This window comes from Piliocolobus tephrosceles, chromosome 8 (genome assembly GCF_002776525.5).
Source record: "Piliocolobus tephrosceles isolate RC106 chromosome 8, ASM277652v3, whole genome shotgun sequence".
Classification (NCBI taxonomy): domain Eukaryota; kingdom Metazoa; phylum Chordata; class Mammalia; order Primates; family Cercopithecidae; genus Piliocolobus; species Piliocolobus tephrosceles.
Window position 1 is genome coordinate 31,473,066 of NC_045441.1, and position 72,089 is coordinate 31,545,154.

At 40.3% G+C, this 72,089-nt stretch overlaps 3 protein-coding genes and 1 pseudogene across 4 annotated transcripts; 2 read left to right on the forward strand and 2 right to left on the reverse strand.

The window, feature by feature from the left end:
* Nucleotides 1-23,389: 23,389 nt before the first annotated feature.
* Nucleotides 23,390-26,275, reverse strand: C8H7orf25 (chromosome 8 C7orf25 homolog). 2 transcript variants are annotated; one of them, XM_023226429.1, is made up of 2 exons: nt 26,026-26,275; nt 23,390-25,032 (listed from the first exon to the last, which is right to left on the reverse strand). In XM_023226429.1, exon 2 carries the CDS (start codon nt 25,009-25,011, stop codon nt 23,746-23,748), a length of 1,266 nt encoding a protein of 421 aa, XP_023082197.1. In that variant the 5' UTR covers nt 25,012-25,032; nt 26,026-26,275; the 3' UTR covers nt 23,390-23,745. The 2 variants fall into 2 exon arrangements, with proteins under 2 accessions (XP_023082197.1, XP_023082198.1); XM_023226430.1 differs by lacking the exon at nt 26,026-26,275 and adding an exon at nt 25,580-26,013.
* Nucleotides 26,276-30,996: 4,721 nt separating this feature from the next.
* PSMA2 (proteasome 20S subunit alpha 2) lies at nt 30,997-45,760 on the reverse strand. Its single transcript, XM_023226365.1, has 8 exons — nt 45,655-45,760; nt 41,010-41,086; nt 40,168-40,300; nt 38,715-38,837; nt 37,486-37,567; nt 36,008-36,081; nt 31,910-31,967; nt 30,997-31,822 (listed from the first exon to the last, which is right to left on the reverse strand). Exons 1-8 carry the CDS (start codon nt 45,693-45,695, stop codon nt 31,706-31,708), a joined length of 705 nt encoding a protein of 234 aa, XP_023082133.1. The 5' UTR covers nt 45,696-45,760; the 3' UTR covers nt 30,997-31,705.
* LOC111552256 lies at nt 33,290-34,771 on the forward strand (annotated as a pseudogene).
* Nucleotides 45,761-45,876: 116 nt separating the features above from the next.
* Nucleotides 45,877-51,250, forward strand: MRPL32 (mitochondrial ribosomal protein L32). Its single transcript, XM_023226366.1, has 3 exons — nt 45,877-46,053; nt 48,439-48,620; nt 50,715-51,250. The coding sequence occupies exons 1-3, from the start codon at nt 45,924-45,926 to the stop codon at nt 50,967-50,969; spliced, it is 567 nt and encodes a 188-aa protein (XP_023082134.1). The 5' UTR covers nt 45,877-45,923; the 3' UTR covers nt 50,970-51,250.
* Nucleotides 51,251-72,089: the final 20,839 nt, after the last annotated feature.

Here is a 72,089-nt window from a genome sequence, read left to right on the forward strand (position 1 = left end):
ACTCAGACTTCACCACTACACAATATATCCATGTAACACAACTGCACATGTACTCTCTAAATCTATAAAAATAAAAATAAAATAAATGATCATTAATGATGGCCCAATGGATACCTTCCAGAAGAAATGGAATCAGTCTTCCCCCTTGTGGATAACTAGCAAAAGTACCTTATTTTCCCCACTAAAAGTTACATGTTAGAGTTTTGAGGGAACCACAGGCAATGTGTTTTTTCCTTCTCATCTAAACGTAATAGGAAGTCTTTTTATATAAAATTTGTGAGCCAGACACGGTGGCTCATGCCTGTAATCCAGCACTTTGGGAGGCCAAGGGGGGCAGATCACTTGAGCCCAGGAGTTAGAGACCAGCCTGGGCAACATGGTGAAATCCCTTCTCTACTACAAATACAAAAAATTAGCTGGGTGTGTTGGCACATGCCTGTAGTCCTAGCTACTCAGGAGGCTGAGGTGGGAGTTTCACTTGAGTCTGGGAGGTCTAGGCTGCAGTGAGCCCTCCTGGAACCAGCGCCACTGAACTATAGCCTGGGCCATGGAGTGATACCCTGTCTCAAAATATATATATATAAAATAAATTAAATTAAATTTGTGATAAAGTAACTACACATATCTTTGTAATAGCTAGCTGGCTTTATGACTGGTATTTTAAAATACATAATTTTTTAAAAAGTAAAATGAGTCAAAGAGAACAAAATGGAGGAACATTTACAAGAAAACAAGGAAAGTGTGAAGTGAGGCTTCTATAACCAAGCAAGATTCCTTCACATATCCAAGCCATGGAGAAACAGTTTTGAACAAGCTGAAACTCAGGGGATGCTGTCCCACTGTCCCATGAGCTCTTTTTGAGAAACCTGACAGCTGGGAAAACTGGTGAAACAAGATTCATAGTGAGTGTTTAATATATTTAACTGACGATCTAAGACTAAACCAAAGGTAAGATAAGAGTCAAAGGATGATACGGAAACACATTCTCTGACAAAGTTAGAAAAAAGCACAACCTAAAAAAGAAAGAGAGGGAAAAGCATAATTAGCTCACTGATTTACTTACAAAAGTTGGGAAATAAATGACATCATTTCAAGCTATTAAAAAAAAACAGAAGCTTAAATATATTTAGGTGCACAGAGTGAAAGCAAAGAAAGAGAATATGCATTATTATAATAATTAAAATTGAATGGCAGAGAGAGGAAGGAAAGAAGAGTTTGCAAAACAACTTATATTCTTGCTTACAGGAGAGCTCCAGTCAATATTATCTAAAGGAAAGAAGGAAGAATGGGTATTATAAAAAGGTCAGTTTTTATGATACAAAAGTTCAAACATTTCCAATTATCAAAAACAAACAAAAAAAAACAGAACAGAAAAACTAAGAAAACAGAACACATGGTAAAAGTTTTTTATAACTCTTTTTGAAAAAATGAAGCATTTTTTAATGCCAGAACTGAGTATAAACATGTGGTGAGTGCTTATAATTTTATGTTGCCTTGGCATCCATCTTAAAATATGTTTTAACTTTCTCATACCAGAAGCAGCGCTCAGTCAGCCTTGACACCTTTTCTAATACTATTCCCCACTGGAATGACTCCAGTCGGTGGCCAGAGATAAAACACAGAAGCATGTTTCTGCCTAGTTGGATGGGCTTCCCACCTTCCTGTTGCTTCCTTTCAAGGGACCACTCAGACATTTGTCTGCAGACTTAACGTGACCGCCTCTCAGTCAGGGGACCTCCTGGAACCAGTGCCTGCTTGCTTTAAATTCAACAATTAAACCTGTTTGGGTAACACTCTGAACCCAATAAAGGTATTGGCTTGCGGGTCTCTTCTCTCTCTTTCTCTCTCTCTCTCTCTCTGCCTGTGCTCCTTGGTTGTGTGTGTGTGTGTGTGCGTGTGTGTGTGGTGTGTGTGTGTGTGTGTGCGTGTGTGTGTGGTGTGTGCGTGTGTGTGTGGTGTGTGTGTGTGTGTGCGCGCGCGCGCGCCCTCCAGGATCTGTAAGTACCAAAAACACTTAAACTTTCACACTGCAGTTGTGTCACTGAAGCAGCGCCCGAAATCTAATCCCTGAGTGTGACGCCGCCCCAAAGGGCCCCCAAGCAGGTAGATCCCATGCTGATCCTCTTTTATCCTGGTCTCTCAGCGGCTGAGGACAGTAGTTGCGGGGCTAAACTGATAAAAAGTTTCATTCCAAAAAGATTGGCCTAGTCTGCAGGATTGTGGTCGCGGCTTGGACATCTTCCCGGTGTCTGTGCCCCGCAGAGGGCTTGCTACCTTGCTGTATCAGCTGGCCCAGTAGGTCTGGGGCCCCGCGCTGCTTGCTGGCGCTGGATCTCGCTGCTCGCCGCTACCCGCTACCGGGTCCTGCTGCCTTCCGTGTGGCCTCCGGGACTCTCCGGAATTGCAGCGGCTGTAGCCGGCTCTTTGCCTGCAGCGCGGAGGGCAGGTCCCGGTGGTAGGAGGATGTGTTCACTTTGCAGAATCAGACACCCTCCTGGGACCGTGGGGACCCCCGGTCGCCGGCCTCCATTGGATGATGCGTTGTCGCTGGAGCCGGGTGCGCTGTTGCGCGGCCTAGGGCCTTGGTGGTGGGCGGGCCTGTCCATGGCGAAGTGCACGGCGGCGCGCTACCTCCCGAGAAACCGCCAGCAGGCTCTCGGGAAGCAGCGATTTTTCCTTAGTCACAGTCAGAGAGGGTGATGCGACACTGGGATTCACTGTGTTCGTGAAGCGGAGCCAGGGTTAAAGATCTAATGGCCTAACCCTAACCCGAATAGAATTAAGTTCACCTGCGTCCCACGGGCCCCGCGAGAGTAATGCTGCCAGGCAGGCCCCTTCCTGGTGAGTTCCTGCTGCTGTCGCTCCTCGCTCCACGCTCCCCACCACCTCCAGAGCTCCGGTGGGTCACCCTGGAAAGGGAAGCCGCTGCCTGCAAGGCCAGCAGACACAAAGGTCACCCTCCAATTTTTTCAGTTGACATTCTGTAAGGACAGAACACCAGGAGGCTACTCCTACCACCAGGAGCTTGTCAGGTTAACATCCAGAGACAGGAAGGAAGAAAAAATTTTATTTTAGCCGAAATACAAGCCGTTCTAAAGAGTATACTTTAAAAAAGAGGAGGACGAGGAGGACGAGGAGGACGAGGAGGAGGAGGAGGAGGAGGAGGAGGAGGAGAAGGAGAAGGAGAAGGAGAAGGAGAAGGAGAAGAAGAAGAAGGACTGATTATCTTGCAATCACGGAAGTTGTAGAGAGAGAGAGCTGGCTGCCTAGAGACACTGGGCCCTTCCCTCCTCCCTCTTTTCCTCTTATCAACCAGAGAGGGAGACTAAGAATGCCTTCAAGCAACTGAAGCCTAAAATGAAAAAGAAAGAAAAGAGGGAGAGGGAGGGGGGGGGGGGGGGGGAGAGAGAGAGAGAGAACTGTTGCTGTAGGTTATTACAAGTCCAAGAAAAAAAAAAAGAAATGAACTTTAAACTTTAAGTACTGCGTGACTGCCAGGTCTAGCAAACATGCTAGCCCTAGATCACTTACTGATTTATAAACAGACCCCTAGATACAGAGGGGAAAAAAGGTAATTAAATAAAAGTTTTATATAATATTTTAACATAAATATATGTTGATAAATGGTGTCTATGATATACTTTTCATCTTTTGATACAGTTAGAAGTTCGTAATGCATATAGTAATTTATATATCAAGGAATTTATATAACAAAAAGATTAAAAAGGACACTTACTGGCTTTGTGCTTCTACAATGTCAGTTCTAATTTAACTTTAACAATTTGTTAAAATGCACTAACAAAAATTCATGGACTTAATATTGGGGTTCAAATTATATTTATACCTGGGGAATTCCACTAAACTTAAACACTCTTCCCATGTAATCTTGAATATGCCTTGCATATTCATTTGTAGCATTGCCTAAATTTCCCACAGTTATATATCCATTGCTGTAAGATATTCTGTATTAGGCAGAGATGCTCTGACACAATAAATAATAAGTTAAAATTAAAGTAAGTCTTTGGCACTTACAAATTGGCTTAATAAAATGGAACCCCTTGTACCCCCAGTTAAGATAGTTAATATGGCCCAATGTAAGTTGAAATGGATTAAGACTAATTCTAAAAAATCTATTAATAAAGGCGTGATTATTCCCACTTCCCCATTTAACAGTCCATTCGTTAGGGCCCCCATATCCAATACCTAACATTATTAAAATTGCTAATTCTATTCAATCAACAACTGGTAAATATTTTGCTCTTGTGGATTTGGCTAATGTGCTGTTTCAATAGCCTCTTCACTGCAGTTTCCCTCTTCCTCTAAAAGAACACAGTCCTTTTCAGACCTCTGCAGCTGTGTCATCACACACAATCTTTAATTAATCTTAATGACATCCACCTTCTCCAGGAGCACTGGTATGAGAGTACATCCAGGACATTCTCAGCCAAGGAGACTCATTTAATACATACATTAATGATATTTAAGACCAACATTTCTTAGTACTTTTGGGTTTTGGTGGCAACATATTCCTCATTTATAAATTTTACTTCTAAATTAAAGTCTACAGACACTCCTGTGTCTTCTTCAAAACAACAACAAAAAAAATGCCTTTACTGTAGAGTCTTTGCAACCTTCTCAAATGCCTCCTGCAATCTCTGAATCCTTTAGGATGGCCATCAGTTGCCCCAGGATTTCTGATAGAAGATATTGCCCTAGTGTTTTCATGCTATACAGCATTAATACAACAGATGACTGGCCCCCACTTACTGGGCTCTCCCAGAAATAGAGGCTCTCCCAGACCCTGAGCCCATGACTCTCTATACCCAGCTGCCCATTATGCTTTGGGGCATGGAAACAGACCCCACAAGCTCAACACAGCTAATGAGGCTCCCTAAGACAGATGGGAACAAACCTGGGTCTTCTGGTATATTCTACCCACAGGAGAGTATGGCTTCTCCTGTTCTAAGCCCCTTGCCAGACACCAGGGTGCTGGAGGATGACATCCCTCCCCTAAACCCCTTGACTACTTAGGAAGCCCTGTGGATTAACTGAGTGACCAGTAAAGGGAGTTCATAAACTATGTGAATGGCACTGCCAGTCCCTGTGCATGGTGGGGCCTAGTGGAATGGGCTGCTTTCCATTCCTTAGCCAGAATGTCCCTAATAAAGGATGGGGCCCAAACACAACACACTTGGACAAAACTCCAGGCGGTCATCTTAGTGCTGGATACCCTGGTCAACGACTGGTCCTGTCTTCGTGTTTATTATAAACTATTAGGCCATTACCGAAAAATTGGCCCCTTCAAGGTTAAAAGAAAAAGAAAAAAAGTCTCTGAGAATCTCTCACTTCACACTCACCCAAAACATAAATTAGAATCACACTTCTCCACTCAGAGTTAAGGCCACAATGCAAGGCCTTGCTAGCCACGCCTTATTCCCTTCAGAGTTACAGTTGTTATTAATAGTAACCAAGGCACACAATTCACTTCTTATAACACATCATGCTGGACTCCTAAGAAACATTCAATAGAACTTTCATGTCCATGACAGGTCCCAAATAACTGGTCTCAATAAGAGACATCATAATGACCTTAAACAACTCCTTTTCAAACTTCAATACCACAAATAAACTAAAGTTCTCTAGTTTGCCCCAGGCCTTAACCTACTTTTTTTAACAATTTTTTTTAACCTTGTCCCCATCCCTTAAGGGCAGTAGGTCAGATCAAGGACAGAGTCTCTCCTGGGACTCATTAACCATACATTGTCCCACAGGCCTGGCAGCTGCTCATCTTATATGAAACCCATTTGAACCTAAACGTCCACCCAAAACAAAACCCTGTCAGGTGCAGCTGCACACCATTTCTTTGATTGTTGGTCTTATTACTACCGGTTTGGGTGCTTTCATTGGTTTACAATCGGACACCCAAACCCTCCAGTAGACCATTGTTTCAGCCAGTTATGACAAATGCTGAGGCCCACACCAACTCAAGTGGCTACCCATTAGAAAGAACACCCCAGTCTCACCTCTTGGGGGGACACTGCCCCAACTCAAGACAGCGTTGGAGATGACTTTGCTCCCTGTGCCAGAGATGGCTTCACTCTGGACACTAAAATCTCCCCCCATTGACAAAGACTGCCTCTCCAAAAGCAGAAGATGCACACAAGACATTTATTATTTTTCTTTCTGAACTCACTGTCTGCCTGATCCTGCTATACATCTTACTCTCTGCTACCTCCACACTCCCATACCTAAAGGGAACTCGTAATACAGGTTACTAAAATGAATGAAGATTATTGCCTTTCCCAGGAGGTACCAGCCCCACGTCAGTCAATCCTGTGGCTCCCTGGGGAGATGACCACCTACTCCCTGAAATCTTTCCTACTAAGGCCCTCCAGTTTTCACCACAGTCTCTCACCCTGCATCTCCAAACATCACCACTATGATCCCTCTCTCCCCTTACTCTTGAGAAATCTCCAGCACTCAACCACAACTGCCTTACTTTTGAATAAGATACCAAATCACCAAGAGGTGAATTGCAGTGAATTTCATTCAAAATGAAACCTAAAGTCATATATGGACTTAACTGACCAATTAAATAACATGATTTTCAAATTTGATCACATAGCAAAACTCAAACCTGTGCTATAAAACAAGAGACATATTTAAAATATAATAACTCCAAGGACTACATTGCAGCTTCAGACAGAGCAACATGCGGAGGCTTATATTGTGAATTTTAGCTCCAGATCAACTACAAGTAAAAACCAACAATCCCGAGAGGACCCACAGACCCTCTGAAGGAAGCAGGCTGCTCCTGCAGGGCCTGGGAGACACCCTAGACACTGTGAGTGCTCCAACTGTGGAGTGGGAAAGGGTGACCCTCCTCTCCCAAACACATGTCCTCACTGGAGAAGCTGAAGTTCTGTTTGCAGAAGTTTCCGACTTTACCTGGAGCTGAGTCAGGTTAGAGAGCTGAGCAAAGTGCAGGGGTAGAGGAAGCAGCAGAAAGGCCCTGGGGAGCTCGCTGGGTCCCCAAGCAGCCCATTTCTGCCTGGCACCACAGGGATCCATCGGGAGGGTGGCCAGAGGAACAGGAGTAAACCTCCACAGGGAGAAGGAATTCTCTACCTGAACTTTGTAACAATTTGAATGGTGGAGAAGCCTCCTGGCCCGAACTCAGTGGGAGGGCACAAACTGGGCATGCAGACTTCACAGGCCGGGAAGAACTAAAGTCCTTTTCTATCACAGCTGGGAGGCAGATAGCCTCTGGCAAATTTTCAAGCCAGTCTTGCCCTTCACCTGGAAATGGACTCAGGATGTTGGGGGGTGCCCGGTGGGAGTGAGGCTGGCCCTTCAGTTTGCGTGGGTGCTGGCTTTCCCCCACTTCCCTGACAACCTGCATGACTCAGCAGAGGCAGCCATAATCCTCCTAGGTACACAACTCCAGTGACCTGGGAATCTCACCCCCTCCCCATCCCCTACAGCAGCCGCAGCAAGACTGGCCCAAGGAGAGTCTGAGCTCAGACACCCCTAGCTCAGCCCCCACCTGATGGTTCTTCCCTACCCACCCTGGTAGCAGGAGACAAAGGGCATATAATCTTGGGAGATCTAGGGCCACACCCACTGCTGGTCCCTCTCCACAATACTACATAGAGCTAACGCTTTCTAGAAAGCGCCACCTCCTGGCAGGAGGCCAACCAACACAAAAATAGAGCATTAAACCACCAAGGCTAAGGACCCTCAAGGAGTCAATTGCACTCTTCACCACCTCCACTGGAACAGGCCCTGGTATCCAGGGCTGAGAGACTGATAGACTGTTCGCATCACAGGACTCTGTGCAGACAACCCCCAGTACCAGCCTGGAGCAGGTAGACTCACTGGGTGGCTAGACCCAGAAGAGAGACAACAATCACTGCAGTTAGGCTCACAGTAAGCCACATCCATAAGAAAAGGAGGTGAGTACTACATCAAGGGAACACCCTGTGAAACAAAAGAATCCAAACAACAGTCTTTAGCCCTAGATCATCCCTCTGACAGAGCCTACCCAAGTGAGAAGGAACCAGAAAACCACCCTGGTAATATAACAAAACAAGGCTCTTCAACACTCCCCAAAAATCACACTAGTTCAACAGCAATGGATCCAAACCAAGAAGAAATCCCTGAGTTACCTGAAAAATAATTCAGGAGGTTAGTTATTAAGCTATTCAGGGAGGGACCAGAGAAAGGTGAAGCCCAATGCAAGGAAATCTAAAAAATGATACAAAAAGTAGAGGAAGAAATATTCATGGAAATAGGTGGCTTAAATAAAAAAAGAATCAAAGACTCAGGAAAATTTGGCCACGCTTTTAGAAATACGAAATGCTCTGGAAAGTCTCAGCAATATAATTGAACAAGTAGAATAAAGAAATACAATAACACAATCCAACAAAGATAAAGAAAAAAGAATAAGAAAATATGAACAAAGCCACCAAGAAGTCTGGGATTACGTTAAATAACCAAACTTAAAAATAATCGGCATAACTGAGAAAGAAGAGAATTCTAAAAGCATGTAAAACATGTATAGGGGAAGAATTGAGGAAAACTTCCCCCGCATTGTGAGAGACCTAGACAGCCAAATACAAGAAGCACAAAGAACACCTGGGAAATTCATCACAGAAAGATCTTCGCCAAGGCACATTGTCATCAGGTTATCCAAAGTTAAGATGAAGGAAAGAAACTTAAGAGCTCGTGAGACAGAAGCATCAGGTAACATATAAAGGAAAACCTAACAGATTAACAGCAGATTTCTCAGAAGAAACCCTGCAAGCTACAAGGAACTAGGACCTTATCTTCAGCCTTCTCAAAAAAACAATTATCAACCAAGAATTTTGTTTCCAGTGAAACTAAAGCATCATATATGAAGGAAAGATACAGTCATTTTCAGACAAACAAATGCTGAGAGAATTTGTCTTTACCACGCCACCACTACAAGAACTGCTAAAAGGAGCTCTAAATCTTGAAACAAATCCTGAAAACACATCCAAACAGAACCTCTTTAAAGCATAAATTACACAGGACCTATAAAACAAAAATACAAGTTAAAAAGCAAAAATAAACATACAAAAAACAAAGGGTGGCAGGCAAAAAGGGCATGATGAAAGCAATAGTACCTCGCATTTCCATACTAACATTGAATGTAAATGGCCTAAATGCTCCACTTGAAAGATACAGAACCGCAGAATGGATAAGAACTCACCAAACAACTATCTGCTGCCTTCAAGAGACTCATCTAACACATAAGGACTCACATAAACTTAAACTAAAGGGGTGGAAAAAGGCATTTCATGCAAATGGACACCAAGAGTGAGCAGGGGTAGCTATTTTTATATCACGTAAAACAAACTTTAAAGCAACAGCAGTTAAAAGAGATAAAGAGAGACAGCATATAATGATTAAAGACCTTCTCCATCAGGAAAATATCACAATCCTAAACATGTATGCACCTAACACTGGAGCTCCCAAATTTATAAAACAATTACTAATGGACTTAAGAAATGAGATAGACAGCAACACAATAATAGTGGGGGACTTCAATGTTCCACTGACAGCACTAGACAGGTCATGAAGACAGAAAGTTAAAAAATAAACAATGGATTTACACTATACCTTGGAACAAATGGAATTAACATGTATATATGGAACATTTCATCCAACAACTGCAGAATACACATTCTATTCAACAGCACATGGAACTTTCTCCAAGATAGACCGTATGATAGGCTATGAAATGAGCCTCAATAAATATAAGAAAATTGAAATTATATCAAGCACTCTCTCAAACCACAGTGGAATAAAACTGGAAATCAACCCCAAAAGGAACCTTTGAAACCATGCAAATACATGGTAATCAAATAACCTCCTGCTGAACAAGCACTGGGTCAAAAACAAAATCAAGATGGAAATTTAAAAATTCTTCGAACTGAATGACAATAATGACACAACCTACCAAAGCCTCTGGAATGGAGCAAAGGTGGTGCTCAGAGGCAAGTTAATAGCCCTAAACACCTACATCAAAAAGACTGAAAGAGTACAAACTGACATCCTAAGGTAACACCTCAAGGAACTAGAGAAACAAGAATAAACCAAACCCAAACCCAGCAGAAGAAAGGAAAGAACCAAGATCAGACCCCAACTAAATGAAATTGAAACAAACAAAATACAAAAGATAAATGAAGCAGAAAGCTGGTTCTTTGAAAAGATAAATAAAATCAACAGACCATTAGCAAGATTAACTAAGAAGAGAGAAAATCCAAATAACCTCACTAAGAAATGAAACAGAAGATATTACAACTGAAATACAAAAGATCATTCAAGGCTACTATGAACACCTTTATGCACATAAACTAGAAAACCTAGAAGAGATGGGTAAAAACCCTAGCTTAAATCAGGAAGAATTACATACCCTGAACAGACCAATAACAAGCAGTGAGATTGAAGTGGTAATTTAAAAATTACCAACAAAAAAAGTCCAGGACCAGACAGATTCACAGCAGAATTCTACCAGATATTCAAAGAAGAATTGGTACCAATCCTTTTGACACTCTTCCACAAGCTAGAGAAAGAAGAAACATGCCCTAATTTTTCTATGAAGCCAGCATCACCCTAATATCAAAACCAGGAAAGGACATAACCAAAAAGGAAAACTACAGACCAATATCCTTGATAAACATAAATGCTAAAATCCTTAACAAAATACTATCTAACTGAATACACCAACATGTCAAAAAGATAATCAAGTGGGTTTCATACCAGGGATGCAGGGATGGTTTAACATAAACAAGTCAATAAATGTGATACACCACATATACAGGATAAAAACAAAAATCACATGATCATCTCAATAGATGCACAAAAAGCATTCGACAAAATCCAACATCTGTTTATGATTAAAACTATCAGCAAAATCAGCATACAAAGGACATACTTTAATGTGATAAAAGCCATCTATGACAAACCCAGAGTCGACATAATACTGAATGGGGGAACATTGAAAGCATTCCCTTTGAGAACTGGAACAAGACAAGCAAAGTTTCTGGATACAAGATTAATGTACACAAATCAGTAGCTCCTCCAAACACCAACAGCAACCAAGCAGAGAATCAAATCAAGAACTCAACTGCTTTTACAATAGCTTCAAAAAATAAAATAAAATACTTAGGAATATACCTAACCAAGAAGTCAAAAGATCTCTACAAGGAAAACTACAAAACACTGCTGAAAGAAATCATAGATGACACAAACGAATAGAAACACATCCCATGTTCACAGATGGATAGAATCAATATTGTGAAAATGACCATACTACTAAAAGCAATCTACAAATTCAATCCCCATCCCAATACCACCATCCTTTTAAACAGAATTAGAAAAAACAATTCTAAAATTCATATGGAACTGAAAAAGAGCCCACATAGCCAAAGCAAGATTAAGCAAAAAGAACAAATCTGGAGGCATCACACTATGGGATTTCTAACTACACTATAAGGCCATAGCCACCAAAACACCATGGTACTGGTATAAAAATAGGCACATAGGCCAATGGAACAGAATAGAGAACCCAGAAATAAACCCAAATACTTATAGCCAACTGATCTCTGACAAAGCAAACAGAAATATGGAGTGGGGAAAGGACATCCTTTTCAACAAATGGTGCCAGGATAATTGGTTACCTACATGTACGAGAATGAAACTGGATCCTCATCTCTCATCTTATACAAAAATCAACTCAAGATGGATTAAGGACTTAAACCTAAGACCTGAAACTATAAAAATTCTAGAAGATAACATTAGAAAACCCTTTCTAGACATTGGTTTAGGCAAGGATTTCATGATACCCAAAAGCAAATGCAATAAAAACAAAGATGAATAGCTAGGACCTAATTAAACTAAAGAGCTTTTGCATGGCAAAGGAACAGTCAGCAGAGTAAACAGACAAGCCACAGAGTGGGAGAAAATCTTCACAATCTATACATCTGACAAAGAACTAATATCCAGAATCTATAACAAACTCAAACAAATCAGTAAGAAAAAAAACAAACAATCCCATCAAAAAGTGGGCTAAGGACATGAATAGACAATTTCCAAAAGAAGATATACAAATGGCAAACAAACATATGAAAAAATGCTCAACATTGCTAATAATCAAGGAAATGCAAATCAAAGCCACAATGCACTCCTGCAAGAATGGGCATAATAAAAAAATAAAATAAAAATAAATAAAATGCACTCCTGCAAGAATGGGCACAATGCACTCCTGCAAGAATGGGTATAATAAAAAAATAAAATAAAAAAATAAAAAAACAGTAGATGTTGGCATGGATGTGGTGATCAGGAAACATTTCTACACTGCTGGTGGGAATGTAAACTAGTACAACTACTATGGAAAACAGTGTGGAGATTCTTTAAAGAATGAAAAGTAGTACTACCATTTGATCCAGCAATCCCACTGCTACCTGGAGAAAAATAAGTCATTATTCAAAAAAGATACTTGCACATGCAGATGCATGTTATAGTGGCATAATTCCCAATTGCAAAATCAGGGAACCAACCCAAATGCCCATCAATCAACAAGTGGATAAAGAAACTGGTGTATATATATGTATATACATACACACACACACACACACACACACACACACACACACACACAATGCAATACTATGCAGCCATAAAAAAGGAATAAATTAACACTTATAGTGACCTGGATGAGATTAGAGACTATTCTTCTTCTTCTTTCTTTCTTTCTTTCTTTCTTTCTTTCTTTCTTTCTTTCTTTCTTTATTTATTTATTTATTTATTTTTGATATGGAGTTTCCCTCTTGTTACCCAGGCTGGAGAGCAATGGCGCAATCTCAGCTCACCGCAACCTCTGCCTCCTGGGTTCTAACGATTCTCCTGCCTCAGCCTCCCAAGTAGCTGGGATTACAGGCATGCACCATCACACCCAGCTAATTTTGTATTTTTAGTAGAGATGGGGTTTCTTCATGTTGGTCAGCCTGGTCTCGAACTCCCGACCTCAGGTTATCTGCCTGCCTCAGTCTCCCAAACTATTGGGATTACAAGAGTGAGCCACTGTGCCTGGCCTAGGGACTATTATTCTAAGTGATGTAACTCAGGAATGGAAAACCAAACATCATATGTTCTCACTGATATGTGGGAGCTAAGCTATGAGGACACAAAGGCATAAGAATAATACAATGGACTTTGGGGACTTGGGAAGAGTGGGAGGGGGACGAGGGATAAAAGATTACAAATATGGTGCAGTGTATACATGGGTGATGCATGCACCAAAATCTTGGAAATCACCACTAAAGAACTTACTCATGTAACCAAATATGACCTGTACTCCAATAACTTATGAAAAAATTAAAAAATAATAATTCAAAGGCTAAAAAGTCAAAAACAAACAAAAAGAATGGAAAAAGGCATACTAGGCAAATTAATATTATATTCACCAGGAGGTCCTGATCTTAATATCAGACAAAATAAAAAGAGTATTAAGGATGACAAAGATAGATACTTTCTAATGATAAAAGCTGTAATTCACAATTAGAAGTTAACACGTTTTTATATACCAAATAAAAAGCAATTTGCACAAAACAGAAACTACTGAATATTCAAGTAGGTGTTACTATACTTTCTCAATAAGATAGATTAAATGAACCAGAAAATGAGAATATATAGAAGAAATGAACAACATAGGCAGGATGCAGTGGCTCACTCCTGTAATCCCAGCACTTTGGGAGGCCGAGGCAGGCAGATCACCTAAGCTCAGGTGATTTGAGACCAGCCTGGCCATCATGGTGAAACCCTGTCTCTATTTAAAATACAAAAATTGGCTGGGCATGGTGGTCAGCACCTGTAATCCCAGCTACTCAGGAGGCCCAGGCAGGAGAATCACTTGAACCCGGGAGGCAGAGGTTGCAGTGAGCCGAGATCGCACCATTGCAATCCACCCTAGGTGACAAGAGCAAAACTCCATCTCAGAAAAAAAAAAAGAAAAGAAAAGAAAAATAGATGAACAACATAATCAAAAAGGTAGCCCTAAGAACACATGAAATGTTCACAGACAAAAATAAAAATGCAAATTTCCCTTAAACACAGAAAAAGCTTCTCAAGCTCATTCTTAAAAGGGAAAATGCAAATAATTAACTAATTAAATAATGCCATAGTGAGACAATACACTCTACTGATGAAGCTATGGAAAAAGAGTCACTCTCGCACATTACTGGTGAGAATGCAAACTGTTAAAATTCCCAGTGAGAGACATTGGATAATACCTGGCTACCAAGACACCCTTTGATAACAAATTCTCACTTGTACAGATGCACTTTCACAAGGACAAACAACAACAAAACAAAACCACAAACGATGCACAAGCTATCCTACTGGCTTTATTTGGAAGAGCAAAAGATTGAAAACAATGCAAACATCCATCAGGATGGGGATAGTGGTCTACACTGTGGCCGACCCAAACTTTTGAGTACTATGCCCCTTTCATAGGCTTGATGAGGACCACTATCTCGAGGAGTGACCTCGGGCTTATATTTTTAAATGAAAAAAAAAAAAAAAAGACAAATTGCTACCTCTTCTGACGAAAAGGAATGGGGGAAAAAAAGCTATTTGTATGTATGTGCTTTATGTGAGAAAGAAAAGAAAAAAGGAAAGAGGGAGAAAGGAAGAAAGAGAGAGGAAGGAAAGAAGGGAGGGAAGGAGAGTGGAGAGGAGAGTAATGAGTGCAGAGGGAGGGACATATAGAAACACTACATTTGTGACGGCAATTTTTATATAGTTTTTGCTTTTGAGCCACAAATTTTATATCCTTATATTTTAAAGAATAAAATTAAGTCAAAAGAGAACTCTAAAATTGAAAATAAACTAGAATAAATGAAGCTCACCGTATATCAAATCAGTAACAGCCTCACAAAAAAACACAAATCATATGACTTTAAAACAGTACTTTAACCTTATATCTGGGCTAAAAGGACAGAAGAACCGCAAATAAATATTCATATTGATTCAGTGACTTTATTGTAAGCCGTAATAATCATATGTTGAAACATTTTCATGTACAGCACAGCGTAAAGCAAATAAGTATGTTAGGAAAAAAGATTTGAAGAGCAAGAGACAAAAGTTTGAAATTAATGTTAAGTAAAAATCTGGGAATGTTATATAATGTTACTTTAGATCTTCCCCATCAGTTGAAGATATTTTAGTTAATTTGAAATATGTAAATATTTCCATTTTGTGCATTGCAAGAGCCCGGGATCAATGACAACTGAGTGGCACTGAGTACCCCTCACCCTTGGACTTTTCTTTGGAAATGCCACAAACTAGGAAAGGCTCCCTGAAGAAATAGTGGATTCCAGGTCTCCGGCAGAAAGTACAGGCAACACTGAGACATCTTGTTCTGCCAGAAAGCATGAAATCAAAGAGCATGGGATTATGTGAAAAAGACACAGGAGACACTTGAAGGTGTTTCTAATGGCCAAAGTTTGGACAGTTAAAGCATCAAAAAGAATGATAAATAAAAGGGCAACATGAGAGATCCTACAGTGATGGAAATACTTGGCATCTTGACATAATCAACATTAATATCCTTGTGATATTATACTCTAGTTTTTCAAGATGCTCCCACTAGCAAAAACTGGATAAAAGGTACATGGGTTCTCTCTGTATTATTTCTTACAACTTCACATGAATCTATAATTATCTCAAAATAATAAGTTTAATTTTAAAAAGTAAGGTAATTGATGTGGGCATATTTGAATACATAATAATTCATGAGTCCAATATAGTACTCACAAGATACAATCTTCTTCCTAAAAGGTTCATTTGATATTATTGGAGGTGATCATAACATGAATCCCTCACTCTGAAATCATTAACTGGAGAGAAAGAATCAAGGATACATACTGCCATTCCAGAAGGGGAGCCAAATGGCCCCAGTTCCTAAGGGAAAGCGCTTCTTTATTGAAGAATGATAACTGATAAGTGTAAAGGAAATGATAGAATTGAGGAAATCACCATTTTGTCACTTGAATGGAATAATTGATTAGGGTTATAATCATCAACGCATGCTAAAATCTTAGGCAAAAGGGCAATGGGTAATTGAACATTCACAGTGGTGCCAAAGCATGACTTCACAGTTTACTTACTAGTTACGAGGGCAAAAACGTAACTTCACAATGGAGAGTTCTGGCTGTTACCACCTTATTCAAGGAACAATACTTAACATCACTAACAGTGGAAAAACCAGATATCATGTGCCCCCTGGTGTAACGAAAATGAGGAACACAGTATCAACCACAAAGTATTCTTGCCCAAAATGTTTAACCAGAATTGAATCCAGCCTTTAGATCTCCTTTTCAGTTTACAGGAAATCAAACTGACCACTATAACCAGAGAAATCAAGAATATAGGATATTCTGTAAGACAACTGTCCTGGTGTCTTCAAAAAACTCAAAGTCATAAAAGGGTAGGGTAATACCACAGATTGCAACAGAATTAAGGAACGCTAAACCCAAATGCAATATCTGGTGTTTCACTGGATTCTGGTAGACAAATCCCCTGACATCTGAATATAGATTGGGCACTAGATGATGCTCAGAATCATTAATTTCATTAGATGTACTCATGAAATCATGGTTGTCTAGAAAAATGTTCTTTTTAGAGCCAAGTACTGAGGGATATATGTTAAATATCATGATGTCTGTAATTTATTTTAAAATAATTTCAGCAAAAGAAAAATCTAGATAAAGCAAAAAAGGCAAAATAATGACTCTGTTTAAACCTAGGTGAATGGTACACTGGTGTTCGTATTCTATTCTAATTTTTTGTCTGTGTGTTTGAAAAATGAATTTGTTCCCTCTTCCCCATTCTGTCTATTGTCTCTTTTTGGAACAAATAAACTTTAATATCAGCTAGAAGTATTTTCAACTATATGTAATGGAAAAACCAACTACAGTGGCTTAAATAAATTGGGATTGATCTTTCCACATAGCAAGAAGTCCTGCAGGAAGCATATGTCAGCACCAAAGCCTACAAGCCGCACTTGGTCTTTCTCTCATCACCATAACACAGAGCCAAGTACAACCATCGACCATATCCAACCCTGTGGTGGAAGGAGAAGGCAGCACTATTGCACTTCCACTCGTGTCTCAGAGGCAAGGAATCTGGCCGCCCCAGCTAAATGCAACACTGCGAGTGTGAGGGCTTTAGTCTCCAGCCTCTACGGCACAGGTAGGCAAAGGCGGTGAGGATGGGAATCCGGCTTTGTACTCAGTCCATTTTGTCTGCCAGAACCTTTGATGGAATGGACTCATTTTTTCTTCATGTCTCAGCATCTTGTTTATATTTTTCATCATTTAATTTATTTGTTGAATCCTGGGAAATTTACTAAGATCTATTCATTTCAGAACTTTTTTAGTTTATCTTACCTACTATTTGAAACTTTATTTCTGAGATTGTAATTTTAGTGAGTTTTTCTATTTCCTGAAGTTTTATTTGCTTGTACTCTTTCCTTATAGTTTCTTCTTTTTCTTTTTTTTTTTTTTTTCTTGGGGGGGGGGACAGAGTCTTGCTCTGTCCCCCAGGCCGGAGTGCCGTGGTGCAATCTCAGCTCACTGCGACCTCCGCCTCCCGGGTTCAAGTGATTCTCCTGCCTGAGTGTCCCTAGTAGCTGGGCTGACAGGCGCCCACCATCATGCCTGGCTAATTTTTGTATTTTTAGTAGACGTGGTTTCACCATATTAGCCAGGCTGGTCTTGAACTCCTGATCTCAGGTGATCTGCCTGCCTTGGCCTCCCAAAGTGCTAGGATTACAGGCGTGAGCCACCACACCTGGTCCCTTATCATTTCTATGCCTTCTTTTATCCTCTTTAATCATTTGTTATTTAGGTGAAGAGGGAAATGCCTTTTTTCCCCATTCTTTCTTGCATGATGGTGGGGAAATGGAGGGATTATATCCCGCAGTACACTCCTGGCCCTTCTCTCCTGGGAATATAGAGAAATATATTTGATTGCAAGTTTGAGAGGAGTGCCTGGAAGCTTGGCTTGGCTCATCTCTGTGCTTTCTCCTCTTGTGAATAAGCTTGCCACAGGGTGAGGTGTTCTCTGCAGCCCTTTTGGGACAAGCTCTTCCTGACACACGCCCCAGAATCACCTGCAATCAAGTGGTTAATGTCTGCCTAATTCTGGGCTTCAGTGTTAGGAAGCATACTTGCTGCACATATAGACCACATCCTCCACCTGAGCTGTGTGTGCAATGTTTGATTGCAGGTGGTATTTTCAGCCTCCCTCTGCCACTTTGAATTACTACTTTTTTTTTGTTTTAACAGAGGATAGATAGGGAACACCTAGAAGATCCCAAACTTACCTTATATTATATTTTGCTATTATATATTTTACATATATATTCTATAATATCATATATTTTATTTTAATGTATTTTGTTATAATCTTAAATTTTTGAAGAACTAATGCTCCTCTTTCTGTGTTGCTGACTCACTGATGATGGAAGGTTTCCTTCTACGTGTTGACAATTTCTCACTGTAAGCGCATCCAATCAAAGCTCAGTTTTTCTATAGAAATCTACGTAGCTGGGAAACTGAAATTTTCCCAAGTCCAGAATGAGGTTGCCTATGTTGTTCTCAGGTATCTGAGAGACAGTACTTGCCAGTGGCCAATTTTTATACTAATTTCACATCTCTAGGTTTCCCCCACGGTGCTGTTAAAAGACTTGAACTCTGTGTGGGGCACAGTCTGGGCTTTGATTTCTTTCAGACTTCCTTCCCCCTACCCCTTCACCCCGCCTCCGCAGAACCACTTGAGTCAAACCCTTGCTGTGTCCCTGCGCAAAGTTTACAAGATCCTCTTTCATGGGCATTACAGCCTTAAGGTTCTGGTTCACTCGGTGGGGGTCTTGGGGTTACCTCTTTACCTCAAGCAAGGCTTATGCCTCTGATTCTATCCCAGCATGGAGGTTAATCCCCACAGTCCTACTATTAAGGTTGGGAACTCATCCTTGTCTTTCTTCCTCTTGGGAACAAGATTCTCGGGCACAATGGCTCACACCTGTAATCCCAGCACTTTGGGAGGCCGAGGCGGGTGGATCATCTGAAGTTAGGAGTTCGAGACGAGCCTGGCCAACATGGCGGAGTCCTGTCTCTACTAAAAATACAAAAGTAGAGAAGTCCCATCTCTACTAAAAATACTCTACTAAAAACACCACTGGCCGTGGTGGTGCATGCCTGTAATCCCAGCTACTCAGGAGGCTGAGGCAGGAGAATCAATTGAACCCATGAGGTGGAAGTTGCAGTGAGCCAAGATTGTGCCACTGCACTCCATCTAGGGCAACAAGAGTGAAACTCCATCTCAAAAACAAAACAACAACAACAAGATTCCCACAGCATGAAATGTTCTCTGCCTGAATCCATTTTGTCTGTAATGCCATTTTGTCTGGGATGTTTATGTATCTTTTTAAACTGAAATTTTGTTCCAGCTTCTTTTTTATGCAATCTTGTCAGGTTTTAGTATCAGAGTTATACTCATGTTCTATAAAATGAGTTTGAAAACATTTCCAATACAATGATGACCTGAGACAGTCAGCCTGTTATTATATGAGTCAAGAAACACCCCATGGGCTTCAGTCCCATACCCAGGCCCTGTTCTCAAACAGGAGAGCAGGCCAAAGTTCTCCTCTTGGGGCAGGGGACAGGGAGTGAGTGGAACAACACATCTTACCATGTTACATATTTCAACCCCACTTACAGGATCATGCTGCATATTACGTTTTAGAGCATGGGAATTATTCGGTATTTTAAAGTAGGTAAAAACTTGTCTGTTAAAGTTAACTGGACCTGCACATATTTCGGAGAAATTATTTAACTACTTTAACAATGTTTTAAATGGTTATTGCTTATTTAGGCTTTCTATTCAATTCTAATTTACATTTCCTAAGACAGTCATCTGTTCCAATGAGATTTCCCAGTATATCACAATTGTCTATATATTTCCCTCTAAAGCTGTTTTATATCCTCCTTGTGCTTGCAGCTATCACTCTTACTTTATGCTTCCTGCTTTTTATGCCTCATTCACAATTCTTTTGTCTTTTTCTTTTTGAGACAGGGTCTCACTCTGTTGCCCAGGCTGGAGTGCAATCAAAATTCACTGCAGCCTTGACCTCCCAGGCTCAGGTGAGCCTCCCACCTCAATCCACCTTGTACCTGGGACTACAGGAGCTCACTACCATGCCCAGCTAATTTTTGTATTTTTTATAGAGACCAGGTTTTGCCATGTTGCCCAGGCTGGTCTTGAAGTTCTAGGCTCAAGGGATCCGCCCTGCCTCAGCCTCCCAAAGTGCTGTGATTATAGGTGTGAGCCACAGCGCCCAGCCTGACTTGTCTTTTTCTACATGGACTGCATTTATTCTCCATCCTCATCTTTCGTTTGAAATTTATTCAGCTATTCAGCTTGGTTTAATTTATACTATCAGTTATGTTTCCTGTTTGACACTCAAAACTAAATAGCTCTATTTTTCAATAGCAAAATTTCAAAGCGTCTGTTGACTCTAAGTAAGATGAGGATTTTTAGCATGCTTTTACTTTCCTCAACCACTTCCAATTTCCAGGCATAATGATAGTATATTACATATCTTCACTCTTTAGAACTATTTGGATATTTGCTTTTAGTGTGATTCCTTTGACTTCCCAGTTAACTGATATTTAATTGAACATTCCTTTTATAACTTCCCTCATTTTTTTTTTTTTTTTTTTTTTTTTTGAGACAGAGTCTCTCGCTCAGTCGCCCCGGCTGGAGTGCAGTGGCACGATCTCGGCTCACTGCAAGCTCTGCCTCCTGGGTTCACGCCATTCTCCTGCCTCAGCCTCCCGAGTAGCTGGGACTACAGGCGCCTGCCACTACGCCCTTTTTGTATTTTTAGTAGAGATGGGGTTTCACCATGTTGGCCAGGATGGTCTCCATCTCCTGACCTCGTGATCCACCCGTCTTGGCCTCCCAAAGTGCTGGGATTACAGGCGTGAGTCACGGCGCCCGGCCCCCTCATTGTTTTTATTGTCTCTTTTTTTTTGAGATGGAGTCTCGCTCTTGTCACCCAGGCTGGGGTCAATGACGTGATCTCAGCTCACTGCAAACTCCGCCTTCCAGGTTCAGGCGATTCTCCTGCTTTGGCCTCCTGAGTAGCTGGGATTACAGACACCCACCACCATGCCTGGCTACTTTTTGTATTTTTAGTACAGACAGGGTTTCACCATGCCAGCCAGGCTGGTATCAAACTCCTGACCTCGGGTGATCCGTCCGCCTCGAACTCCCAAAGTGTTAGGATTACAGGCGTGAGTCACCACATCTGGCCTTTATTGTCTAATTTTTTACCTTTATGAAAGGAATGTTTTGGCCAGCTGGAATAGACCTTGGGATACAGTGGTTTCTAGGGAAGGTGCTATTTCTTACATTCCAGGATCCAATGCCCTACAACTTGAGCATATGTACTGCTTGCATTATTTATTACATTGTTAAGGAATTGTAATCACTGGAATGCTTGAAAAAACATCATGGTCTTTGGCCACAGCTGTGGTCACTTCACAACGCACTTTCCTAAAGAGTGCTGTGGCGTGGCCTGTCCACTTCCTAGTTGGCAAAGATTCCAAGTTCTTAGGTATTGATTGATTCATAGGGAGCAAGGATAGAAATCTACCTTCTTCCTGATGCCCCTTTAAAAAGTCTTTTATATGCCATGCCCTTTGTACTGTGTCTGACACGTGGCTGTCACTCAATGCTTATTAAATGAGTACATTAATATATCAATTCTGCCTCAAACAAATCCAACATGTATCCATGACTCTACAGTCCATCATTCCTGCTCTAGCTAAGGTCATTATAGTCCAAACTTTCCTTCCTTTAATTCTTTATCCACACTACAGATTCACTACAGATTTTTGTGGTTTCCTTAAGAGACCTGATCATAAGCTACACACTTTCTTAAAAATCACCAACGACTCTCTAATGCCAAACTCTCTAGAGAACTTCAACTTTTTTTTCTAGCTCCATCTCATTTTATAAACTGTCCACTTTAGCCTGGTCCCTGAACAGGTCCTCATGTTCACAGTTCTGGTACTTTTCCAATCCCACTTCTCCATGTACTTTTGAGTACCCTTTCTCACACATCTTGTGAAATTTCACACCCCAAACCCTCAAACGTCACTTCCTCTCTGACTTCCTGACCCCGTAACAAGTACTCCCTTACTCTGTCCCCATAGTATTTTCAACATATCCTAGAGAATTTAGTACATCTAATTGCACTTCAGTTGTTTACTTCCACTTTAGACTTAAGAATTCCTTAGAGCAAATATTCATCTTTTCATACCAAACTATTATCATGCTTGGTACTTAATAGTACCAAGTACTACGTGACCTTAATAGGTGCTCAAAAAGCTTAAATTCAATTTCTAACCCTAGACATACACCACTCTACACTAAATTGGAAGCAAATCACAGCCTTTCTGCGAGGAAATGTATTCTGACTTAGCAAAACAATCTCTCCCCAGAGAACCACCCCCATACACTTAATTTTGCATTCATTTCAGGGTGTTCATGAATGCCAATAACCAAATTCCACCCCCTCAACAAACACTGTGGCTGTAAACTGAGATTCTCTTCTCAAAAAATAGGACATCTGGCATGGTAGAAAGAGATCAGGCTGTGGCTAGAAACATCAAGTTTTAATACCAGCTCTTACACTTAGCATGAGTTAATATTTAAGCTCCAGGGCTCAAATTCCAAATTTTTTAATGTGGTGAATACATATCGACTTTGCTAGTTTTGCTTTATTGAAAACTGATAAAGTACCACAATGTAGCCACAGAAGTGTATTTTTAACTACAACTTGTGTCATGCAATTGGCATGGAATATTGTGTCACCATCTCATGAAAGTGAGGTAATGCAGTTGCCACTTGCAAATGAAACATGAAAATAGTATTCATTGTTCAAATACTTACAATATGGGGGCTTTTTGTATTTAAAACTGAAATTGGAATTTTAAAAATCTTTTACATAATCCTTTTTCAATTCATTCAAATTAGTATTTTACCTTAAGTGTCCTGGGTTTATCTTATAGTAGTAAGATTGTTGGCTTTCTTTTCCCAAAGGTCTACCAATGGGTTCATGGTACTCAAATAACCATAACTCACTTTTTCATTTCTTCTGTATTATGTACTTTTTGTAAAATACCTATCAGACTGCACCTGACATACAGCAATCAAGTAAGATTTTCATTAATGGTTATTAACTTTAGAATCACCATATAAAGCAATACAATGAAAAACAGGCTTGAGGTTTCTCCAGATATTTAATGCAAGATGCAATGTAGCCATAATCCATGAAACGTGGTTAGCAGTAGGGAAGTTGTAGCCCTACTGAATCAAAGTATTACAATACAGCTGAAAGCTTTATATAGATATATTTCTGTTCTTAATTGCACTAATGCAGACAGTTTGATAGATAAGCTTGTCTCTTGTGCTTTTTCTACTTTGGGAGGTTATATACTTTAGATGCGACACAAAGAAACTCTACTGGTTTAAGAGTTCTAAGTTTTACTTTTACTATAGACCTTTTTCCCCCCCAGTTTAGATGGGAAGACCCAGCCTTTGGTATAAATAACTTACTTCCACGACAATATTTAAAGGGTATCTTTAGTGTTCACTGTCAGTTGTGTAGTCTTTTGGTAAGGGGGTGGCTAAAGCCTCTTTACTCTCAGTAAGTGCTCTGGGCTGATGGATAAACACACTAAATTTAACACCCTGGTTGTTTGCAGCTCTGACAAAACCACTATTAGCAGTCATTGTGATGGCTTTTAGGGTGTCTCCTGTCCCAAAAATTGTTAATGAGCGGCTATTAATTTTCGAACTGGCCACTAGTCTCAAGGCACGCTCAGAAGGTTGGTCTGGTACCACATTAATTCGCTTAATTAACATAGTGGCCCTCTCTCTCTCCCCAGGTCCTCCTAAGGTATCTAAAATAGACTGAAAGTCCTTGACAGCAGATTCACAAGCAAACAACTCCTTGTCCTTCATAAAGGCCTCCAGCTGAGGTAGAACCTGCTCTTTCCTCTCTTGCTCTGCTTGTTCCGTGAGCACTTTTTCTTTGAAAATAAAGTGGCAGCCTCCATAGCTGAGGGCAGATACATATGTAATTAAAGTTGTAATGTCCAGATTTACTCTTTTGCACACATCGACCTTAATTTCTGTTGGAAACGCAACACTTGCTAGTATATTTTCTCGGTCGACTCTGGTCACCTGCAAAAGTTCAGGGCCCTCATCATCTGATTCACTCTCACTCGGTTGGAGCTCTTCAGGGTGATCTAACAGAGCGTTGACTGCTACTATGTCTCCTCTCACAGATATGCCCATTTCTTTCAGCTTCTCTGCCATGGGGCTGGAGACACTGTTGTAAAACGCAAAGATGATGTGAGGGTTGCTATATTGCACTGGCTGCTGGTGACTGGCCTGGAGGAAGTCTTCAGCCTGCTCGATGATGCTTTTGTCACCATATTGGCCCCTGCCCAGCCAGATGTTATGAAGAGCTTCAGCCTTCCGGCCAATGGCTTTCACCCAAGTATGACCACCATTTGCAACTACATCTACCACAAGGGTTTGCTTTTCTCCAAAGGTATCTGTATAACCAAAGACATGAAGAACACTAACAACTTCTTCCAGGTTTTCTGCTGATTCCACAATGGCTCTCAGGTGTGTTAGGTTAGTGCTTTGTAAATGAGATTCTTTAATAGCTACTTTCCCAGCTTCTACTTTCTGTAAGAATTTTAATTCTGCCTTCAATTTGCTACACAGCTTTGCACCACCTTCTATGCCACCTTTTCTTGATCTAGAAAGTGATTCTGCTCTCTTGATCAGTTCCTTGGCTATGGCGATTCGTTCACAGAGCATGGAATGTGCAGACATGCTGTCAGCATTATTCCTTTCCTAGGGAAAGAAGGCAAATTTGAGTAGTCTCCTAAAATTATGACAATCAATTCTTCACTGATGATTAAAAACTTCAATCTAGCAACACAGCTTATGGAGGCTGAGTCTATGAACCTGGGCTTGTGTATGTCTCATTTTGGAGTGGCTCCTTCCTCTGATAGCTAAGGGAAGGACGGCAGCTACACTTCTGAACTCTACGTATGTCTGACCTAAGACCTTCATTTCTTCAGCTTGAAAGCCATGGGGACACAGCATGGTCCTAGGTTAGGGTACAATGCAAGAGTTGGGCAATCTGCTATATAAATAATTCCCTTATGTCTATCAGCGGCCTGTTTAACTGCTGAGAAATTTTAATGAAAGGCTTGGACAGTCAAGACAAAAATGCTGCAAACAAAAATACACACAGACTGGCTACTTAGCAAACTGTCCAAAGCAAGTGTGTGTCCTAAACTGAGCACCTCAGCCTCCCTAACCTTTTCCTCCTTCCTGAGTTGGTCTCCTTCAACCGGCTGCCTCATGATTTCCCCCCAAGGCTCGGGGTACTTACGCCAAAAAAAAAAAAATCAACACTGCCTCATTTCTGCATTTGACGTCAACCCAGACTATTTTAAAAGATCGAAGAAGCCCACCAACTTGCGCGCCACTCCCACTTCGAAAGAAAACCCGAAGATGAAACTAAACTCCAACGATGCACCTCGTGGCGGCCGTGCAGGCGGCCACAGCGCAGGTTGCCGGGTGGGCGGGCCAGAGGCCGGCGGGGCCTTCTCGGTGGGCTGCGGGGCCCTCGGCCCTGCCCGGCCACCTGCGGGGCCGGGCCCTGCCAGGAGGGGCGGGGGCCGAAAAGCCCCCACCGCTAGCGCCGCGGCTCAGGAGCGAGGCGCTGAGAGCGCGCGGCCGACCCCCTTCCCGCCGGGTCGGCCCTGCCCAGCCCCCTCTGGCCTCAGTAGGGGCGCCCAGCTCCCAGCCTCCCCGCCTAGCTCCCCGGCTCCTCACCGGCAGCGCCAGAACCGCGAGCGCGGGCACGCAAGGCAGGCAGAGGCCAGGACCCGCCAGGAAAGCTCAACCGGGTAGCCCCCACCCCACTCGAACGCCGAGGCGTCTCCACCCGCGCGAGCCCCGCCGCCTCCGGCGCCTCCTGCGTCACGTGGTTCCGGGCCAGGTGACGCCAAACCTGCGATTCCCAAGCGGCAGCGCGGCCTCCTGAGCCGAGTTGACGCTGGCGCGGCGGCCATGTTTGTTGAGGGCCCCTGGCTTCTCCCGCTTGCGCCGCCGCATGAGCCTGGAAGCGCGCACCCACCTGGCTCCAGGAAGGAACAGGGACCGAGCTCGCGTGCTGGGCCACACTCCCAATGGGGGCGTCGGCCACTTCATCGCAACCGGGTCCTAGGCATTTTGGGGGCTCATTTTAACAGAAGAAACACGCTGGAGAAGCTTGTCACAGAGAGGTGACAGCTGAGAAGTACTGCTGCTGGGGCTTCTGCCTCCAAACCAAAGTACTTTCCACTGCATTGTCCTGGGCCCTCCATAGAAGATGTGCTGTCCTTCTGAAGAGAAAAAATGATTGCATGGCTTCTGCATATTAGCATATTAGCCTAGTAGAGTGTCCAGAGTCACCCAGAAAGATTAGGGCTGTAGAAAGTAAAGCTAATTTAAAATATTAAAGAGGACTTCCAGTTATAATTAATCCTGTGTATCCTGCTCCTTCTCCAAACCTTAAATAACGGTAAAGCAATGACAAAGGGAACAAACCCACAAAGGCAAAAAGAACGAGAAGAGATGACTGCAGACCGGTTATACCAACACATTTTTGGAGGACAAGAGCAATAACTTACTCATTCCTTACAGCGTGGCAGACATTGTTCTAAGTGTTTTACACATTGTTCAATCCTTTAAACAACCTAAAAGGGAGATATTAAGTATACGTTATAGATAAGTGAGCCATAGAGAGGTTACCTGAACACAAGCACCCTCTCTGCAGATGGAGGTGTCAGGAGAACTGAGGAAACTGCCTGTAGAAGGGGATATTTAGCCCGTGATTCACAAAGCAGAACCCCAGAAAGCTTCAGGTGCCTTGAAGGTAGAAAGGAGGGCAGGCAGGATTGAAAATGTAAATTGTTCAGGCAGAAGACTAGTTTAAGATGCTAAAGACAGGGCATCAGAGGGATTCCAGACACACAGACTAACAAAGGACGAGAGGTGCCATCATGAAGTTTTCCTACTGAATAGAGCAATGCTAGCAGCCACCTTCTCTGCCCCTCCCATAATGCAGGCACCCCTCCACCGCTCCCCACCACTCTCTTCCCATAACCCTATTTTTCTCTGAAGAAATGAGTAGACGAAAGACCCTAGAGAACTGGCTCGGCGATACCAGCATTCAGCATCCCCTGGTGTGAGCCTCACAAACACAGCATTTCCCAACATTTTTGTTTGGTATTTGAAGGAAATGGAAAACGGGAAAAAGTGGTCTCAAGAAGTATTCTATAACTAGCATCTTCAAATAAAAGATATTTCAGCTATGAAACAAGAGGATTTCTTTTTTTAAGAGGAGACAGCAGAGCACAGGAAATGGTTCTTCTATGGTAAAAATATCCCCAAGTTTAAAACATCAATATGAGTTGGAAACATTTAGAAAGTAGAAACAGATGAAAAATGGAGCAAAAACAAAAGGATCCAGTATCCAATTAACAGGAGTTTAGAAACAAAAACAAAATGAAGAGAAAATTTTTCAAAAACCTAATACTAGAAAATTTAGCAGACAGAAACGTTTTTCACAGTGCAAGGGCCCAGAGTGCTCACCACAATGACTATTAAGAAACCCACACAAAGGAACATGGTTGTTAAGTTTCAGAACACAGCAGATAAGAGAAAAACTAAGAGCTGCAGAGGGGAAAACTTACAAAGGACTTGGCATCACATACACAATAGTATCAGGCTTCCTATCAGCAACACTGGAATTTAGAAGGGAGTAATGCTTTCAAAATGTGGAGATAATTTATTTCTAACTTTGAGTTTTCAAACCCAGCCAATTCAGAGAGAAAGCAAGGAGAATAAAGATAGTTTCAAACAAGCACCTAGCCTGGATTGGAACAGGAGGACAGGGGGTTCTAAGAGAAACTTCTCTGAGGTGTGGGGAAGAGAACTGATACATGCTGCCTGATATCTGACTGATGAGGAAAACAGTAAGCAGAAGGTGTTAAATTTCTGTTGGGGGAATCTGGCAAGAATTGGTGACAGCTACACAGAAAATAAAGTAACCAAAAAAGTGGGCTGGGCGCCGCCATGGCTCATTTGTAATCCCAACACTTTGTGAGGCCAGGACAGGAGAATCACTTGAGCACAGGCGTTCAAAACCAGCCTGGACAATGTTGTGATGAGATCTGTCTCCCCAAAAAATAAAAAAATTAGCTGGGCATGGTGGCTGACATCTGTATTCGCACCTACTGCAATGGCTGGGGTGGGAGGATCGTTTGAGACCAAGTCAAGGCTACGGTGAACTGATTTGTGCCACCTCACTCCAGCCTGGGTGACAGAGTGAGTCCGTCTCAAAAATAAAAATAAAAAAATAAAAGCAGTTATCACCCCCAGGAAAGTTGTTCAGAAAATGTAATAGTAGTACACTTAGCCATAAGAAAAATCTTCAACATGATTTAATTGAGGTAGGGAGAAGGAAGTCAGTGTGATATGAGGATTCTAAATTCTCATCTTGCACAATGGGAAGTTTAGCAGCTCAACTCCAAGAATCCAAGAAAAAGGCACATAATCTGACTATTTTGAAATACGGAGGCAAGTACCTGATGAAATACCTAAAAAAGTCAGAAGTGATGGCTTTCAGGGAGTAGCACTCACGTGTTAACTTTTTAAATATGCTCATACTTAGGAAGTTATCAGTTAATTGGCAGCCAGATATTGCTAGTTCCGTAAGTTTCTTGAGAACAGGGTAGAGGGAAGAGCTCTAAATTGAAGGAACTGTGTGAGGCAATGTGACTTTCATACAGAACCACCAGGACTGGTTTTCAGGAAATTAGGATTCTAATCTAAGGGAACTCTCAACTCCTATATGTTCTTGGACAATTCATTGAACATCAACTTGCTCTTCTTTGCAATGGGGGGCTCAGAGAGCTTGCCTACATGGACGAGTAGACTCCTGAAAAAAAGGTGAGGTAAATACTAAGAGTTGGCAGTTTCATTCTATGAAGAAAATTGAGCAATAGATGAAAACCCTTCAGTGTTCATTTATCACCTACTTGATGTCTGAGAGACTGTGCAAGGTAATTATCTCAAGGTCGGGGTTTTTTTTTTTTTTTTTTTTTTTTTTTTCAGGGATGCTTTAGTGTATCAGCACTTGATAATTATAAGGCTCTGTATTAGTCTTCTTTATTCCCCATGTATGTGAATTTTAAACATCTCCATGTTTCATTGCTAATAACTGCTTTGCAAATTTAAATTCATGGTTCAGTAGGGAACTGGGAAGAAGTAGAACAAATGGAGTTAAAATGTTTTAAGGGTTAGAAGATACAAAAAGAACCAAAAGAAGGGAGAGACTGTGAACATTAGGAACATTATGATACTTAAGCTAAAATCCACAGGCTGGAAATGGTTCAAGAGTTTTGGAATGTTTAGGGATGCAGTGGGTTGCTACATCAAAGAACTCTTTCCTAAGAACTGGGACAAAAACTTAATTTTAAGGTTCGTGGAAAGAATACACAGAACAAAGGAAGAAGTGTTGTAGGCAGCTTGAACTGGAACTGGGCTTTGCATTTAATGGGGGCAGGAGGCAGAAAACAGAACCTGGATCAAATCTGGTTCCGCTGATTTCTCCTCCCTTTATTCTTTAGGACTAATTTTGTTGGCACACAATAAAAACCTACATGAGTCTTCCTTACCTCTGAAATATTATATGCCTTTAATTTTCCTTGCTTTGATTTGTAGAATTTTGACATTGCTTTGGTCTTTTGATACTGGACATTACAGAAGGACTAATGTCCTTCTGAAACAAATTCAACAGCAGCTAACAGAGTAATTAACTATTAACCACACCAGGCTTTAACTTGTGTTATCAAATTTAGTCCTTAGGAAATCCTGAGATATGGCCAGGCAGAGTGGCCCATGCCTGTTAGTCCCAGCACTTTGGGAGGCCGAGGCGGGTGAACCGCTTGAGCTGAGGAGTTGGAAACCAGTCTGGGCAACATGGTGAAACCCCGTCTCTACTAAAAATACAAAAATGAGCCGGACATGGCGGTACATGCCTGTAGTCTCAGCCACTCGGGGGGCTGAGGTAAAAGGATTGATCACCTGAGCCGGGGAGGATGAGGCTGCAGTGAGCCAAGATCATGCCATTGCACTCCCGCCCGGGTGACACACTCTGTCTCAAGAAACAAACAAACCCTGAGGTAATTACCTCGCATAGTCACTCAGCCAGTAGGTGGAATAGCTGAGACTTGACTTCAAAGACCCTTTTTTGATACTATGTCCGCTTTCTAGTGTGCTAAAGTGAAAATATATCAGAAGCCCATAAGAGAGATTATTAGACCAGGCCAAGATAAACATCTTGAAACAGGAAGTCAAAGTTACCATCTTTCATCTCCTATAACGCTTTTGCCACCTAAAACAAGATATAGGTGTTATAGTGATGGTAGGTAACAGAACTGGGGACCCTGAGAAAAATCTCCAAAATAAGATTCTTTTGCCCTTAACTAAATCTTAGAATATTTTGAGCTACATTTAAATCAGGGAATTGCCCACTATACTTTCACATTGGTAAGAATGATTATGCTTATAAACTCTCCCTATGTTCTGTAAAGAAAATTAATGATTTTATCCTAAGACGCCTTAAAAAAATTAAAAAAACAAAACTAAGCACTGCCTTCACATGAGTTCATATACTTAATTATAACTTTCATTATAGTGAAGGTACTTATTATACTGAGATTACATTAATGAATTAACAAGAGTCTTAAGCCATAGTTTTGACACTTACGTATTAGAATTTTATTTCAAGCACTTATGCTCATCCTTGAGTTTAAAAAGTCTAACAAAATCTAAGAACCCAGGTTCCTTTAAAACCTACTTGTGATGGAGACACCAACAGGAACCAGCAAACCATTGTTCATTTACTTACATATTGTATCTCCCATGGAGACCTATTTGGCTTACCACTCTTCACAGGCCTAGTACGATCTCATAGAGCACCCTAGGATTTCACTGATCAATACCTTATGGCACCTAAAAGCACCTATGCTTCTTTTCTTGTCCTATGAATCTGTGAAAGTCTGCAGATCCTCCCAGCTCTAGAAGCAATAATGTTTTTCACCAAAATCAGCATTTTGCTTTATGGAAACACAGGCAACATCTGATAGTGAAGAGGGCAATAAGATTTAACTTAACCAAAATTGCTTGACAACGAAAAAGTGATTTCATCATTCTGCTTCGCAATGTAGTCTTCAGAAATCAACTGTGATAAAAAGCAGGAAGTAACTGTTAAAATTTTAGCAACTCCTAAAAGGCTGGAAGGTGGGTTTAACAGTTTATTAGGATTTATAAGTGTCATTTTAAAAACAGTCGATTTAAACCATGTAGAAATAAGTATGCAAAAAGTCTGCAAAACAAAACATACTTTAAACATGTTTAAGTAGATAGATTATCTGAAATTCTGGATTTTTCAGTCACTTCACTGTTATGCTATGGCAGCCAAGTAATCTTTAACTTCAGTTGGAGTAAGTCTTCTAAATCCAGCTTCATTGCAGATTCCAACTTCTATGTTATCCTCTGTCATTTGCCCTTCAAAGCTTTCCTATTGAGGACGGAGGAAAAAAGGTCAATTTTCTAAGCAGTTAATCATGAAATCATTGTAAATCCAGTTGTTGAATATTGAGCTAACCTTTAGGGTTAAGATGGCTGTATGAATGGCATCTTCAAGTTCCAGATCTTCATTATACCTGAAGAATTTTTTAAAAAATTACTTATATCATTGTTTATATTCTTTATTTAAATACAATGACAGCAACAACGTAAGTTTTTAAAACCCTAAACATCTTAAAAATACTAAATTACACATTCTTTTAATCACCTCCTTGTAGCTGTCCCCAGATAAAAAAACTGACAATATCTGGTGCTCAATTCCCAACATCATGAAGGGTATGACCCTAAAATGAGTTTAGTTTAGGAAACTTTTTTCTCTCTTTTTTTTTTTTTTTTTTTTTTTTTTGAGATTGAGTCATCTTGGTTCACTGCAGGATCCACCTCCTGGGCTCATGCCATTCTCCTGCCTCAGCCTCCCAAGTAGCTTGGACTACAGGTGCCTGCCACCATGCCCAGCTAATTTCTTTGTATTTTTAGTAGAGACAGGTTTCACTGTGTTAGCCAGGATGGTCTCGATCTCCTAACCTCGTGATCCACCTGCCTCGACCTCCCAAAGTGCTGGGATTACAGGCGTGAGCCACCGCACCCAGCCAGGAAACTTCTTAAGTATAAATATTTTAACAATCAGGATATGGTGGCATTGTAATTTTTAAAACATAGAAAAATCAGAACTTTGCTAAAATTTCATCTTTTTCTTATAAGCTAAAACATAACATGTCACTTCCTGCTGATACCAGTGTGAACAGTGTGAATAGTGGCTGGGTCGTTTCTTTGGTTCTCCCCATCCCCTACTTTCCTCCTTCCATTGTCAACTGTTGCTCACCCTTCCCCGACTCCCCAGCCCCTCCCTAGCTCCTTCCTAATCTCGGTGCCACCTTTTCCTGTTTCCCTGCCCAGCCCCAGTGTTAGGGTGAGACCTGGAGGAACCCCGGGTGCTGTAGCAGAGAAGAGAAGACAAGGATGACCCTCAGTCCACCAGCCCAATCACTGGGTTCACCACCTCCATAGCAATGAGACTGATGCTGCTCACCTGTTCTGGCCACACACGGCCCGTGGCTGACTTGGCCTTCAGTGGCATCATGCCTTAGGGGCTTTTTTTCCCTCAAGACAGGGTCTTGCTCTGTCACCCAGGCTGAAATGCAGTGGCGCAATCTTGGCTCACTGCAAACTCCACCTCCCAGGCAGGTTCAAGCGATTCTCCTGCCTCAGCCTCCCGAGTAGCTGGGGTTACAGGAGCGTGCTATCACTCCCTGCTAATTTTTGTATTTTTAGTAGAGACAGCGGGGTTCACCATGTTGGCCAGGCTGGTCTCGAACTGCTGACCTCAGGTGATCCACCTGCCTCAGCATCCCAAAGTGCTGGGATTACAGGCGCAAGCCACTGCACCCAGCCAGCCTTACGAGTATTTCTAAATCAGTGCTTGCAGAGATGGCAAACCTATGCTATGCCAAGGAGATACAGGAGACTGATTTGGAATCCTTTTGGGTCATAAAGATGCTGTTTGGGGTGCAACACTGAATAAGGATGCCATCAAAGCTGCCACAGCAGCTGCAGATTTCACAAAGTGTGGGATGCTATCCCAGGAGATGAACTGATGACCCTGGCTCATAAAAACATTGTCAAGACTATGGATTTCATGGAGGATAGTAATTATTTGTTAACCAGGGAACAGGATAAACTGTTACGCATATATGACTTGAACAAACCCGAAGCAGAACCTGAGGAAGTTAGTGATCACAGCTCTGATATAAAAAAGGCCCTATGGTGCAGTGTGGATAAACAGATTCTTTCTTCTGATGACAAAACTGTTAGACTCTGGGATCATGCTACTATGACAGAAATGAAATCTCTAAATTTTAATATGTCAGTTAGTAGTATGGAATATATTCCTGAGGGAGAGATTTTGGTAATAACTTACGGCTGATCCAGTGCTTTTGACAGTTAGTAAGTTTGGAACCAATTAAATCCTTTCAAGCTCCTGTAACCATTAACTCTGAATCTCTTCACCTTAAGAATTTCTTTTTGCAGGTGGTGATGTCAAACTTGTCAGTATGATGACAATAGTGGAGAAGAATTAGAATCCTACAAAGGACACTCCAGTCCTATTCACTGTGTGAGATTTGGTCCTGATGGAGAACTGTATGCCAGTGGTTCTGAAGATGGAACACTGAGACTGGCAAACCGTGGTAGGAAAAACATACAGCCTTTAGAAATGTGTGCTTCCTGAAGAAGACAGCAGTGAGCTGGAGAAGCCAAAGATTGGTTTTGCAGAGACAAGAGAAGAGGAGCTAGAAGAAAATGCTTCAGAGAATTCAGATTCCATCTATTCTTCAACTCCTCAAGTTAAGGCCTGAGCATCAAGCATGTGCCACAGATAATATACAACTGGACTAGAACGAGCAAGCAGAGAGAAACATCAGCTTTCCAGAGTTACTCTCTGCTTAAGGCAAAAGCAGTAATAAATAATGAGGAATATGAATTAGCTCCATTGCTGGAACAACTAACTTGGTGTTACCTGTAAGTGAAATCTCAAGAGGATCAGATGAAGGGAGGTTGAGTTATCCTCTTGTAGTACAATGGCCTGTCATCTTTTTAATGAATATGTACAAGACAACATCCGACTGCTCTTATTACAATTAAAAGTTCTTGCAGCTGTTTATATCATTATGGAGAAGAAAAATATATTGGCTTATTTGTCTGACTTTCCCTTAAAGCAGAATGTCTTTGTTGTTGTTTTTTGCTTTGGTTGTAAAGAGGGAATACATGATAAAGTAACTGGTTTAATTTCTCTTTCATTGTACACTGGTTCTGAACATCTAATTATTTTTAGTTGTCTAAATAAAATGCCTCTGAAACAAAAATAAAACAAAATATATCATGTAGTAACAATGTGAAATATTCAGAAGACTCATTAATATAAAAAAGAAAAATGAAAAAGTACCTTAAGAGCCTAAGATTAAATTTACCATTTAAACCCAGGCCTAAGATTTTTAATAACCTTAACATTACATGAAAAATGTACTGTGAAGGCTCATCTGTTAAACGGAGTTACAAAATTTATTATTATTATTCAGACATGAAAAAATGAAATCCTGTCATTTGCAGCAACATGGATGGAAACGGAGGTCATTATGTTAAGTTAAACAAGCCAGGCATAGAAAGATGAATATTGCATGTTCTCACTCATATGTGGGAGCTAAAAAAAGTGGATCTCATGGAGGGAGAGAGTACCACAGTGGTTACCAGAGGCTGGGAAGGGAGAAGGGAAGAAGAAATGAAGGAAGTTGGTGAAGGGGTATAAAAATGCAGTCAGATAGGAGGAATAAGTTCTGTTGTCCAATAGTACAGTCAGGAAATTATTTTTCTTCTCCCTATTTCAGAATAGCTAGAAGATCTGCAATGTTCCCAACACAAGGAAAAGACAGATGTTTGAGGTAACGGATATCCAATTACCCTGATTTGACACACTGTATACAGGTATTAAAATATCACATATACTGCAAAAATATGTGCAACTATTACATATCAAGAAATAAAACATTTTCCTCTTCAAAAGCTTGGCGAGTTTTGAAGGACTACAGTAACATTGAGACTAGAATACGGCTGGAAATAAGTGAGAGCAGCTTGTACTTGGGCACCGACAGATTTTCACATAGTGCTCCACTTTTTATCAAGCACACATATCAAATATTTAACATACCTTCAACTCTAGGCATTTGGTTTCACAAATTTTTTTACTGTCGTAATGTAAACTATTATCATTACATCATTTAAAAATCTGTCTCCCCAAATTTTTTATTCCAGATTCAATGTTCTTTTTCTCCCTCCTAAAATGGCAGAAAAAGTGAAGTAAAAAGTAAAACAAACAAAAAAAAAGCATTTAGGAAACTATAGAATGTAGAAAGAGAACTCCTTAGGAAATGAATATTAATTACCACTTGATATACTGAAGGCTAGGAAACTAGGAGGAAGATAAGTTTTTGATTTATCTGTAACTAGATTAATATACAGAGTAATACAGCAAGTTTCTTTAGTCCCATGATATTAATTACTTAAAGAGCACCAAAAACCATAAAGTGAGTTTGCTAATGAATGCAGTTACAGTGAGTGAGCCTACCTTTTCTCAAGGAAAGTTTTCCCATTCACATAGTTCTTTCCCATTGCTGTAGCTTTCCAGGCAAAGTAAGCTCCCTAATCAGGAAAGAAAGAGTAAAGAACCATATTTTAAAACACAAATACAATTATATTGCCCTGCCATTTAATTTTTAGCTTTATTAATTGTTCTCTAACTTTGAAGGTCACAGAATATTATTAGAATGGAAAACGTCACAGAATAGGTTATTTTTTTAAGAAGGCTAGAAGGATGGAAACCAAAGAGGCATGAAGAAACTTCTGGAGGTTTTGGAAATTTTTGATATCCTCATTGTAGTAATGGTTTCTTCAGACATTTACATATATCAGAACTCATCAAACTGATGAGCTGGTGATGATGCAATTAAGTGTACATAAATTATGTAACAAAGCCAGTTAAAAGAAATTGAGGTTAACTTAAACAAATAATCAAGAGTAATATTTTAGCTTCACAGACTGAAGCGATTTAAAAGTCTCTCGTATAAATCTGAAAAATGGTGACCAACTCTTGATCATTAGTGAATAAATTAAAAGGAGAGCATCTCATCAGAAAAAATACCAAAAGAAACATAATCCATTATGTTTTAAATGAAAACAATTGTTTTTTAGATACAACAGAGGAAAATAGGACAAAAGAAGACATCTGGATTCCAGAAATGGTGGCTTCTGCTACCTTCTGAAAAGGAAGATAAGAGGGCTTGTCATTTAGCTTCGGAAACTCAGAGATGGAGTAACAACACTATCAAAGTTCCCCAAATACTTATTTTTTCTGATTTAAGTAACAACCAAAATATTTTTCTTTTGCCATCTCAGATTTTAAGAGTAGATCATAAGGTCTGCATTGAGTGAACTCGTAATTATCTAATAATCCATAAAACATGAAAGATCATTTCCTAATCTTGAATTTTGTCTTAAAGTTCTCATAGCAAATGCGACAGATGTGGAGTAGTATTATCCTTTACAAACCGCTTCTATTCAGATACCATTCTTCTGCATTACAGCAGACAACTCACCCAAGTACCAATTTCACAATCATTTTTGCAAAACACTGAATTCAAGATAGATTAATGTTTTTGCTGGAAAAGTCACTCAAGTCAACCCCAAGATTCAACTGATGGCAAATACCACAACACTGTCCTCCAGATCCACATCTTCAATTGCAATATTTCCCAGTTACAGGTTTAAATACATTTGATAACAACTATTTCAACAAATCACCCAAGTGTATGAAGTTAACGAACATGGCAAAAGACGGCAGAACTAACACAGCTTCCTTATCAGAAGACCAAATTACCAAAATTTTAAATATACACACAAAAATGCACGACCTCATACTTTCTAAAGCCCAAGTGAAAAAGAAGAAAATACTGCTAAATTGTAAAGTTTTTATGGCTTCTATTTCTGTTAGATATTCAAAGAGCACTTTTAAAGACAAATCCCTCAAATACATCTACTGATACTTACAGATGGATCTGACTGAAATAAATATGGTCGTCCCTCATTCCAACCACAAATAAGTAAAGAAACTCCAAATGGACGAACACCACTGCAAACAGGAAAATGAAAATTACTTGGCATTTTCATGAAAGTCATCCTCAAGAATTTACCAGTACTCTCAAATAAAGTAAATTATCAGGCAAACTGAATTAGACTTGTAAGTTCCTTAAAAAGTATTTAACACCTTTCTGAATGAATCAATTCAAAACTAATTCTCTTTATAGTAGTGAGGAATGGTAGCCAAACAAAAAAAAATTTGGATTGAACAGTGTCACCTAAGACACTGGGGTTAATAAGTGTGCAGTAACATTTAGTGTCCTAACAAAATAACAACTTTTAATTAATGCAGCTTTTCCACTAGGTTTACTTGTCACAAAATGACAACTTTCAATTGATGCAGCTTTTCCACTAGGTTTACCTATTACAAAATGACAATTTTCAGTTAATGCAGCTTTTCCACTAGGTTTACATATCAACAACGACCTATATGCTATCTCATCCACACCCAAAGAAGCTGGGGAATGAAAAGAAATATGAATGTGTCAAAGAGCTGCTTTCATCATGTGCTTACAATCATTTCTGGTCAGAAACAAATTTGAAAGTTGAGGCCAGGCGTAGTACCAACACTTTGGGAGGCCAAGACAGGCAGATCACTTGAGGTCAGGAGTTTGAAACCAGTCTGGCCAACATAGTAAAACCACATCCCTACCAAAAAAATACAAAAAAAAAAAAAAAAATTAGCTGGGCATGGTGATGCATGCCCGTGGTGCCAGCTACTCGGGAGGCTGAGGCATGAGCATCACTTGATCCCAGGAGGCAGAGGTTGCAGTGAGCCAGAATCATGCCATTACACTCCAGCCTGGGTAACAGAGTGAGACTCTGACTCAAAAAAAAAAAAAAAAAAATTTAAAAGTAGCAATGATTTTCTGCCCATAAAGTGTTTTAATCACTGGCAAAAGAACTTTTTATATCTAGAAGCTGCTTTCTGCTATTATATGAGCAACAAGAAAACACATTTTTTTTCCTTAAGTAAATATTCTAGATCCAGATAAGATCAGAAATATTCATCATAGTGATTTTGTCCACTTGTTAGGCAAATATAGGAATGGTAAGTCCCATTCTATGTATACATCTACTCTTTAAAATGACGTCCCCCTACAATTCATGGCACATTTCAAGTAAAAAAAGCAACTTACCCTGACTGAGTATATTCTTGCATCACAGAAGCTACTCTCTGTACCAGCTGAGCTGTAGGAATGGGTTCTTGGTACACAAGATAGTACTGTTGAGCTAGCTTTCGAGCTCTGTGCACAAGCACTCTAACAAGGAAAAAATAAGATGTAATTACAAGGAAGACGCTCTACTACCCAAAGACTCATTCTTCTTTTACAGGCACGTACCTGCAGCACCAGTTTAACATGTATTGCTTTAATGGTGGCTACTGGATCAAAGCTAGTCTTACTCTAACATTGGATTCCAGTTGATATAGAAGAAAATATCAAAGCATCATAGAGTACCAGTTAGCTTAAAAGTAACAGATTTAATATACAAAAATGAGAACTTTATCTCACTCCATGGCTTCTTCAAGACTATCCCCCTTATCCAAGGGCAGCCACTTGTCTTTTTATAGCTCACCCAACTCCACACACGCATACAAGCACACATAAACACACACGCACACAATTCTGGGCATATTTTTCTCACTTCAGGTCACTACTTCCTGCAGACTGTTTTAATCTCTCTGCCTGTGCTTCAAAGAGTACCCTTCAGAGATTAAGAAACAGTAAGAAACTACTTGTAACTAAAAATGTAAAATTTGGCTGGGTGCAGTGTTTCACACCTGTAATACCAACACTTTAAAAGGCTGAGGCAGGAAGATCACTTGAGGCCAGGAGTTTGAGACCTGCCTGGGCAAGACCCTGGGTTTAAAGAGAACAACTCAGATGTGAAATAGGAGTGAAATTGAAGTGAAACTTTGCGTCTACCTATCTTGCTCCACAAAATCATGAGCAATAAAGTAATACTCCTTTTACTTGTTTAAATGACAGACACAGAAAGCTGTCAATCTCTTTCAACTTGCTGGTACCCTGAGTAACAAGATTATTCTCTCTTCCTGTGAAATATAAAGTGGGTGATTATATGAGCACTGGGATCCTGGTTGGCTGCCACACTCAATAACTTGCAGTGGTGTTTGAGAATTTTGTTCCTTTGTGAAGAACAGGAAAACAGATAAGGTTAACTCTGGATGGCGATGCTTTCTTTTGTTGCCTCATACTTTTTAGAATATAGTTTATTATAACATAAATTGCTCTTATCATTTTTAAACTGCACTGGCGAAAACTAAAGCACTTATGCCCAGTTCCTGGATAGTAGAAGAGGAATATGTCAGAAGGGAAAGTCCACTAAACAAAGAAAAGAGGAGTTATGTAATCTATCTACCTCCTCTTTCACATCTGAGTTATTCTCTTTAAAGTAACCTACACAGGCAAACTAAATTCAGCTCTCAATGAGGCTGCTATTGCTAAACAAAGCACACAAAAAAAGAGGAATTGGAAGATAAAAGGAAAACAACCTTGGTTTTTCTCCTGAAAATACAGATTACAATCAATTCATGAGATGGTGAGAAACACTATAAAAAGTATAAAGTACCTGTAATCGGGGCCCATGCCACTGTACACCAAACCTATATGCTTGGTAATTGGTTCCACTTTGTGTACACTTCGCTCATCATACAGAATGGATTTCTGTTTTTTCTCAGTTGCTAATACCACACCATTTGCAGCTTAAAAAAAAGAGAGAGACCTAAATGTTTAATCATTTATAAGACTGTTTTAACAGCTTTCTATTATGGATGCGCTAAACTCAAAGTCCTTTATTTCCTTTAATTTATAAAACCTTTTCTTCCGGAGTCCTATTACCAAAATTACCTAAGAAATGGTAAGTCCATGTTTCCCTCACTGGTCATTAGTACTACACAAAAAAATCGTCTCTACAGCTAAAGGTATTACATAACCTTTTGTAAGCACTCTAAGGATACCTGAGAGTTCACGTTTTAAAATAATGGATTTCTGCCTACTTGTCCCAATAGTCTCATAACATGAAATTTACAATAAATGATACAGCCTTTTAAAGTGAAAGACAACATGTTTAGCTTATGTTTTATAATTAAACTTTCCTAAATTATACGGATAAAAACTGCCAGCAAGTAGTGACATAATCAGTGGAAAAAAAAAAAAAAAAGACTCAGTTTTCTGAATGAGAAAGACTACTATGAATATTACAACTAACAGATAAAGGTGTTATTATTTACTTTGAAAAGAAATTTGAATGATCTTAGACTTATTACTATTTAAACTCCAAAACACTGTAAATTAACAAAAAATTATTAAAATCATACTACTGCAGCTCTGTATAAATTAATTACTAATTAATTCCAAAATAATTAAGATAACTACTAACAGGCATCTGAAATGAATGAAGCATTTAATTACCTTTAATTCCCACTGACGGGGCTCCTCCAGCTACAGCAGCCAAAGCATATTCAATCTGGACAAGTTTACCAGACGGGCTTAAAAGAAACACAGGTATTTGTTAAGTTCACATATCATCCAGTATTTATTGTAAGAACATTTCTGAGATAGTACAGACACTCAGGTCAAAGGAGTAGCTGGCCTTTGACCTCTATCATGAAGTGGCACAGAAACCAAGTTTACAGCTGGACACAATGACTCAAGCCTGTAATCCCAGCACTTGGGAAGGCCGAGGTGGGTGGATTACCTGAGGTCAAGAGTTCGAGACCAGCCTGACTAACATGGTGAAACCCTGTCTCTACTAAATATACAAAAATTAGCTGGGTATAGTGGTGCATGCCTGTAATCCCAGCTACTTCGGAGGCTGAGGCAGGAGAATCGCTTGAATCCAGCAGGTGGAGGTAGCAGTGAGCCGAGATCGCACCACTGCACTCCAGCCTGGGCAACAGGACCAAAACCTCATCTCAAAAAAAAAAAAAAAAAGAAAAGAAAAGAAAAAACGAACGAAACCAAGTTTACAAGGCAATCAGAACATACTCCTACTGAAGTACTACTTTCTCTTTGTTTTTTGTCTGCCACATGGAGCAGTGGTATTACTGTTGCTTCTTTTCACCCTAAGTTTTCTGTGCCTGTTTTCTCACCTGTAAAATGAGGACACAGTAACCACAACTAGTTTTCCATATCAGTGGATTCCACAGGGCTGACCAGAGAACCTGAGTACGCCTTGACTTGGTATTTGTGGAAGTCCTGAAATCACCATCCCCTACAAGGGTCCTGTACCTATTTCAAAGCATTGTTGTGATTAAGTGAAGTAATTCCTATAAAACTATCTGGCACAAAATCAGTAACAAGCACATACTGAATAGTAATGTTATTAAGAACATGTATGTGTTTGTTAAAAACCAAATAGCAGCATATATTTCAAGTGGGGGGGTGGTTTTAGAACATAGACATGGCCTAAGACAAGAACACCTAGATATCACTCACAATTAAGTATTCTCTACATAATATACAACTATTTCTAGAAGCCACGAGATGGTCACACTTAACAGATCTGGTTCCATGGATTTGGTAGCTAAACACAAGTCTTAAACTGGCCTTTTAGAGTTATACTTTATTTCAACCTAGTTGTTTAATTAGAATCATCACAAACCAACCTAATTTCATAGATAAAGTCTGAAAGTAATTTGTCCAAAGTGACACAGCTAGATCCTTATCTCCCATCTATCTACTATTGAAAATTTCAGAAGTCCGTATTTTCTTTTCATATAATTACAAATATTCCCTTGCTCACCCAAATCTAAACTCCATCCCTCCTTGCTCCAAACACATAAACTACTCTCAAACTTCAAAAACCTCACTCACAAGCTAATCCCTCCATCTGAAATGCATTTCTCTATTGCCCTGTGAACTATTTTCCTTCAATCATGTCCTAATGGAAGTTGCCCTGACCCCTCAGATTAAGTTGAATATTCACTGATACCTGTGATGTCCTGTACTTCCTCTTTGCCTAAGATGCATCATATCTGAATTATTATTATTATTATTTTTGTAGAAACAGGGTCTCGCAATGTCGCCCAGGCTGGTCTCAAATACCTGGTCTCAAGCAATCCTCCTGACTTGGCCTCTATTATTTTTACAATGTTTGTCTCCCTCAATAAAGTCAGCTATGTTCAGTCAGGATTCCAGCACATAACCTAGTACCAGGAATCTACAATCATTTGGCTGATAGAGACACATCTAGACCAATTAAAGAAACAGACCTAAGGGTGACAGCTCTAAGGCTCTTGATACAATTAATTTGAGCAGAACAACATCAACTGACATTTAAATTAAAAAATTAAGCTGAATTTTTTTTCCTTTAATAGTCACTATTTGAATAATCATATCATAACTTTCTGGGTCCATCCAGCTTTCAATTATTGTTCAATACCTAATTCATATGCCCCTGGGTAACATTTAAAGGTTCATATAAACTTAATAGTTACCTTTTCTCTGTTCCTATTAACTGTACTTACCTATCTTTACCACTGCGTGATTTCACTGCGTGAAAGCTCACTGACCTGTGAGCTGGCTGAGCAATCAACCATCTTTATATTCCATAATGCCACTGTCCCATTCCATAGCATCAGCATCCCTACATGGAATAACTGAAATGGCCTTCTATCTGGTTTTCCTTTCTCAACCTTACTTCTACCCCCAGTCAAAGTTACCTTTGTACCATGTCACCTCCACTTAGATTTTGTAAGAACTTCTTTGTTCACTTAAAATAAAATGTCCTTCTCTGGCCTACAAAGCCCTACACGATTAGCCCTCTCCCACATCACCTCCTTGCTCACAATAGCACATTTGCCTCATTTTCATTCCTTTAAAAGCTCAAGCTCCTTCCCAGTTTCAGGGCTTTCAAACATGCTGTTCCCTCTGTCTACAAGTCTCCTTATTTCTAAATCTTCAAATAGTTGGCTACTTTTAATCCTCCAGTCTCAAAAATCACCCCCAAGCACAAGCCTTTCCTGATTACTCAATCTAAAGTCATATTCCTTTCTTCACCCTTCTTAAAATAAAATTCCTTAGTAAGAGAATTTATTAGTAGGCACCAATTTGTTTACTGATTTATGATCAATTCCCCAACCAAATGTACTCCACAAGAACTGTTTCGTCCTGTATGGTCTCTAGTCCCTTCCACCATTAGTTTAATTCTGATTACGAGAGGCTAGAACCAATATTTTCTTTTTATTTAAAACAGCTGAATCCACTATGTTTAAAACAAACAAACAAAACATAAGTTTAGTTTTTTTTAAAAAAAAATTTTAGATATGGGGTATCGCTTTGTGACCCAGGCTGGAGTACAGTGACAGAATCACAGCTCACTGCATCCTAAACTCTTGGGCTCAAGTGCTCCTCTCGCCCTCAGGCTCCCAAAAGCTTGGATTACAGGCACACGCCTGGCTAATTTTTTAATTTTTTCAGAGATAGGGTCTTGCTGTATTGCCCAGGCTAGTCTTGAACTCCTGGGCTAAAGTGATCCTCCTGCCTCAGTCTCCTGAGTAGCTGGGATTACAGGTGTGAGTCACCCTGCCTGGCCAAAAGTTTATTTTAATAAAGAAATTTGTTACAAAAAGATTGAGTCCTGAAGGTATATGATTGTTTTATGTTTTCGGCTCCACTAGGATTACACTTTCTTCGAGATAAAAGACCACATTTGCAGCCTGGGCAACATCACAAGATGCCTTAAAAAAAAAAAAAAAATAGCAGGCAGGGTGGTGCACACCTCTAGTTCCAGTTACTCCAGAGACTGAGGCAGGAGGATCCCTTGGGCCCAAGAGCTGGAGGCTGCCGAGTCCCTGTCTCTAAAAAGAGGACCACATTTGTTTTCTTCACAAATATGAAGAGTGAATACATCCTGCACATACTCTTCTGTCATATGTGAGACTTTTTATTGCATAATTAAATTAATCTTGTTCAAAGGTTACAAGAAAACTATTACGTGCACTTACTGCTTATTGAAAACTGCCAAGAGAAAGGTACTTTTGGAATTTAAGACATTATGTAATAGAAAGTGTATTATTTTTTGTTATCAGAAAAAAATCCAGTTTGAATGTCAACCTCAGCTATTCACCGATGACCTCAGACAAGTTATTTAATTTGTACAAGCTGTGGTTAGTTCATCTGTAAGAAGCTGAGATAACATTTATCACAGCAATGGAAAGAGATGAAGCAGGTTAAGGTTAAGTTGTACCTATACAGAAAGTACTCAACAAGTTAGATCCTGTCTGCCTTCAGTTGTCAGGAGTACATGTGAAGTAAACTGGGCATTACTGATCCTTAAGAAAATGGGTTAGTCAGAAAACTTCCCCAGTCAATTTTTAAAAGTCTTCGGTGATGGTTTTCTCACATTGGGAGCTATGGCTCGCCTCAGCTGTATTTTGGAAAGGAAACTTATTACTCTAATCCCCTGTTCTACAATAGAAAAGCCTACACTCTTGTTTAAAGTAAACATCCCCCTCCACACACCAAAAAAAGGCCAAAACTCAAACTGTTGCCTCGTTGCTAGGGGTTCACAAAAAAGTGATAGGCGCTTTCGGTTTTTACTCCTTATGTTTCTAATTCATGCATCGAAGAAACCGAGAGCGGGAGGTTTTGAAAGACACTAGTGACAAACGGAGACCAAGACTCCGACTTAACTGCAAAGCTGAGAGTTTTCCAAGAAAAGGGGATCCCACATATTTGACCATGATTCCGAGTTTCAGAAACCACTGCATCAGGTCCACTTGAGCCAGGAAAAAAAAATCCTGGGTTCGGAACACGCCACCCAAAGATGGTTAAGCTAAAACTGCCTTCTTTTCTAGTCTCCAAAGTGAAAGCGAATCCTTGGCTATGTGTCTCACCGTCCCGCAGCCCCTCGATCCTCCAGCAGCCTCCGACCAAGGAAGCTCCAGGAATCCCGGGCCGGCCTGGTAAATGACTTTGCAAAGCCGCATTTCCACCTCCATTCTCTACTGGACCCTCCAGAAGCACCAATCCCGACGTCAGGATGGGAAAAACTAAGTCGACAGAGCTCCTGCAACCTCGACTACGCTGAGGACGTCGAGGGCCCCTTCCATACCTGAATGTAGTCAGCGAAAAGCTGTACCCGCGCTCCGCCATCTTTACCCGAAGAGCCAAAGCACATCCGCATACATGCGCACTGTGGCCGATTTTCTTTCATTTCCCCGCCCCTCGCCTTTCCTTTTCCCTCTCTGATTGGAGGAGAGTCAGAGCTGCTCCAAGAGCATGCGGGGTGTTGTAGTTCTAGAAAGGGAGGCTTGCCCGATTCTCTGCCTGTGCGCATGCTGAAAGCAGGGGCGGGACCGGGGCAGTCTTCCAGCTGAGAAAATGGCGCTGGCCATGCTGGTGTTAGTGATTCCGCCGTGGCCTGCGGCCCGGGGCCTGCTTCGAAACTACTGGGAGCGACTGCTGCGGAAGCTTCCACAGAGCCGGCCGGGCTTTCCCAGTCCTCCGTGGGGTAGGTAAAGAAGGGCTCCGTGGGAGAGGGGACTGATGACGGGACCACGAGCGGCGTCGCAGAAGCAGCTTACGGTCTTAGCCGTCTGCCCGGGTTCTGATCTGCGGCCGCACGTCCGGGACGTAGTTCGTGTCATTTACATATTAGCGAGAACACAACGGCTGTTTTTGCGCTCCTTCCACCGCAAAAAACAAAAACAAAAAGCTCTGCTTGTTCCATTCGTACACAGAATGTAACCCAAGCTTGTGTCAAAGATAAATCATAACCAGCCGGTAATTAAAGTGCTGAAACGGATTTTATTCAGTAACTACTGCAGGTAAAGAACTGAGCTCCATCCCGGTTCGTGCAGTGGTGACTTGGGCGTTTTAAAGGGAGAATGAGCGAGGCGGGAGTGTAGGGACTCTGTAGAGTCAGAGAAGTGTTGTACGGTGAAGTCAGTGCAAATGTGATTAGCCGGCTGTGTCTGCTAGCTCGCAGTTATCTTAGGATTCTGTCCTCCCGCTGAGACTGGGAGACAAAGGCCCTATCCTTCCTAATGATTAGATTTCGAAGGAATGGCTCTCAGGGCCTTAAGAGAAACGCTTCCGAGTTTGTTGCAAGGGATACTTATTTACAATTACGTGCCCTTTCCAGGAAATGCTCTAAGGGAGTTCAGGGACTTACTATCAGGGGTATGTTGGCTAAAATAAATAGGAAAATTTCCAGGCAGCGTTGAGCTTTCTCAGGCAGGCACTTTAAAGGGGGGCCGAGGTCATCCTAGGATACAGCATTATGCTGCTAGAAACTATGCTAGAGTTTGGTCAAGTCTGTTGAGTTCAGGGATTTGTACAGAGTTGTCCTGAGAGGACAGTTCTGCAGGTCTCACTTGGCATCAAGGCCCACCACTCTCTAGATCTGTCTTTCCTTTCCAGCCCTGCCCTCACCTCACTTCCCCCTTCCCCTCTCCCCTTCTACTCTTCCCTTCCCTCCCCTCCCTTCTTCCCTCCCTCCCACGCAGTACATGTTTTCTGTGGTGTTTGAGCTCTGAGGAGATGAATTCTGTTTCCCATGTTTCACTTGGAATTAATCTTAATTGGAAGTATCTTGGATGTTGAAACTGTCATTGCTTTGGCATTTACATTCTACTCCATTTCTAAGTAGCCTGAAAGTGATAATATCCAGAAATATACCAAGAAAATATATGCCACTATATGCCAAGCAATGTGCCAAGCTTTCTACATGTACTTCCTGGGATAATCTTAACAACAGTCGCATTAGGTGTATACACTTTCAAACTGAAGCAGTAGGCTCACAATGGTCCCAAGTTCACACTCCTGAGCCTGTGTTGTTAATCACTGGGGCATGCTTGGCAATACTTGTGGACATACTGAAAATAAATGCCAGTTGTTAGGTGTTAGAGAGCTTTGTGCATTCTTAAGAGTTCTTAAAATCAAAAGAAGTATGGCGGCCAGTCGCGGTGGCTCACGCCTGTAATCTCAGCATTTTGGGAGGTGCATCACCTAGGGTCACGAGTTCAAGACCAGCCTGGCCAACATCGTGAAACACAGTCTCTACTAAAAATACAAAAATTAACCAGGCCTGGTGATGCACACCTGTAATCCCAGCTATTTGGGAGGCTGAGGCAGGAGAATCACTTGAACCTGGGAGGCGGAGGTTGCAGTGAGCGGAGATCATACCACCACACTCTAGCCTGGGTGACAGAGTGAGACTCAGTCTCAAAGAAAAGAAAAAAGTATGGCATGTCTAAGAAATGGCAAGGAAAGGGTAAAGGAGTCTCTTGATTTTTATAAGCAATTCATAGTTACATAAATACGGCCATACAGAGAAATGGTGAGCTGGCTCTTTAGAGAGCAGACAGGAATCAAGATCAAATATTATGAAGAACTAAGTGACTTAAGGGGTTGTATCATAAAGGACCTGACTCAGTTTGAATATAAGAAAGGGCCAGTTGGCAGTTACATCAGTGCTGATCAGAAGTATATTCGGGAAATCTGTCTAGATTTACTTGTAAATTAATCAGGTATTTACTACCCACCAAGTGTTAATAGAATGTGGACAGTTGAGTGATTCTTTGCTTGTTTTGTTCAAGTTAGGTGCCTATCAGAGTCCTGTATTTTATGAGATAAGAAGCTTGATGGAATTTCACTGATCTCTTTTCAGCAGGATCCACTAAGAAAAAATTCTGTGTTCCTTAAAATTGTATTGTATAAGCTTTGGTGTATTTTAATAGCTAAGGTATCCCATTATTGAGTTTCACATTCTCAATTTTATATGTAGTCTGTGTGTGTGTGTGTTTTACCATTGATTGTTAAGGAAAATGATATCTGTAAATAGTAATTTAGAAGCTCGAAACTAATTCTGTATCTCTTATGTTTTATTTCCTAGGACCAGCATTAGCAGTACAGGGCCCAGCCATATTTACAGAGCCAGCAAATGATACCAGCGGAAGTAAAGAGAATTCCAGCCTTTTGGATAGTATGTTTTGGATGGCAGCTCCCAAAAATAGACGCACCATTGAAGTTAACCGGTGTAGGAGAAGAAACCCGCAGAAGCTTATTAAAGTTAAGGTAATGCATTGATTTTTGTGGGTGTGCTTTTCCTCAGGTCCTCCATTGAATAAGCTCATGGTAGATTCCTATAGCCTAGGAATGAATTATTCTCAGATTATATGTGTCTACTTTGCTGTGGCCTAAATGAAATACAGTATTCTCATTATATATGCCTGCTGTCCTCTAGCCTGAGTATTAGAAACACAGTCAAGGAAGGAGTGAGTTTGGAGACTGGGCAAGGAACGAGGCTATGAGGTGCCTACATGACTTTTGAATTGTGAGCTGTATCAGTCTTAAGCTGTGTGAGTTTTGAACTACAGATGAGTAAACATCCTAACTATGGCAGAGCCTAGAATTAAAGCTAGAAGCAGTAGGTATACTGAATCTTGGGTTTTACAAGCCCTTACATATTTATTTTTTTAATCATTTCCCTAAGATAAGTAATAAAAGAGCTAACAACAATTAAGTGTCTATGATGTATCTCAGTGCCTTATGTTTATTATATCTCATCATGTCTGCACAATAGCCCTCCAAAGCAAGTAAGATATTCTTCATTTTTAGGATGAAGAAACTGAGGCAAAAAGAATTTGCCTGTGGTCACACAGTTATGAAACAGTAGATTTTCGAGCTCTGATTTTTGACCTCATGTTCTTTTGAAGATTTTCTTGGTGTTCTCCTGTCCTCAGACAATTTCAGATTCTCCTCTCTGACAACATGGATGTACTGTCTTCACTGATCTAGTAAAAAGAAGAATTACAATGTGTATTACCTCTGATCTGTTCGTATATGGTTTTAACAGTTAGGATTTCAGTTACTGTTTCCTTCATGGCGTTCCACAGCAGCAGCACCATACAGATGAAACTCAAGAACAGAAAACTGACTTTCATAAGCATCCACATTCTGTTAAGCAAAACCTTAGAACTTAAGCCTGAAAGTATTATTGAGTGATGGTTGGGGCTGAACTTAAAGGTAGAACTGAAAAACACTTTATTACTTAAGACTTAACAGTAATTCATAAATTTGCTCAAGAGGACGTAAGATTTTAGGACTGAGATCTTGCACTGTTCTATTATGTGACTTTCCTGATTGCATTTATTCTGAGGGAATAGTTCTTATCCTATGCATTTATTTTCTTCCTTGAATTATTTTCTGTTACATACGGTATATAGTGTGTTATGTTGGGTACTTTGATCATGAAAAGAAGACCTACTAACTGTGGGTGTCTTCACACCTTCAGTTGTACATGCAATCCAGTTTCCAGTAGTGGAGTAAAATGAGAATATGGTTAGGCGAGTAATATGCAAGCCTCTTTCTTCCTTTCGGAAAAGGAAATTCTTTTGTCATCTGCCTCACAGACGTTAGTAAGTATATTAATCTTATCAAGTGTTTAAAGCTTCTTTAATGTTCCTGTTTAGTATTTTTCTTTGTATTTTCTTTCAAACCTATGTCTAGAATAAGTTGATAAATCTTTTAGTGGTTATAATTATTTTATAAAGTTGGAGGTATATATATATAATTAAAATACCCTAAGACTGTAACATAAAATAATTTTACATTAAGGAATAATCAGTGTTCATTTTTAAAAAGAAAAATTATACCATATACCAAACCTGTATTCTATACAGGAATTTGAATTACACCGTGATAAAAAGAGAAAGCCAAGGAGGTCAACTTGTAACTTGTAATGTTCTTATCTTGTTTTCCCTAAGATAGATTGAAAGACACAGGGAATTCACTTCTCCTTGGTGTCTTATTTAAGATGCTGAGTGTATGGGTCACTTAATTATGTTGGTGAATTCCTTATTTGATATTTAGTATTTAGAGTTAGGGGAAATGAGTTTTGTTTTTGTTTTTTGTTTTTTACATAACTACAACTGCTGTGTTTACGTAAAGATGTACTAGATTGGCTAAATTCTAGTTCTAGTTTTTCTCCAATTCAAACTCAATGTTGCTTGTCTTCAGTTAAAACAAGGTGGAACTAGATGATGTGTGATGACCTCATGTAGCCTGAACATTCTAAGACAGTTAAAATATAAGCATTGCTCCTGTCAGTGGTTATTTGTTCGTTATATTGCCTCTTGTTAAAATATGTTTTTCTTTATTGTTTTAAAGAACAATATAGACGTTTGTCCTGAATGTGGTCACCTGAAACAGAAACATGTCCTTTGTGCCTACTGCTATGAAAAGGTGCGCAAGGAGACTGCAGAAATCAGACGACAGATAGGGAAACAAGAAGGGGGCCCTTTTAAGGCTCCCACCATAGAGACTGTGGTGCTGTACACGGGAGAGACGCCATCTGAACAAGATCAAGGCAAGAGGATCATTGAACGAGACAGAAAGCGACCATCCTGGTTTACCCAGAATTGACACCAAAGATGTTAAAAGGATAACTTCATAGTAAATCATTTCTCCTGAAATAGAGGAAGATTCTTTATGTTGTTGTGCTTGTTTTTAAATCATCAATATAGTTTAACACATTCTTTCTAAGCAGTTTTGTGTGGGATAATTTGGAGAATATATTATGAGTAAACTCTGAAAATTTTGTTTTTCCAAAGGCTCAATGGATTATGTTTCTATTATATACAAGGTTTTAAGTAAACCTAAAATTTCCAGAACAAAAATAAAAAAATTAAAATTTATAGCAAGAATTCTGTTTTGGCTTTGGTTTTGTTTGCCAGTGCTTTTTCTTAGACACAAATACTTAACACAGATAACTCCATTTAAGTAAAACATGGAAATAGGTTATTATTTGCATTTTTGGTATTGTTTTTGAAGATTGTAGTTGTGGCAGTAAGAAAAGTTTTGTTCTTATTTTTGTCTTAGCAAATTAAAATTGCTTTTGGAGGAAATTACTTCTCTGAAACATACTAATTTACTTAGGTGATAGAAGTACTTCTTTACATTTTATGTTCAATCAAAATCATATTCAGAATATATGAGATAGCCCATGGTTTGGAAGAGAGATTATTAGTAAAGATGTGAGCAGATTCCATAGCACACTGAAAATGTGGTAAGAATGGTCTTTGCATTTTTCTTTGAATATGTCCTTTTAGTTTATTTTACATTTTATCAATTTTATCTCATTGTAACAATAAGCTCTTTAACTTAACTTTTTGTGTTTTTTGGTTTTTTTTTTGAGACGGAATTTCACTCTTGTCACCCAGGCTGGAGTGCAATAGCCTGATCTCAGCTTCACTGCAACCTCCGTCTCCTGGGTTCAAGTGATTCTCCTGTCTCAGTGTCCCAAGTAGCTGAGATTACAGGCGCCCGACACCACACCTAGCTAATATTTGTATTTTTAGTAGAGGCAGGGTTTCACCATGTTGGCCAGGCTGGTCTCAAACTCCTGGTCTCAGGCGATCCTGCCTTCCTCAGCCTCCCAAAGTGCTGGGATTACAGGCATGAGCCACCATGCCTGGCCTTTAACTTTCTACAGTTCATTTCTTATTTTCTTCTACGTCTCTCATTCATTTGTCCACCTTGAGCCCAAGATTTGCTATTTTGTTTCCTGCCTCATTCAAAATGAAAAAAGTGAGGTAGCTATATAAAACACAATGATAAGCAACTTAGAATTAAAGGGAACATCAGTAGACAAGAGAAAGCCCAGGGAAGTATTTACAGCAAAAATACATGCCACAGTATCCTGAACACGTACTATATTAGGCAGCATATTTGACTCAACATTTTTTTTCTTTTTGTTTTTTGAGATGGAGTTGCACTCTGTCACCCAGGCTGGAATGCAATGGTGTGATCTCGGCTCACTGCAACCTCCACCTCCCAGGTTCAAGCAAGTCTCCTGTTCTCAGCTTCCCAAGTAGCTGGGATTACAGGCACCCCCTACCATGCCCAGCTAATTTTTATATTTTTAGTCCTGACCTCAGGTGATCTGCCCACCTTGGCCTTCCAAAGTGCCAGGATTACAGGCTGAACTTTTTTTTTCTTTGGAAAGAAGGAAGATTCACTTGCATGGATCAGTCTTCACAAAGACAGACAGATAATCTAGAAGATGCATCCCTATCTTGGTACTAAGGCCTGAAGTATATTTATCTCATGGGGCTTCATAATGAAAATTGTATAATGGCACAATCTATGTTAACATTCCTAGAGGTAAAATCACCAATTTCATTGGGTACAGTATAGGCCAGTGTTATGTTGAAGTGCAATTCAATAAAAAATTTTTAAAACTTCCGAAGTGTTGGAATCCCAGCAAATAGCCCTTTCAAGGCTGAGCTTAAACCAAGCATTAAAAAGTTGAAATTCCAGAGGAATTGGTTATCTGCATATTATTTAGACAAACTTCTACAGATAATTATTTTTAACCCTGAGAAGTCATACACATGCTATGTGTCAAAGATATACTTGAGATGGAATCAATGGTTCATGAACACTGGGGCTGAATATATTCAACTGTCTACTCAGTATCCTCAGTTGACCAATAGGTTGCAAAGTGTATCTCCAGGTATCAAATTGCCCTTTGATAGTCCGGACTGAATGTATTCATATATTGATCTGGCTACTACAGATGTGAGAAAAAAAAAAAATTCTTTTTGAAAGCCTAACCTCCAATGTGATAATATTAGAAAGTCAGGCCTTTGAGCGGTAATTAGGGAATAAGGGTATAACCCCTTATGAATAAGATTGATGGTCTTAAGAGACAAGAGTTTGTTCTCTCTGCCCTCTGCCATGTGAGACTCCAAGGAGAAGGCTGACTACAAATCAGGAAGCAGGTCTTCACCAGAACGAAATCTGCCAGCATCTTGATCTGGGACTTTCCAGCTTCCAGAACTGTGAGAGATGAATCGTTTAAGACACTGTTAATTTCTTAACAGGAGCTTGAGCTAAGACAGAGGCTCTATATGCAGGTTACCTAGTGAGAGTACGTGGGCAGAGTTACTGTTTTCTATTTTCAATTCATGAACAGAGAAACTTATTATAAATTGCATCCCCAAATTAGGCAATTATTAGATAGCAAAACCAGATACCTAGTTCATGTCAGAAAACCATGTCATAAAGGAGAGTACTTTCACTTTTAGGAAGGGGTTGTCCCTTCAAAGTTTTCTTTATAATACATTCTATCACTTCATGCCTCCAGTTTTTACTATGGCAGAAAATCATGAGTTGGAACTAAACCAATTATGTAACTGGTTCAGGTTTTGAATTAGAAATTAATTCCCTTGTCCCTACTCATTCCCTACAACATGAAGATGTTGAGACACTTTACTAGGTTATTTTGGAAGGAGTCGTCCTTGATTCTGACATCCCACCTTTTCTCCCTTTCACATCCAACCTGCGAGCAAATCCAAAACTCCCATTGACTCTACCCTCGATATATACTTAGAATCTGACCATTTAACATGAAGATTTATGCATATTTTTTCTTGGAAAACCAAAAATAGTTTTGGTGCACTATGGATGACCCCAATTTAAATAAATTGTGATCTTTTAAAAATACGATATTTTCATAATTTGTGTAGTGTGACTTTTAAGCTAAAAATTTATTCTTTAAAGTACAATGAGTAGGGGCCTTTGTAATATTGGTGATATGGTGATTGCCCTCCCACTCTCCTCAGAGAACTGTTTTCTACACCACCCTCCCATATGCAATTATGTTTCAGGGGCAGGATTTTCCCCTCAATATTTCTAAATCTGTGCTAAGGAATTCTGCTATGATTAGTGTTTTTCTGGCAAATACACATAGATGCTCTGTCTTCAACTGCAACTCTTAGGGAGCAGTATCATTCCATGGTCTAGATTAGTGAATAACATTTCCATCTTGCCTTTGTAAACAGGATGGTGTCGCTTCCACCTGCTGTCCTCTTGATTTTTCCTCAAAGGGTATCCAGAACAGCAACAGCTAAGGCAAATAGAGAGATGTTCCCTGGTGCTCAGTGGAATGTCCTGGGCTACTCTTTACCTTATTTCCAACCTTTGTGTTACCCTGCCCCTGTTTTCCTCTGCTGGCCCCGGTGATTGTCTGTGCACTCACCTCCTCCATGTTTGTGGAGTCTCCAGTAAGCATTAGGCATGCAAATTGGAGGAAGGACAGGAGGAAAGCTAGAGGGTTAACGAGTTCTAGTCTCTGGACCCTGGTGTTCAAGCTCAGAGCCAGCTTGACAGTTTCAGCCTTTAAACGCACATCAGGAACTGCTACAGTTTACTAGGCATCACCAAACCGCTCCACTAGGGGGCAGCAGGTGAATTGCACTGAAATTCTCAAGTGAAATAATAAACCACGAGGTCCAGCAATGCTGGGGATATTGTCTGTTTCTGCCAAAGCCAAAAGCCTGTGGCTAGCAGACAGGATTACTGCAGGGGGAGAAAAGGCTGTCGGCAAAGCTGAGTGAAAGCTAGAGGCTGCCAACAAAACTGAGCCTCCCTACCACTGTGTCCGGGGGCTTCTCTTCCTCTGCCCTGGGTCAGTTTGCTCTCTGCCAGTGTGCCCTCCTTGACGCTCTTCTTTCCCAACCTTACATCCTTGGGTACATGCATCCAGCTTAATTCTAAAATCCCTTCCAAGAGCATTTTTCAGGATAAAAACTCTTCTCCAGTATTCCCCAATATTACATTTCGGTGACTAAAAAGAAGTACTGATTTTCTCATTGACATTCTTCTCATCAGTAGTTCTCAACCAGGGATGATCCCCCTTCCCATCCCAGGGGACATTTGGCAATGTCTACAGACATTTTTGTTTGTCACGCTGGGGTAGGGGGTTGAAGGATGATGAGAGCTACTGGCTTCCAGTGGGTAGAAGCCAGGGACGATGCTCAATATTTTCCTCTATCAGACTCAATAAAACTAATTTTTTTGAATAAAAAATGTGACATGAAAATATTTTAATTTTCTAGAAGTCTCAGTGAGCCATCTTATTTTCTTCCATAATTTAAACATGCAGTGATGACCCTCAGGTCTATGTATCTAGGGCTCATTTTTCTATTAATTTCCAGACCCATGTTTCCAAATAATACGAGATTTCCTTTAGAACGTCACATAAGTCTCAGTAGATCATAGCCTAACTTTTCCAAATCTCTCCCTGTAAATTTGCTTCTCTGATAACCTAGCTTGGTTTGCTTATTCATTCAACAAATACGTCTAACATTTCTCCTACCATAGACCACCTCTGATTGACTAATGAACATTTTGGGGTTAGCATATTGAAGACGGAACTGCTGATCACCCTATCCCTTACCCCACTAAGCCAAACTTGTACCTCATCCAAACTTTCCCACCTTGACAAAAATGAAATTGCTCCAGCAAAATCCTACTCATTCTTGGTTTCTCTCTTCGCATCCCACATAAGCAACTCCTTTGACTCTACCCCCATAACATATCCTGAGTCCCAAGTGGCATTCAGTTTGGAGTGACAGGAAGGGATGCCAGTGTAAGGAGAATGTGCTGGAAAGGGGCAAGAATGGATCTAGGGAGTCAGGCTAAGGGTCTCTGGAAGTAATCCAGGCTGGAGACGATGTAGCGTAAACCAGAATGGTGGCCAAGGACAGAAAGAACTAGAGGAAATAGAGATACATATTTCAGAAGAGGAATTGGTGATGACTTGGTTGTAGAAATGCAAGAGAGGGGAAAACAGGATCATTCCCAGGTTTCTAGCTTGAGTAACAGAGAGGATGTGATTAGGGAGCCTGTGAGAGGTGAAGGCAGATTATGTAGGAAACTCAAGATACCCGTTTTCGAGAAGCTCTATTTGAAATACTTATTGGACATCCAAACTGAGATGGCAAGCAGGCTAATGGATATGTGAGTATGTAAATTTGGAAACAGTCAACAGATGGAGTGTATTTAAAGCCATTAAAATGAATGAGATTATCCACAGCAAGTACTTATGAAAGAAGAGAGCCCTAAACTGAGCCCTGAGGCAGGGTAGCCTGTCGAGGAAGACATTAGACTGTCACGCCACAGATTCCGAGGAGAGCATTTCAAGAAGAGGAAACCAGCCACCCTGTCAAATGCTGCTGGGAGGTGAAGATGAGGACAGAAAAGTACCCAAGGATTGTGGCAAATGGAATTCATCTGCAAGATGACAAAAGTGATTTTATTTCAGTGTTGATGGCAGAAGACAGATTGGAGTGGGCTAAAGAGAAGATGTTTGCTAAGGTGGTACAGGCAGTGTTCCTAGACAGTTCTTCCCGAAAGTTTTCTTCTGCTAGGGAGTAGAGAAATGAAGCAATAGCTAGAGGAAGATAGGGAATTAAGAGGCCACTGTGTGTATGAGTGTCTGTAAGTGTGTGTGCTGCAAACTGAGAGATCAACATGTATTTATGCTGCTGGGAATTATCAAGTAGGAGAGGAGACTGTGGATGCAATGATGCCAGGTTCAGGGGAAGTCTTTAATGCAGCTTCATCATGAGAAGATGGGCCTCAAGGCTTGCGCTTATTAGGAAGAGGAATGCATTCTCTATTGTTACACCTGAAGGTTAAACCAGGAGGAGGACCTAGGAGAATACCCTAGAAGCCTGGTTCATTTTGATACTTTTCTGGAATATGTTGATATGGTTTGGATCTGTGTCCCCACCAAATCGCACTTTGAAATGTAATCCCCAATGTTGGTGGTGGGGCCTGGTGGGAGGTGATTGGATCTGGGAGCAGATTTCTCAGGAATGGTTTAGCACCATCTTCTTGGTACTGTCCTCATGATAATCAGTGACTTCTCATGAGATGTGATCGTTTCAAAGTGTGTGGCACTTCCCTCCTCGCTCTCTTGCTCTTGCTTTAGCCATGCGATGTGCATGCTCCTCCTTTGCCTTCCACTATGATTGGAAGCTTCCTGAGGCCTCACCAGAAGCAGATGCTGCTATGCTTCCTGTACAGCCTGCAGAACCATTAGCCAATTAAACTTTTCTGATAAATTATTCAGTCTTAGGTATTTCTAGCAATGCAAGAATGAACTAATACATATGTCTAGAAGCCTGAGTGTCTGAACCTGCCATCACTACAGCCCCAACTATAATTTTGCTTTTCATGTTTTTCTGCCACTAGATTTAGACAAAATAAAAAATTCCATTCAGTCGAATATATGGATGATTTAATGGCCAGTGTCATATGTCATATGTTTTTTCAAAGGTTTAATGGTTATTTTTGCTGATTTTGTCTTGCAGAGCATGAAGGCCAGGGAAATCAAAGTATGTACTTCTAGTTAGCATAGGATGTAGTTTATAGGGGGTTAAAGACAGCAATAGGTAAGACACATTCTCAAAGCTTTTGAGAAAGTTATTGCCAGTAAACTTTCTCATTCAAAAACTATGTATTTATTAATATATGCACAGATATTTAATATTTTAAAAATAATATTTTTATTAATATATTCTTTACATTGAGCTCAAAATCATTTTTCTTCAATATGATGGGTGGCATTCACTCAACACCTATTATGTGTCAGGCATTCTGCCTATGTTAATCCTTAAAATAATATTATGGAGCAGATAGTAATAATTGTGGTCACTATTTATTAGTGTTTACTATGCATCAGGCACTGTGCCAAGAGTTTTAAAGGAAAAAAAACTGATACTAAATTAGTATTAGTAGAGAGTTTATTTGGGCCAAGTTTGAGAACTGCAGCCCAGGAACATAAATTCAAGTTGCCCTGAAACTACACTCAGATTAGCAACAGTTACAAGCAGGTTTTCTTTGTTTGTTTGAGACAGAGTCTCACTCTGTCGCCCAGACTGGAGTACAGTGGTGCGATCTCAGCTCACTGCAACTTCCGCCTCCCGGGTTCAAGCGATACTCCTGCCTCAGCCTCCCGAGTAGCTGGGATTACAGGCGTGCGCCACCACACTTGGCTAATTTTGTATTTTTAGTAGAGACGGGGTTTCTCCATGTTGGTCAGGCTGGTCTCAAACTCCCTGACCTCAGGTGATCCGCCTGCCTCCACCTCCCAAAGTTCTGGGATTACAGGCGTGAGCCCCCACACCTGGCCACAAGCAGGTTTTTAAAGGAAAAAAGAAGCAGCAGCTTCTAAGTTGTTTACCAGGAATTTGCATTAAATAACACAAACTGTTGATTGGCTATACATTGTTCTTTGTGATACATATTCCAGGAACATGAAGATAATGGGTGAGGCAGCAAATCAGGAACAAAATAACCTTAAACAATTGCCCCAGGTATGGGGGTGTGACTGAAGGCCCATGTTCCTGTCTCTCTGGGCCTTTTGCAAAGGTCTGCAAAGCCTCTCTGAGACTTTTGCAGAACTTACATAGCTCAGGCTGCTCAGAACTATTTTTCTTTTTTCACTACTTGTTAAATTTTTATATGGCACAATATTATAAAATTTTAACTGGTATTTTTTTCTATGACATTTTCTTGTGTCTTTTGGCCTTCATCTGATTCAGAGAGCCAGAGCATTTTATTCATTTTCCCAAGGAAGGAAAAGCAGAAAGTTGGGGTGGGAAACATTTCAAAATCCTAGCCTTTTGGGGGAAAAAGCAAAGAACTAAAGTTTTGGAAAAATAATTGGGGAAACACATGTTTATTTAGTAGCTGGGCTTTCCTGCCCCAAGAACTAGACAAAAATGCCCTGGGCCAGAGGAGGGTGAGGGCGGTTGTATGAGGGAAGCTAGCAAGCTTGTCCAACCCACCTTATTTTGTTGTTGCTGTTCAGTTTTGTTTTGTTTTAGGCTTTTAGCAGCCTGAAGCGATGGTTTTTGCTTTCTGTCTCTAGTGATGAGCAGAAAAGAGGGATGAGGAAGGGGCTTTACCGGCCCAACCAGAAACAGAAACTAAGAACCCATGACTGTATTCTCTCCCCTGGACAACCCTGTCAGAGAGCAGGAGTCTGAAAAAGATCCCTGTCCTGTCCACCTCACCCAGTCCCCAGCCACAGTCCACCCCTGAAGGGAGGGTTGCTTGTAAGCTTTTTGGATGGAGCCCCAGGGAGGCAGAAAGACTCCCAGGAAGAAGTGGATGTGTGGTGTTTTTAAGTGGGTGCAGTCCTTTGCGGTGTTTCAGAGAAGTAAAGGACCATAGCAGTCTCTGGTCCTAATGAGGTCATGCAGACAGGAACCAAGGATGACCGTTGAGACTCTAGGTATGTGAAGACTAAGGGCCAGAAGTTTGATGACTTCTCATTGGATGCCGAGAGTCCCCATTCTCTCTCTCCCTTATCACTAGGCAAGCCCTCCAAAAATTAAAGAAAAAAAGTAAAAGCATCTGTGGGAAAGACAGCGTGCTGTGTGTGTGCATGTGTGTACGTGTGTGTTGGGCACAAAGGGAACCCACTGTCCCAAGCTGGCAGTTGTGTCCTCTGGTGGAATAGAGCCTCACAGTAGGAATTAAGTAACCCTGTGACATACACTTGGGTGTCAAAGCAAAGTTTTGCCAGTGTCAAACCAGCAAAGGGGCTAAGATTTTAGCCTAAACTGACTCCAGATTCTCATCCTAGGGAGTCTAACACTATGCTAGATTGCCTTGGGATTTATAGATAGTGAAGCATGACTCACGGGAAGATGAAAACACTTGCCCACAATCCAGAGCTCATGGAGGGAAGATGGTGTCTGAACTCAGTCTTGGCTCTTTCTTCACATTCCTCACTGCCTCCTTAGAGTTAGTATGTACTAATTTTAAAGCTGCAATTTTTCTTTTTCTTTTTTTGGAGACAGAGTTTTGCTCTGTCACGCAGGCTGGAGTACTGACGCCATCGCAGCTCACTGCAACTTCTGCCTCCTGAGTTCAAGCAATTCTCATGCCTTAGCCTCCCAAGTAGCTGGGACTACAGGCATGCACCACCACACCCGGCTAATTTTTGTATTTTTAGTAGAGACGGAGTTTCACCATGCTGGACAGGCTTGTCTGGAATTCCTGACCTCAAGTGATTCGCCTGCCTTGGTCTCCTAAAGTGCTGAGATTACAGGCATGAGTCACTACACCTGGTCAGCTGTACTTTTAAAATTCTAAAACACTGTGTTGGTCAGTCTCTCTAATGGAATGTGGATATTTACAGCAGAATAGGTAATAATAGCTTGAAAGGAAATGTCTAGTCTAATGATTTCATTTTACAGTAAGAGATACTCATGGAGAGGGCATAGAAGATGCAGTCCCCATAAGACCCCAGAATTTATTCCCAGGAATAGACTAAGATGGCAAACGGTTCTTGTAGCTAAAGACAGTTAAGAATGGTGTTTGTGCCTATGTTGCTCTGGGTATCTTACAAATTTGTGGGGGGCCAACGGTCATCACAAACCCATTAATTCATTGCTTTGGACATCTCACAAATTTGTGTGGGGCTGCCAGTCACCAGACGGTCCCTCCTAGGATTGAATCTCCCCAGGATTAACCAGGCAACCAGGGTTGAGACCACTTACGGATGGAACTACTTAAGACAACCTATCGTGAAGCCTGACAGGTTTGGAACAAAGAGTGTGCTGCTTAAAATATTACTTGTCTTGGGGTTTCTATTTTGTTTAGTCTGGCCCCTGAATGTGACCAGAACATCATGCCTCTCAGATGGCAGAGACCAAAAGAGAGCACTCCCACTTGGTCACGACTCAAACTCTTAAGGATATAAAATAAGATGAGAGGGGAACCTCATCCGGTTTTATTTTGGAGACTCACAGCAAAATTTGTCTAAATAGACAAAAGTCTGGTCAAAACCACAAAACTGTCCAGTTTGCAAGGCCAGCTTGAACAACAGGCTTATAGAGATTTTAGGCACATGTTCTACCCTATGGTACTGTGAAAATAAATAATTAAAATTCTAAGCTGCTGAAACTCTAAATTATGTTTGAGCCTTAAAGGGATGTGATTATGGTACCTGAGTCACATGACAGACAGCTGTAACCTTTGTTTCTCTGATAATAGATTAAGCCTTCTTCCTTACCTGCCTTGTTTTGTAACAATTTTAGTTTACAACATTTTAGTTGTAGATGACAGAAGGGCACCACGGAAGACCCCTTCCCTCTACTCTGTTGATCTTCATGATAGATTAACCTCCCTCTTACCTTTTTCACAGAAAGACTTCATGGCTATCACATTATCTTAAGGTGGAAGGTGAAATTCACTCTTGGCTATCACATTGTCTTAAAGTGGAAGATGAAATTCACTCTTTCAATTGGCAAGGAAATGAAAACCAGCTATAAAGAAAACAAGCCATACTGAAAAGAAACGAATTTTACCGAATTAATTTATTATAACTCTATAACTTGTATAGAAAATGTTGAAGTTAATCCTATTACATATCTTTGTCTTCTTCCTATATAAGCAAAAACTTAACTTTTAACTTCAGATCATTGATCCCATTTCTCTGGAGTCTGTGAGTCCCAGAATGGCCATTCCCAGCTTTTCACTTGAATAAACTCTTTAAAACTGGATTCCGACCCTTTTAATTATATTATTTCAGGTTGATATATCTGGCTACCCAAGAAGGGACCCAAAATGAATCTTGCCGTGACCGCTGCTGCTTTGTCAGTCAACACCTGGTACCAGCAGGACTGTTTTTATCCAACTAACTTTTGCCAAAGTTTGCAGGAGCCCTTGTCAAGGCCCCTCCTGGGTTCCAAACATTATCTCTAATATATCCCACCTTATTACAAGGTCCCATTGCTCAGAGTAAACACTTGGTCCAAATGGTGGGTGTTATAAATACTCCTGTATGAGCACATAAGTCTCAACCTGTAACTTTTCAACTAGGTCCCTTACAAGGGACACATGTTTTACTTTTGGTTTCCTTAGTTTCCATCCAATAAGAAAACTTAGAACTATGTAGTAGCCATAATTCTTTCTTTTAGAAAGGTGAAATGTATTTAGAATTAGATGCTATACATGATAAAACAGAATTAACAGACAGAAAATTTTTCAAACTCAGCTGGGTGCCTGTCATGCCAGCACTTCGAGAGGCGGAAGTGGGTGGATCACCTGAGGTCAGGAGTTTGAGACCAGCCTGGCCAATATGGTGAAACCCCATCTCCACTAAAAATACAAAAATTATCCAGGCATGGTGGTGTGCACCTGTAGTCCCAGCTACCTGCGAGGCTGAGGCAGGTGAACTGCTTGAATCTGGGAGGTAGGGATTGCAGTGAGCAGAGATAATTCCACTGCACTCCAGGCAACAGACTCAGACTCCGTCTCAAAAAAAAAAAAAAAAAAAAAAGAGAAAAGGATTTTTTTCAAAATCTAATCCAATTGCTATCCATCTTGCCATCAAAGACACTGACTTACTAAGTGATGAATTACAAAATGCAATAAGGCAATACCTGATCAATTGTGGTCAAAGTCCTGCACTGATACAGGAAAATATTGTTTTAACTACTTCAATAAAAATGTAATTAGACTCATTGGAAATGCTTTCCAAATAGCAGACAATATCCCTTGAGAAATGAAGCCCTAGAAAAAAAAAAGGCAACGTATAATCTTAGATTATATAGAAAGAGTACTGGTCATTCTCTGTACAAGTCCTTGTAATGCACCGATTCTCATGGTAAGAAAACCAGGAGAGGGTGGAGGTTTGTACAGGATTTGAGAGCAATAAACAGCACAGTAATTCCACGGCATCCAGTTGTGCCTAATCCTCACACACTGCTCACAGCCATCCCATCTAATGCAGAAATTTCCGGTCATAGATTTTTTTTTTTTTTTTTTTTTTTTTTTGAGACAGAGTCTTGCTCTGTCACCAGGCTGGAATGTAGTAGCACGATCGCAGCTCACTGCAACCTCTGCCTCCCAGGTTCAAGCGATTCTCCTGCCTCAGCCTCCCAAGTAGCTGGGATTACAGGCGTGCCCCACCGTGCCCAGCTAATTTTTTGTATTTTTAGTGGAGAAGGGATTTCACCATGTTGGCCAGGATGGTCTAGATCCCTTGACCTCAAGATCCACCCGCCTCGGCCTCCCAAAGTGCTGGGATTACAGGTGTGAGCCACTGTGCCTGGTCAGTCATAGATTTATGTAGTTGCATTCTTCAGTATTCCTTTAGATAAAGATAGCTAATTTCTGTTTAACTTCTTATGGAAAGATAGACAACATACCTGGACAGTCAGGCCCCAAGGATACACTAAAAAGCCTGACTTACTTTTCACAAATATTAAAAACAGACCACTCAGACATTGACTTCATTGAGAAGTCTATCTTAATACAATATATAGATTATTTACTTCCTTGATTAAAGAACAATGGGCTTTCATGTACAACAATTGGCCCTAAAGAGTGATAAGGTTTATAAAGGAAAAACTTCAATTTTGTCAAAATCAAGTAAAACACTTAGACCATCTGATAAGGTTTGGCCCAGTGTCCCCACCCAAATCTCATGTTGAATTGTAATCCCCATTGTTGGGGGAGGGACCTGGTGGGAGGAGATTGAATCATGGGGACGGACTTCTCCCTTGCTGTTCTTGTGATAGTGAGTGAGATCTCATAGATTTGAATGTTTAAAAGTGTTCAGCACTTGCCCCTTCACTCTCTCTCTGTCTCTTCTGCTCCACCGTGGTAAGACGTGCTTGCTTCCCCTTCACCCTCCACCACGATTGTAAGCTTCCGAGGCCTCCCAGCCATGCTTTCTATACAGCCTGTGGAACTGTGAGTCAATTAAACCTCTTTGCTTCATAAATTACCCAGTCTCAGATAGTTCTTTATAGCAATGTGAGAACAGTCTAATATACCATGTAACAGTCAAGGAAGGACTTTCTATTAATCCAGCTAGGTTGAAAGGAATTCTAGCTTTTCCACCACCGAGAAGCAAGAAGCAATTGAGAGAGTTTTGGGGGCTGACTTGTAGAAAATGGATCCCCAACTTTTCCTCAAACACCCAGCCCTTATATACTCTATTATAACTGGGCATTACAGACCTCCTAGACAGGACAGAAAAAAATCAGATAACATTAGAAATGATCAAAAATGACTTTGCTAAATCCTCAGCTTTGGGACATCCAAATTATTATATAACCTTCAATTTTCAGTATTCAAACACTAAAGTGATGGAAATGCTTTAGGGATCTAACTCAAAAACATGGAGATGGAAACAGACTTGGGGGTATTATAGCTAATAAAGACCCTGTAGCAGGAGGATGGCCACCTTGTATGCAAGCCATTGACAGCTAATGCTTTGCTAATTAAGACAACTGAAGACATTGCAATGGGAACTCCCCTTACCATCTTCATCTCTCATCCTATGGAGGCACTGCTGAACTTACACCATATTCAGTATTACTCAGTCCTCAGACTGGCCTCACATGAGGTCCTAGTTCTTTCAGCTCCTTATATCACCATATCTAGGTGTAACAATGTAAACCCTGCAACTCTTTTGCCTTTGTTTTAAGATGAGTTGCTGCACAACAGCATAGCCCTAATTGATCAATGTCTTTCTCCCAGGTCATATCTATGAGAAATCCCCCTTGCAAATACTGATGTTGCTGTTTGGCTTATAAATGGACCTTACTTAATGGATGAATCTGAGTTCTATAGGGCTGGATACACTATAGTGCCTTTAACTGAAGAAACAGGAAGTGCCTATCTTCCAAAAGCCACTTCACCTCAACAAGTAGAATTAATAATATTAATTAGGGCCGGGCACGGTGGCTCAAGCCTGTAATCTCAGCACTTTGGGAGGCTGAGACGGGCGGATCACGAGGTCAGGAGATCGAGACCATCCTGGCTAACACGGTGAAACCCCCGTCTCTACTAAAAATACAAAAACTAGCCGGGCGAGGTGGCGGGCGCCTGTAGTCCCAGCTACTTGGGAGGCTGAGGCAGGAGAATGGCGGGAACCCAGGAGGCGGAGCTTGCGGTGAGCTGAGATCTGGCCACTGCACTCCAGCCTGGGCGACAGAGCGAGACTCCGTGTCAAAAAAAAAAAAAAAAAACCAAACCAAACCAAACAAAACAAAACAAAACAAAATAGTAATTAGGTCCTGTCAATTGGCAGAAAAATATATTCACTAGTATTTACACAGACAGTAGATATGTTTTTGGAATAGCCCACGATTTTGATATGTTATGGAAACAAAGAGGATTCTCAATTTCTTCAGGTCAATCCATTAAAAAAAGACATCTTATTTCACAACTACTAGAAGTCATATTATTGCCCAAATCATTGGCCATTATTAAAATTCCAGGTCATTCCAAAAAAGATACTCCAGAATGCAGAGGAAATTAGTGATCTGATAAGGTCACAAAGAGCGCTACTCTAAACACATCTAAACAGGAAAATCTACCTGTATTAACTTTTAAGGACGCACTTGAAATTGATGTAAAATTAACTCAATCCAGAGTCCCAAAATGCGCGCAAAAGTTTGGGACACAAAACGGGGAGAATATTCACCAAAAGATGTAGAATGATGACTCTCCCATACTTCTTGCTGAATTACAGCCATCATATTTCTAAAGACAGGGTTTCAGTCTGTCACCCAGGATGGAATGCAGTGGCATGCACATGGCTCACTGTAGCCTTGACTTCCTGGGCTCAAGCCATCCTCCCACCTCAGCCTTCTGAGTAGGTGGAACACGCCACCATGATGATTGGCTAATTTTTAAATTTTTTGTAGATATGGGGTCTCACCATGTTGCCCAGCCTGGTCTCAAACTCCTGGCCTCAAGCAATCCTCCTGCCTCAGCCTCCCGAAGTGTTGGGATTACAGGTGTGAGCCCCTGCACCTGGCCTACAGTTATCATTTTTAACATATGTGCATGATCTAACTTACTGGAGTCCTGCCAAAATGGTTGTCTTGGAAAAATAATATTACTGGAAACCATTTCCGACAATAGCCCATAAGGTACACAAGTGGTCATATTTGCCCAAAATATAATCCAGGAAAAGCATTACTTACTTCCCAAAGATACTTTCCTTTATCTGAGACTCCCTTTGAAATACAGCAACTAGATTCTTTTCTAATTGCCACTTTCATAAGGCTACAGATATGTCCTGGTAATTATTTGCATGTTTTCTTATTGGGTAGAGGCATTTCCATGAAGAAGAGTAATAGCCTTAGCAGTAAGTAAAATTATTGTAGAAAAAATTATTCCAACCTGGGTATTTCATTGGAGCTTCATAGCAACAGAGGTACCCACTTCACTGGAGAGATAATTCAATCAGCCTGTAATATCTGGCCTATTTTTCAGTATTTCCATTGTGTTTATTACTCACCATCATCTGGGTTAGTAGAATGCACAAACAGAGTAATAGAAACCCAACTGACAAAATTAACTGAGGCCTTTAAAATTCCTTGGTCAAAATCCCTTCCATTGGCTTTGCTAAACAAAAGATTTACTCCTTTTGGTAAATACCAGTTATCTCCATTTAAAATAACAGGCAAACCTATGAAAATGTCTCCTAGAAATTGTGCCTCCTTGTGACTTAGTAAAATAATCTTTTCACAGAAAGCTTCTTGGAAACATAAATCTAAAGAACCACAGAATTGTACCTGGAGATTTTGTCTATTGGAAACATTTCTTAAAAGACTCTCTCCAACCAGAATACAACAGGCCTTACCAGGTACTTCTTACTAATCCTTGTGCTGCTAAATTAGAAGGCATAGACTCCTGGATTCACATCTCATATTTAAGGAAAGCTGAGCCTCCTGAATAGACTGTTTCACCAGAGAGTGATCTTCTACTTAAGATAAGGTGACGCCCAATTGAAAAGAAGATGGCAGCAGACGTGGTTGGGTGTCCCAAGACCTGGACCAGGTCTGTATGTAAATTAATGCTTAATATTAACAACCGTTAATAGATGGAGAATATTTTATTTTACAAGCTTCTATAAACTTCTTTTTTTCTCTCCTTGGTTCTCATGCCTTGGTACTACTATACCACTTGTTGCCCACAAAGCAACCTCTTTTTGCAGTGGGCCCAACACTATGCTAATAGGTTACAAAAGGATGCTCACTGGGTATGTGGTCTCATGTCCCTTTCCAGTAGTTCTGGATTTCCCATGGTGGAAATCTCTTCTTCAAGGGCAAGATTGGATAGAATATCAGAAATACTATATATCAGTGTTTCCCCAGAACAGTTATTGGTACTTAACACTAGTATGACTAAACATAACAACCATCACTGGTCTATTACCGATACCTTACAAAATAAAGGGTAAGGGAAGAACTTTTCTGTAAAAGAAACTAATTCACTAGCTTTAATGTTGTGCTGTCCCAATTGAGAGATGAAACAGACACTGCCCCAATTAAGAAATAAGACTGTAACCAAACGTAGGTTCAGCTGCTCACCACTTCCCAAACTGAATAACAAGGACAAGGTTCAGTGGAAGGAAAGTGACTTCATTTTCCAAAGCTAACAGTGGGGAAGTGGTTCAGGCTCCTGTCTTAATGAAACTGCTTCAAAATTCTTGGGCAAAATGCTAGGGTTTAAGAAAGGGAAGTTTGCTATGGAGGATATGTAGTGGGTGGGGGTAGGGTAGGGGGTGTGCAAGGCGGTGCTGGTCTATGTGACTTGTTTTGATGACTTATCTTGAGTTATTGTCCCATCTCAAGAATAATGGGTTGGCACCATCTCAGGCTTGACCAGCTTGTACATTAGCTGCTGCTTTGAAGTAATCTCCTGGTGGGGGATAATTCCATAGGCACCTGGATTGTCTCAAGATTCAAACCCTGGAACTTCTAAGCAAACATAATTAGATAAGCTAGCAATGCAAGGAAGTACCTGGTAGAAAGAAGGAGAGTAAAGCTTATTATTTTATTACTAATAATTTGTACAAAGGACTGCAGAAGAAAAAAGAAAAAAAAAAAACAAAAATAGAGTCCTTGGTTACAACACCTCACTGTCAAATGCCATTCTATTTCTATGGAACACAAGTGACATATTCATTCTAGCGACTTCCTACTGCAAAGGGGTGTAGTTAAAAGGTATTGGAATGGAACTGATCTACTTGGAGGTGAAAGTGTTCTCAAATACCTGGGCTCACAGATGAAGCCTGTTGCAGCATTATGGTGAAGACCCTTGAAAGTCCCTGGGAAAGTCTATCTTGTATCCCATGCAAAAGATATAGCAGCAGTAAAACCCACAGCAAAGAAGTATCCCTATTTCCCACAATTATAGTGAGAATTACCAGTAACTGTTCCCATCAGGATGGTCCTGACCCAAACTAGGATGTAAACCATCTAATGACAATGTAGGGTCTGGGTCTAATATGACTTGATGTAAACCATCTAATGACAATGTAGGGTCTGGGTCTAACATGGCTTGAATTTTACACATGTCTTATGTATATATGTATATATGTGGTGTGTACATATATATGTATATTTAACGGATTACACGAGGAACTATGAATATTATTGAAGATGGTGATAAACCCTGTCTAGTTCTTAGGAATAGATCAGTTTAGTTAAACAGCTGTTTCCCATTCCAGGAGGTGCCATTGCAGATGGGCTAGGTCTCAATATGTGATAAAGGTGAATAAGAGGCATTTTTATGGAAACAGAAGAAAAACAAAGGTTGATATTGGGCACAATCTATCTTCAGTTTCAAAAGAAGGCAGTGGCAATCTGACACATTTTTCTCACTTGTGTCTCAAGGAATAAGCTTTAGCTTCTAGGACCTCAGTAAAAAGGTAGCAGCAATTTTATTGAGTCCATGTCAAAACAAGGGAAAAAAAAATTTAAAAGCATTCATTAGTTTGGGAAATTGTTGCCTGGAAAAAATCAAGATTCAATCCAAATTGCAGAGAAAAAAAAAAAATCAAAAACAATGGACAAGACTAGGTATACTACAGTTTTTTTTTTTTTTTTTGAAATACAAATTTTCTTTTTTCAGTCCCCATTTTTACTATAAGTCATAGAACAAATTTATTTGTAAAACAAGTTTTAGTATTATTATATTTGGCCTGATTAGCCTCATTATTGTATAAAGTGCAGCAAGAATAATTATTTGCAGTATAGGCCCTTTTAAAAAATTTGACTTTGCTGGAATGCTATTTTTTCATAAGAAATCTCAGATTAGACTTTTTAAAGCCTCGAGTTCAGCCATGGATTTATCTGCCTGCAAATATCTGTATGAATTGGGTAAATTCTTCTCCTTTCAAGATCCCATAAAAACTTGGAGCTCCTAGAACTGTCAGAAAGTGACATTTTTTACTTACCACAGGTCAGGAAACCTATATAGGGACTATATAGACAAGAGGTGAGGCCAATTTTACTTAGGGTTCTTTTATCATTTCTATAAGTCAACTTTGATTCCTTAAAGCAGTCTGTTTATAACTGAAACCATGCCATTCCTGTCAACGCCTTGTTAAAATGACCAGTGCCTCCAATGGTGTCTTGTTTAAAAAAAAAAAAAGACAGATTTTTATTGAACTTATACAAATAATTATACTGCCATAAATTAAGTATACTTACAAATAGTTTTCAAATTCTGGAGATCTCAGGCAAAGGACAGAAATGTTTCAAATTTTTTTCACAAGAATATACTCTGTAAATCACTCAAAAGAAAAACAAAGATTTTCTGGACTCTGAAAAACAAAAGAATTACCAATACTTTAAACAAAAGTCATAAAAAGATTATTTTGGTCTTCCATTAGTGCAGTCTGTGTAACTAACTCTTGTTCTGCTTGATATTCATGAACACGTTAGCTCTTCATGGGAGTCTTGGAAGTTTTTTACTTTATTCTAATGTCATAATCTCAAAAGTTATCAGAAACCTGCATTCAAGAGCACCTACCTATAGGATCAGAGTCCTATAGCTGATTATAAATCCACATTTTGAAAAGAATCAAAATAAAACAACAATTATGGATGAAACAATTTCAGAGCAGTCATGGTTGAAGACACAATTGACAAGGAAATTTCATAATCTCTGTGGCACACAATAATTTAACATAGCAATCATTATTACTGACAGCATATACTGAGACATATCAGAATTATAAGAACCTTATACAGTTTTGAGACAGATATTTGTAATACATTTATATGAATGTGTAATGAATCCAAGAAAGTTAAACATTATTTTATATTTCACAATGCTTCCTGCATGATTTTAATTTCCAAATAAGCCAAATGTGTCTCTTTTAGACTTCAGGAGATGTAATATCTAAAAAGGTTAATGAGATCTAAAAAGGTTTAATTTAGAACTTAGAATTTCAATTTTGGAAGGTTTGTCAAATATCAATGGCTTAAAACATCTGATAACACAAATGGAATCACAGGTTATTCATTTAGCTGAAATGACAACTCAAAAATATCAAAAGACAAAAACCTTTACTCACTGATAGAGGGGATACTCAGTTTTCTAAACAACAAACTTATATAGTTTGTATATTTGTCCCCACCCAAATCTCATGTTGAACTGTAATTCCCAGCATTGGAGGCGGGGCCTGGTGGGAGGTGATTAGATTATGGAGGTGGATTTCTCATGAATAGTTTAGCATCATCCCCTTGATACTTTTCTCACAACAGTGAGTGAGTTCTCATGAGATCTGGCTTTTTGTTTAAAAAAGAAAAACAAATTTCATCATTGTATTGCTGCATTACTAACATTGAGGTTATTTTCTTTTGTTTTCTTTTTTTATTTTTTGAGACATAGTCTCACTCTGTCACCCAGGCTGGAGTGCAGTGGCATGATCTCAGCTCACTGCAACATCCACCTCCCAGGTTCAAGTGATTCTCATGCCTCAGCCTCCCCAGTAGCTGGGATCACAGGTGCATGCCACCACACCTGGTTAATTTTTGTATTTTTAGTAGAGACAGGGTTTCACCATGTTTGCCAGGCTGGTCTTGAACTCCTGGCCTCATGGGATCCACCCTCCTTGGCCTCCCAAAGTGCCAGGATTATAGGCTTGAGCCACCATCCCTGGCCTAAACTTATTTTTCATAAAATCTTGAAAGCCGATCTATTAATTTGGCCATAAGGTAAGATTTCTTATAAACCCTTTATAACTCTTTATAATTTTTTGTTAAAGAGCAGATCAATGCTCTAAGAAACCTCTGTTATTTTGACACATGTGCACAGATTCTGGCCCTACATCAGTGTCCTTTTATTTTAATGCTCAATTTATGGATATGCAAAATAATATCCTTTAATTTTGGCCAACTTGTTCACACACAGAATTTACTTTATAAGATTAATCAGGCTGGGCACTGTGGCTCACAACTGTGTTCTTAACACTTTGGGAGGCTAAGTTGTGTGGATCATTTAAGGTCAGCAGTACAAGACCAGCCTGGCCAATATGGTGAAACCCCATCTCTACTAAAAATACAAAAATTAGCCAGATGTGATGGCATGTGCCTGTGATCCCAGCTACCAGGGAGGCTAAGGCAGGAAAATCACTTGAACCTGGCAGGTGGAGGTTGCAGTGAGCCAAGATCGTACCACTGCACTCCAGCCTGGGTGACAGAGTGAGACTCCATCTCAAAAAAAAAAAAAAAAAATTAATCTTCTATAAACTTTTTATAACTTGCTTAAAATTGGTTTATTCTTTTTTTAAAAACTTAAAACAATCTTTAAACATCTAAACTAGGCAAAATTACTTATCTTTAATAAAAAACCATGTTTCCATACCTTTTTATAACTTCTTACCAAGACATATTCTACTTTCTTTAGACAATTTGC

What these genes read in the sequence shown, in the direction of transcription:
- C8H7orf25 (XM_023226429.1), bottom strand. Translation starts at nt 25,011, where the DNA reads ATGTCTGCACATTCCATGCTCTGTGAACGAATCGCCATAGCCAAGGAA.
- MRPL32 (XM_023226366.1), top strand. Translation starts at nt 45,924, where the DNA reads ATGGCGCTGGCCATGCTGGTGTTAGTGATTCCGCCGTGGCCTGCGGCC. An exon ending in CTTTCCCAGTCCTCCGTGGG is followed by an intron (nt 46,054 to 48,438) that starts GTAGGTAAAGAA and finishes TTTATTTCCTAG; the next exon opens with GACCAGCATTAGCAGTACAG. An exon ending in AGAAGCTTATTAAAGTTAAG is followed by an intron (nt 48,621 to 50,714) that starts GTAATGCATTGA and finishes ATTGTTTTAAAG; the next exon opens with AACAATATAGACGTTTGTCC.
- PSMA2 (XM_023226365.1), bottom strand. Translation starts at nt 45,695, where the DNA reads ATGGCGGAGCGCGGGTACAGCTTTTCGCTGACTACATTCAG. An exon ending in TTTTCGCTGACTACATTCAG is followed by an intron (nt 41,087 to 45,654) that starts GTATGGAAGGGG and finishes GTTTCTTTTAAG; the next exon opens with CCCGTCTGGTAAACTTGTCC. An exon ending in TATTTCAGTCAGATCCATCT is followed by an intron (nt 36,082 to 37,485) that starts GTAAGTATCAGT and finishes TTTCCTGATTAG; the next exon opens with GGAGCTTACTTTGCCTGGAA.